This window comes from Solanum lycopersicum, chromosome 7, assembly GCF_036512215.1.
Source record: "Solanum lycopersicum chromosome 7, SLM_r2.1".
NCBI classification, from domain to species: domain Eukaryota; kingdom Viridiplantae; phylum Streptophyta; class Magnoliopsida; order Solanales; family Solanaceae; genus Solanum; species Solanum lycopersicum.
In genome coordinates, this window is record NC_090806.1 from 1,439,609 (window position 1) to 1,500,556 (window position 60,948).

Below are 60,948 nucleotides of genomic sequence, written 5' to 3' on the forward strand. Positions count from 1 at the left end.
CCCCGAAGTGAGCATACGCCTCATTTCAACGATTTTCGTGTGCTATAGCACACCATTTTTTGGGTGATCCGGAATACGACATCAAAAATGCCAAATGTTTTCATGGACATCCGTCAAGACCTTGTCTATGCATACGGTTGGCCATCACGGCTAGTCCGGCCCATTTGGAGGGTCAAACGAGCCCCGAAGCGAGCATACGCCTCATTTCGACGATTTTCGTGTGCTGTAGCACACCATTTTTTGGGTGATCCGGATTCCGATGTCAAAAATGCCAATTTTTTTCGTGGACGTCCTTCAAGACCTTGCCTATACATACCGTTGGCCATCACGTCTTGTCCGGCCCATTTGGAGGGTCAAACGAACCCCGAAGCGAGCATACGCCTCATTTCGACGATTTTCGTGTGCTATAGCACACCATTTTTTGGGTGATCCGGATTCCGACGTCACAAATGCCAAATGTTTTCGTGGACGTCCGTCAAGACCTTGCCTATGCATACGGTTGGCCATCAAGGCTTGTCCAGCCCATTTGGAGGGTCAAACGAGCCCCGAAGCGAGCATACGCCTCATTTAGACAATTTTCGTGTGCTATAGCACACCATTTTTTGGGTGATCCGGATTCCGACGTCAAAAATGCCAAATTTTTTCGTGGACGTCCGTCAAGACCTTGTCTATGCATACGGTTGGCCATCACGGCTTGTCCCGCCCATTTGGAGGGTCAAACAACCCCCGAAGCGAGCATACGCCTCATTTCGACAATTTTCGTGTGCTATAGCACACCATTTTTTGAGTGATCCCGATTCTAACGTAAAAAATGCCAATTTTTTTCGTGGACGTCCGTCAAGACCTTTCCTATGCATACGGTTGGCCATCACGGCTTGTCCGGCCCATTTGGAGAGTCAAACGAGCCCCTAAGCGAGCATACGCCTCATTTCGATGATTCTCGTGTGCTATAGCACACCATTTTTTGGGTGATCAGGATTCCGACGTCAAAAATGCCAAATTTTTTCATGGACATCCGTCAAGACCTTGCCTATGCATACGGTTGGCCATCACGGCTTGTCCGGCCCATTTGGAGGGTCAAACGAGCCATGAAGCGAGCATACGCCTCATTTCGACGATTTTCGTGTGCTATAGCACACCATTTTTTGGGTGATCCGGATTCCGACGTCAAAAATGCCAAATTTTTTCACGGACGTCCCTATAGACCTTGTCTTTGCATCGGTTGGCCATCATGGCTTTTCCGGCCCATTTGGAGGGTCAAACGAGCCCCAAAGCAAGCATACGCCTCATTTCGACGATTTTCGTGTGCTATAGCACACCATTTTTTGGGCGATCCGGATTCCGATGTCAACAATGCCAAATTTTTTCGTGGACGTCCGTCAAGACCTTGCCTATGCATACGGTTGGCCACCACGGCTTGTCCGGCCCATTTGGAGGGTCAAACGATCCCCGAAGAGAGCATACGCCTCATTTCGATGATTTTCGTGTGCTATAGCACACCATTTTTTGGGTGATCCTGATTCCGACGTCAAAAATGCCAAATTTTTTCGTGGACGTCCTTCAAGACCTTGCCTATGCATACGGTTGGCCATCACGGATTGTCCGACCCATTTGGAGGGTCAAACGAGCCCCGAAGCGAGCATACGCCTCATTTCGACGATTTTCGTGAGCTATAGCACACCATTTTTTGGGTGATCCGGATTCCGACGTCAAAAATGCCAAATTTTTTCGTGGACGTCCGTCAAGACCTTGTCTATGCATACAGTGTGCCATCACGGCTTGTCCGGCCCATTTGGAGGGTCAAATGAGCCCCGAAGCGAGCATACACCTCATTTCGACGATTTTCGTGTGCTATAGCACACCATTTTTTGGGTGATCCGGATTCCGACGTCAAAAATGCCAAATGTTTTCGTGGACGTCCTTCAAGACCTTGCCTATGCATACGGTTGGCCATCACGGATTGTCCGACCCATTTGGAGGGTCAAACGAGCCCCGAAGCGAGCATACGCCTCATTTCGACGATTTTCGTGTGCTATAGCACACCAATTTTTGGGTGATCCGGACTCCGACGTAAAAAATGCCAAAATTTTTCGTGGACGTCCGTCAAGACCTTGACTAGGCATACGGTTGGCCATCACGGCTTGTCAGGCCCATTTGGAGGGTCAAACGAGCCCCGAAGCGAGCATACGCCTCATTTCGACGATTTTCGTGTGCTATAGCACACCATTTTTTGGGTGATCCGGATTAAGACGTCAAAAATGCCAAATTTTTTCGTGGACGTCCATCAAGACCTTGTCTATGCATACGGTTGGCCATCACGGCTTGTCCGGCCCATTTGGAGGGTCAAACGATCCCCGAAGAGAGCATACGCCTCATTTCGACGATTTTCGTGTGCTATATAGCACACCATTTTTTGGGTGATCCGGATTCCGACGTCAAAAATGCCAAATTTTTTCATATACGTCCGTCAAGACCTTGCCTATGCATACGGTTGGCCATCACGACTTGTCCGGCCCATTTGGAGGGTCAAACAAGCCCCGAAGCAAGCATACGCCTCATTTCATCGATTTTCGTGTGCTATAATACACCATTTTTTGGGTGATCCGAATTCCGACGTCAAAAATTCCAAATTCTTTCGTGGACGTCCGTCAAGACCTTGCCTATGCATACGGTTGGCCATCACGGCTTGTCAGGCCCATTTGGAGGGTCAAACGAGCCCCGAAGCGAGCATACGCCTCATTTTGATGATTTTCGTGTGCTATGGCACACCATTTTTTGGGTGATCCGGATTCCGATGTCAACAATGCCAAATTTTTTCGTGGACGTCCGTCAAGACCTTGCCTATGCATACGGTTGGCCACCACGGCTTGTCCGGCCCATTTGGAGGGTCAAACGATCCCCGAAGAGAGCATACGCCTCATTTCGACGATTTTCGTGTGCTATAGCACACCATTTTTTGGGTGATCCGGATTCCGACGTCAAAAATGCCAAATTTTTTCGTGGACGTCCGTCAAGACATTGCCTATGCATACGATTGGCCATAACGGCTTGTCCGGCCCATTTGGAGGGTCAAACGAGCCCCGAAGCGAGCATACGCCTCATTTCGATGATTTTCGTGTGCAATAGCACACCATTTTTGGGTGATCCGGATTCCGACGTCAAAAATGCCAAATTTTTTCGTGGACGTCCGTCAAGACCTTGCCTATGCATACGGTTGGCCATCACGGGTTGTCCGGCCCATTTGGAGGGTCAAACGAGCCCCGAAGCGAGCATACGCCTCATTTCATCGATTTTCGTGTGCTATAATACACCATTTTTTGGGTGATCCGGATTCCGACGTCAAAAATGCCAAATTTTTTCGTGGACGTCCGTCAAGACCTTTTCTATTCATACGGTTGGCCATCACGGCTTGTCCGGCCCATTTGGAGGGTCAAACGAGCCCCGAAGCGAGCATACGCCTCATTTCGACGATTTTCGTGTGCTATAGCACACCATTTTTTGGGTGATCCGGATTCCGACGTCAATAATTCCAAATTTTTTCGTGGACGTCCGTCAAGAACTTGCCTATGCATACGGTTGGCCATCACGGCTTGTCCGGCCCATTTGGAGGGTCAAACGAGCCCCGAAGCGAGCATACGCCTCATTTCGACGATTTTCGTGTGCTATAGCACACCATTTTTTGGGTGATCCGGATTCCGACGTCAAAAATGCCAAATTTTTTCACGAACGTCCGTCTAGACCTTGTCTTTGCATACGGTTGGCCATCACGGCTTTTCCGGACCATTTGGAGGGTCAAATGAGCCCCGGAGTGAGCATACGCCTCATTTCGACGATTTTCCTGTGCTATAGCACACCATTTTTTGGGTGATCCGGATTCCGATGTCAAAAATGCCAAATTTTTTCGTGGACGTCCTTCAAGACCTTGCCTATGCATACCGTTGGCCATCACGGCTTGTCCGGCCCATTTGGAGGGTCAAACGAGCCCCGAAGCGAGCATACGCCTCATTTTGATGATTTTCGTGTGCTATAGCACACCATTTTTTGGGTGATCCGGATTCCGACGTCAAAAATGCAAAAAATTTTCGTGGACATCCGTCAAGACCTTGCCTATGCATACGGTTGGCCATCACAGCTGGTCAGGCTTATTTGGAGGGTCAAACGATCCCGAAGCGAGCATACGCCTAATTTCGATGATTTTCGTGTGCTATAGCACACCATTTTTTGGGTGATCCGGATTTCGACGTCAAAAATGCCAAATTTTTTCGTGGACGTCCGTCAAGACCTTGCCTATGCATACGGTTGGCCATAACGGCTTGTCCGGCCCATTTGGAGGGTCAAACGAGCCCCGAAGCGAGCATACGCCTCATTTCAATGATTTTCGTGTGCTATAGCACACCATTTTTTGGGTGATCCGGATTCCGATGTCAAAAATGCCAAATTTTTTCGTGGACTTCCGTCAAGACCTTGTCTATGCATACGGTTGGCCATCACGGCTTGTCCGTCCCATTTGGAGGGTCAAACGATCTGCGAAGCGAGCATACGCCTCATTTCAACGATTTTCGTGTGCTATAGCACACCATTTTTTGGGTGATCCGGATTCCGACGTCAAAAATGCCAAATGTTTTCGTGGACGTCCGTCAAGACCTTGCCTATGCATACAGTTGGACATCAACGGTTGTCCGGCCCATTTGGAGGGTCAAACGAGCCCCGAAGCGAGCATACGCCTCATTTCGACGATTTTCGTGTGCTATAGCACACCATTTTTTGGGTGATCCGGATTCCGACGTCAAAAATGCCAAATTTTTTCGTGGACATCCGTCAAGACCTTGCCTATGCATATGGTTGGCCATCACGGCTTGTCTGGCCCATTTGGAGGGCCAAACGAGCCTCGAAGTGAGCATACGCCTCATTTCGACGATTTTCGTGTGTAGCACACCATTTTTTGGATGATCCGGATTCCGACGTCAAAAATGTCAAATTTTTTCGTGGACGTCCGTCAAGACCTTGTCTATGCATACGGTTGGCCATCACGGCTTGTCCGGCCCATTTGGAGGGTCAAACGAGCCCCGAAGCGAGCATACGCCTCATTTCGATGATTTTCGTGTGCTATAGCACACCATTTTTTGGGTGATCCGGATTCCGACGTCAAAATGCAAAAATTTTTCGTGGACATCCGTCAAGACCTTGCCTATGCATACGGTTGGCCATCAAGGCTTGTCCAGCCCATTTGGAGGGTCAAACGAGCCCCGAAGCGAGCATACGCCTCATTTAGACAATTTTCGTGTGCTATAGCACACCATTTTTTGGGTGATCCGGATTCCGACGTCAAAAATGCCAAATTTTTTCGTGGACGTCCGTCAAGACCTTGTCTATGCATACGGTTGGCCATCACAGCTTGTCCCGCCCATTTGGAGGGTCAAACAACCCCCGAAGCGAGCATACGCCTCATTTCGACAATTTTCGTGTGCTATAGCACACCATTTTTTGGGTGATCCCGATTCCGACGTAAAAAATGCCAATTTTTTTCGTGGACGTCCGTCAAGACCTTTCCTATGCATACGGTTGGCCATCACGGCTTGTCCGGCCCATTTGGAGGGTCAAACGAGCCCCGAAGCGAGCATACGCCTCATTTCGACGATTTTCGTGTGCTATAGCACACCATCTTTTGGGTGATCTGGATTTCGGCGTCAAAAATGCCAAATGTTTTCGTGGACGTCCGTCAAGACCTTGCCTATGCATACGGTTGGCTATCACGGCTTGTCCGGTCCATTTGGAGGGTCAAACGAGCCCCGAAGCGAGCATACGCCTCATTTCGACGATCTTCGTGTGCTATAGCACACCATTTTTTGGGTGATCCGGATTCCGACGTCAAAAATGCCAAATTTTTTCGTGGACGTCCGTCAAGACCTTGTCTATGCATACAGTGTGCCATCACGGCTTGTCCGGCCCATTTGGAGGGTCAAATGAGCCCCGAAGCGAGCATACGCCTCATTTCGACGATTTTCGTGTGCAATAGCACACCATATTTTGGGTGATCCGGATTCCGACGTCAAAAATGCCAAATTTTTTCGTGGACGTCCTACAAGACCTTGCCTATGCATACGGTTGGCCATCACGGATTGTCCGACCCATTTGGAGGGTCAAACGAGCCCTGAAGCGAGCATAGGCCTCATTTCGACGATTTTCGTGTGCTATAGCACACCATTTTTTGGGTGATCCGGATTCCGACGTCAAAAATGCCAAATTTTTTCGTGGACGTCCGTCAAGACCTTGTCTATGCATACGGTTGGCCATCACGGCTTGTCCGGCCCATTTGGAGGGTCAAACGAGCCCCGAAGCGAGCATACGCCTCATTTCGACGATTTTCGTGTGCTATAGCACACCATCTTTTGGGTGATCTGGATTTCGACGTCAAAAATGCCAAATTTTTTCGTGGACGTCCGTCAAGACCTTGCCTATGCATACGGTTGGCCATCACGGCTTGTCCGGTCCATTTGGAGGGTCAAACGAGCCCTGAAGCGAGCATACGCCTCATTTCGACGATTTTCGTGTGCTATAGCACACCATTTTTTGGGTGATCTGGATTCTCACGTCAAAAAAGCCAAATTTTTTTGTGGACGTCCTTCAAGACCTTGCCTATGCATACGGTTGGCCATCACGGCTTCTCCCGCCCATTTGGAGGGTCAAACGAGCCCCGAAGCGAGCATACGCCTCATTTCGACGATTTTCGTGTGCTATAGCACACCATTTTTTGGGTGATCCGGATTCCGACGTCAAAAATGCCAAATTTTTTCTTGGACGTCCGTCAACACCTTGCCTATGCATACGGTTCGCCATCACGGCTTCTCCGGCCCATTTGGAGGGTCAAACGAGCCCCGAAGCGAGCATACGCCTCATTTCGACGATTAATCGGGTGCTATAGCACACCATTTTTCGGGTGATCCGGATTCCGACGTCAAAAATGCCAAATTTTTTCGTGGACGTCCGTCAAGACCTTGTTTATGTATACGGTTGGCCATCACGGCTTGTCCGGCCCATTTGGAGGGTCAAACGAGCCCCGAAGCGAGCATACGCCTCATTTCGACGATTTTTGTGTGCTATAGCACACCATTTTTTGGGTGATCCGGATTCCAACGTCAAAAATGCCAAATTTTTTTGTGGACGTCCGTCAAGACCTTGCCTATGCATACGGTTGACCATCATGGCTTGTCCGGCCCATTTGGAGGGTCAAACGAGCCTCGAAGCGAGCATACGCCTCATTTCGACGATTTTCGTGTGCTATAGCACACCATTTTTTGGGTGATCCGGATTCCGACGTCAAAAATGCCAAATTTTTTCGTGGACATCCGTCAAGACCTTGCCTATGCATACGGTTGGCCATCACGGCTTTTCCGGCCCATTTGGAGGGTCAAACGAGCGCCGAAGCGAGCATACGCCTCATTTCGACGATTTCCGTGTGCTATAGCACACCATTTTTTGGGTGATCTGGATTCCGACGTCAAAAATGCCAAATTTTTTTGTGGACGTCCGTCAAGACCTTTCCTATGCATACGGTTGGCCATCACGGCTTTTTCGGCCCATTTGGAGGGTCAAACGAGCCCCGAAGCGAGCATACGCCTCATTTCGACGATTTTCGTGTGCTATAGCACACCATTTTTTGGGTGATCCGGATTCCGACGTCAAAAATGCCAAATGTTTTCGTAGACGTCCGTCAAGACCTTGCCTATGCATACGGTTGGCCATCACGGCTTGTCCGGCCCATTTGGAGGGTCAAACGAGCCCCGAAGCGAGCATACGCCTCATTTCGACGATTTTCGTGTGCTATAGCACACAATTTTTTGGGTGATTCGGATTCCGACGTCAAAAATGCCAAATTTTTTCGTGGACGTCCGTCAAGACCTTGCCTATGCATACGGTTGGCCATCACGGCTTTTCCGGCCCATTTGGAGGGTAAAACGAGCGCCGAAGCGAGCATACGCCTCATTTCGACGATTTCCGTGTGCTATAGCACACCATTTTTTGGGTGATCCGGATTCCGACGTCAAAAAAGCCAAATTTATTCGTGGACGTCCGTCAAGACCTTGCCTATGCATACGTTTGGCCATCACAGCTTGTCCGGCCCATTTGGAGGGTCAAACGAGCCCCGAAGCGAGCATACGCCTCATTTCGACGATTTTCGTGTGCTATAGCACACCATTTTTTGGGTGATCCGGATTCCGACGTCAAAAATGCCAAATTTTTTCGTGGACGTCCGTCAAGACATTGCCTATGCATACGATTGGCCATAAAGGCTTGTCCGGCCCATTTGGAGGGTCAAACGAGCCCCGAAGCGAGCATACGCCTCATTTCGATGATTTTCGTGTGCTATAGCACACCATTTTTGGGTGATCCGGATTCCGACGTCAAAAATGCCAAATTTTTTCGTGGACGTCCGTCAAGACCTTGCCTATGCATACGGTTGGCCATCACGGGTTGTCCGGACAATTTGGAGGGTCAAACGAGCCCCGAAGCGAGCATACGCCTCATTTCGACGATTTTCGTGTGCTATAGCACACCATTTTTTGGGTGATCCGGATTCCGACGTCAAAAATGCCAAATTTTTTCGTGGACGTCCGTCAAGACATTGCCTATGCATACGATTGGCCATAACGGCTTGTCCGGCCCATTTGGAGGGTCAAACGAGCCCCGAAGCGAGCATACGCCTCATTTCGATGATTTTCGTGTGCTATAGCACACCATTTTTGGGTGATCCGGATTCCGACGTCAAAAATGCCAAATTTTTTCGTGGACGTCCGTCAAGACCTTGCCTATGCATACGGTTGGCCATCACGGGTTGTCCAGCCCATTTGGAGGGTCAAACGAGCCCCGAAGCGAGCATACGCCTCTTTTCATCGATTTTCGTGTGCTATAATACACCATTTTTGGGTGATCCGGATTCCGACATCAAAAATGCCAAATTTTTTCGTGGACGTCCGTCAAGACCTTTTCTATTCATACGGTTGGCCATCACGGCTTGTCTGGCCCATTTGGAGGGTCAAACGAGCCCCGAAGCGAGCATACGCCTCATTTCAACGATTTTCGTGTGCTATAGCACACCATCTTTTGGGTGATCTGGATTTCGACGTCAAAAATGCCAAATTTTTTCGTGGACGTCCGTCAAGAACTTGCCTATGCATACGGTTGGCCATCACGGCTTGTCCGGCCCATTTGAAGGGTCAAACGAGCCCCGAAGCGAGCATACGCCTCATTTCGACGATTTTCGTGTGCTATAGCACACCATTTTTTGGGTGATCCGGATTCCGATGTCAAAAATGCCAAATTTTTTCGTGGACGTCCTTCAAGACCTTGCCTATGCATACCGTTGGCCATCACGGCTTGTCCGGCCCATTTGGAGGGTCAAACGAGCCCCGAAGTGAGCATACGCCTCATTTCGACGATTTTCGTGTGCTATAGCACACCATTTTTTGGGTGATCCGGATTTCGACGTCAAAAATGCCAAATTTTTTCGTGGACGTCCGTCAAGACCTTGCCTATGCATACGGTTGGCCATCACGGCTTGTCCCGCCCATTTGGAGGGTCAAACAAGCCCCGAAGCGAGCATACGCCTCATTTCGACGATTTTCATGTGCTATAGCACACCATTTTTTGGGTGATCCGGATTCCGACGTAAAAAATGCCAATTTTTTTCGTGGACGTCCGTCAAGACCTTGCCTATGCATACGGTTGGCCATCACGGCTTGTCCGACCCATTTGGAGGGTCAAACGAGCCCCGAAGCGAGCATATGCCTTATTTCGACGATTTTCGTGTGCTATTTTTGGGTGATCCGGATTCCGACGTCAAAAATGCCAAATTTTTTCGAGGACGTCCGTCAAGACCTTGTATATGCATACGGTTGGCCATCACGGCTTGTCCGTCCCATTTGGAGGGTCAAACGAGCCCCGAAGCGAGCATACGCCTCATTTCGACGATTTTCGTGTGCTATAGCACACCATTTTTTGGGTGATCCGGATTCCGACGTCAAAAATGCAAAAATTTTTCTTGGACGTCCGTCAAGACCTTGCCTATGCATACGGTTGGCCATCACGGCTTGTCCGGCCCATTTGGAGGGTCAAACGAGCCCCGAAGCGAGCATACGCCTCATTTCGACGATTTTTGTATGCTATAGCACACCATTTTTTGGGTGATCCGGATTCCGACGTCAAAAATGCCAAATTTTTTCATGGATGTCCGTAAAGACCTTGTCTATGCATACGGTTGGCCATCACGGCTTGTTCTGCCCATTTGGAGGGTCAAACGAGACCCGATGCGAGCATACGCCTCATTTCGACGATTTTCGTGTGCTATAGCACACCATTTTTTGGGTGATCCGGATTCCGACGTCAAAAATGCCAAATTTTTTCATGGACGTCCGTCAAGACCTTGCCTATGCATGCGGTTGGCCATCACAGCTTGTCCGGCCCATTGGGAGGGTCAAACGAGCCCCGAAGCGAGCATACGCCTCATTTCGACGATTTTCGTGTGCTATAGCATACCATTTTTTGGGTGATCCAGATTCCGACGTCAAAAATGCCAAATGTTTTCGTGGACGTCCGTCAAGACCTTGTCTATGCATACGATTGGCCATCACGGCTTGTGCGGCCCATTTGGAGGGTCAAACGAGCCCCGAAGCGAGCATACGCCTCATTTCGACGATTTTCGTGTGCTGTAGCACACCATTTTTTGGGTGATCCGGATTCCGATGTCAAAAATGCCAAATTTTTTCGTGGACGTCCGTCAAGACCTTGCCTATGCATACGGTTGGCCATCGCGGCTTGTCCGGCCCATTTGGAGGGTCAAACGAGCCCCGAAGTGAGCATACGCCTCATTTCGACGATTTTCGTGTGCTATAGCACACCATTTTTTGGGTGATCCGGAATACGACATCAAAAATGCCAAATGTTTTCGTGGACATCCGTCAAGACCTTGTCTATGCATACGGTTGGCCATCACGGCTTGTCCGGCCCATTTGCAGGGTCAAACGAGCCCCGAAGCGAGCATACGCCTCATTTCGACGATTTTCGTGTGCTATAGCACACCATTTTTTGGGTGATCCGGATTCCGATGTCAAAAATGCCAATTTTTTTCGTGGACGTCCTTCAAGACCTTGCCTATACATACCGTTGGCCATCACGGCTTGTCCGGCCCATTTGGAGGGTCAAACGAACCCCGAAGCGAGCATACGCCTCATTTCGACGATTTTCGTGTGCTATAGCACACCATTTTTTGGGTGATCCGGATTCCGACGTCACAAATGCCAAATTTTTTCGTGGACGTCCGTCAAGACCTTGCCTATGCATACGGTTGGCCATCATGGCTTGTCAGGCCTAGTTGGAGGGTCAAACGAGCCCCGAAGCGAGCATACGCCTCATTTTGATGATTTTCGTGTGCTATAGCACACCAATTTTTGGGTGATCCAGATTCCGACGTCAAAAATGCCAAATGTTTTCGTGGACGTCCGTCAAGACCTTGTCTATGCATACGGTTGGCCATAACGGCTTGTCCGGCCCATTTGGAGGGTCAAACGAGCCCCGAAGCGAGCATACGCCTCATTTCGACGATTTTCGTGTGCTATAGCACACCATTTTTTGGGTGATCTGGATTCCGACATCAAAAATGCCAAATTTTTTCGTGGACGTCCGTCAAGACCTTGTCTATGCATACGGTTGGCCATCACGGCTTGTCCGGCCCATTTGGAGGGTCAAACGAGCCCCGAAGCGAGCATACGCCTCATTTCGACGATTTTCGTGTGCTATAGCACACCATTTTTTGGGTGATCCGGATTCCGATGTCAAAAATGCCAAATTTTTTCGTGGACGTCCTTCAAGACCTTGCCTATGCATACCGTTGGCCATCACGGCTTGTCCGGCCCATTTGGAGGGTCAAACGAACCCCGAAGCGAGCATACGCCTCATTTCGACGATTTTCGTGTGCTATAGCACACCATTTTTTGGGTGATCCAGATTCCGACGTCACAAATGCCAAATTTTTTCATGGACGTCCGTCAAGACCTTGCCTATGCATACGGTTGGCCATCATGGCTTGTCAGGCCCATTTGGAGGGTCAAACGAGCCCCGAAGCGAGCATACGCCTCATTTTGATGATTTTCGTGTGCGATAGCACACCATTTTTTGGGTGATCCGGATTCCGACGTTAAAAATGCCAAATGTTTTCGTGGACGTCCGTCAAGACCTTGTCTATGCATACGGTTGACCATCACGGCTTGTCCGGCCCATTTGGAGGGTCAAACGAGCCCCGAAGCGAGCATACGCCTCATTTCGACGATTTTCGTGTGCTATAGCACACCATTTTTTGGGTGATCCGGATTCCGACGTCAAAAATGCCAAATTTTTTCGTGGACGTCCGTCAAGACCTTGCCTATGCATACGGTTGGCCATCACAGCTTGTTAGGCTTATTTGGAGGGTCAAACGATCCCGAAGCGAGCATACGCCTAATTTTGATGATTTTCGTGTGCTATAGCACACCATTTTTTGGGTGATCCGGATTCCGACGTCAAAAATGCCAAATTTTTTTGTGGACGTCCGTCAAGACCTTGCCTATGCATACGGTTGGCCATAACGGCTTGTCCTGCCCATTTGGAGGGTCAAACGAGCCCCGAAGCGAGCATACGCCTCATTTCGATGATTTTCGTGTGCTATAGCACACCATTTTTTGGGTGATCCGGATTCCGATGTCAAAAATGCCAAAATTTTTCGTGGACTTCCGTCAAGACCTTGTCTATGCATACGGTTGGCCATCACGGCTTGTCCGTCCCATTTGAAGGGTCAAACGATCTGCGAAGCGAGCATACGCCTCATTTCGACGATTTTCGTGTGCTATAGCACACCATTTTTTGGGTGATCCGGATTCCGACGTCAAAAAAATGCCAAATTTTTTCGTGGACGTCCGTCAAGACCTTGCCTATGCATACGGTTGGCCATCAACGGTTGTCCGGCCCATTTGGAGGGTCAAACGAGCCCCGAAGCGAGCATACGCCTCATTTCGACGATTTTCGTGTGCTATAGCACACCATTTTTTGGGTGATCCGGATTCCGACTTCAAAAATGCCATATTTTTTCGTGGACGTCCATCAAGACCTTGCCTATGCATACGGTTGGCCATCACGGCTTATCCGTCCCATTTGGAGGGTCAAACGAGCCCTGAAGCGAGCATACGCCTCATTTCGACGATTTTCGTGTGCTATAGCACACCATTTTTTGGGTGATCCGGATTCCGACTTCAAAAATGCCAAATTTTTTCGTGGACGTCCGTCAAGACCTTGCCTATGCATACGGTTGGCCATCACGGCTTATCCGGCCCATTTGGAGGGTAAAACGAGCCCTGAAGCGAGCATACGCCTCATTTCGACGATTTTCGTGTGCTATAGCACACCATTTATTGGGTGATCCGGATTCCGACGTCAAAAATGCAAAAAATTTTTGTGGACATCCGTCAAGACCTTGCCTATGCATACGGTTGGCCATCAAGGCTTGTCCAGCCCATTTGGAGCGTCAAACGAGCCCCGAAGCGAGCATACGCCTCATTTAGACAATTTTCGTGTGCTATAGCACACCATTTTTTGGGTGATCCGGTTTCTGACGTCAAAAATGCCAAATTTTTTCATGGACGTCCGTCAAGACCTTGCCTATGCATACGGTTGGCTATCACGGCTTATCCGGCCCATTTGGAGGGTCAAACGAGCCCTGAAGCGAGCATACGCCTCATTTCGACGATTTTCGTGTGCTATAACACACCATTTATTGGGTGATCCGGATTCCGACGTCAAAAATGCCAAATTTTTTCGTGGACGTCCGTCAAGACCTTGTCTATGCATACGGTTGGCCATCATGGCTTGTCAGGCTCATTTGGAGGGTCAAACGAGCCCCGAAGCGAGCATACGCCTCATTTCGATGATTCTCGTGTGCTATAGCACACCATCTTTTGGGTGATCTGGATTTCGGCGTCAAAAATGCCAAATGTTTTCGTGGACGTCCGTCAAGACCTTGCCTATGCATACGGTTGGCCATCACGGCTTGTCCGGTCCATTTGGAGGGTCAAACGAGCCCTGAAGCGAGCATACGCCTCATTTCGACGATTTTCGTGTGCTATAGCACACTATTTTTTGGGTGATCCGAATTCCGACGTCAAAAATGCCAAATGTTTTCGTGGACGTCCGTCAAGACCTTGCCTATGCATACGGTTGGCCATCACGGCTTGTTCGGCCCATTTGGAGGGTCAAACGAGCCCCGAAGCGAGCATACGCCTCATTTCGACGATTTTTGTATGCTATAGCACACCATTTTTTGGGTGATCCGGACACCGACGTCAAAAATGCCAAATTTTTTCGTGGATGTCCGTAAAGACCTTGTCTGTGCATACGGTTGTCCATCACGGCTTGCCCGGCCCATTTCGAGGGTCAAACGAGCCCCAAAGCGAGCATACGCCTCATTTCGACGATTTTCGTGTGCTATAGCACACCATTTATTGGGTGATCCGGATTCCGACGTCAAAAATGCCAAATTTTTTCGTGGACGTCCGTCAAGACCTTGTCTATGCATACGGTTGGCCATCATGGCTTGTCAGGCTCATTTGGAGGGTCAAACGAGCCCCGAAGCGAGCATACGCCTCATTTCGATGATTCTCGTGTGCTATAGCACACCATCTTTTGGGTGATCTGGATTTCGGCGTCAAAAATGCCAAATGTTTTCGTGGACGTCCGTCAAGACCTTGCCTATGCATACGGTTGGCCATCACGGCTTGTCCGGTCCATTTGGAGGGTCAAACGAGCCCTGAAGCGAGCATACGCCTCATTTCGACGATTTTCGTGTGCTATAGCACACCATTTTTTGGGTGATCCGTATTCCGACGTCAAAATGCCAATTTTTTTTGTGGACGTCCGTCAAGACCTTGCCTATGAATACGGTTGGCCATCACGGCTTGTCCGGCCCATTTGGAGGGTCAAACGAGCCCCGAAGCGAGCATACGCCTCATTTCAACGATTTTCGTGTGCTATAGCACACCATTTTTTGGGTGATCCGGATTCCGACTTCAAAAATGCCAAATTTTTTCGTGGACGTCCGTCAAGACCTTGCCTATGCATACGGTTGGCCATCACGGCTTATCCGGCCCATTTGGAGGGTCAAACGAGCCCTGAAGCGAGCATACGCCTCATTTCGACGATTTTCGTGTGCTATAGCACACCATTTATTGGGTGATCCGGATTCCGACGTCAAAAATGCCAAATTTTTTCGTGGACGTCCGTCAAGACCTTGTCTATGCATACGGTTGGACATCATGGCTTGTCAGGCCCATTTGGAGGGTCAAACGAGCCCTGAAGCGAGCATACGCCTCATTTCGATGATTCTCGTGTGCTATAGCACACCATTTTTTGGGTGATCAGGATTCCGACGTCAAAAATGCCAAATTTTTTCACGGACGTCCCTCTATACCTTGTCTTTGCATACGGTTGGCCATCACGGCTTTTCCGGCCCATTTGGAGGGTCAAACGAGCCCCAAAGCAAGCATACGCCTCATTTCAACGATTTTCGTGTGCTATAGCACACCATTTTTTGGGTGATCCGGATTCCGACGTCAAAAATGCCAAATTTTTTCGTGGACGTCCGTCAAGACCTTGTCTATGCATACGGTTGGCCATCACGGCTTGTCCGGCCCATTTGGAGGGTCAAACGAGCCCCGAAGCGAGCATACGCCTCATTTCGACGATATTCGTGTGCTTTAGCACACCATTTTTTGAGTGATCCGGATTCCAACGTCAAAAATGCCAAATTTTTTCGTGGACGTCCGTCAAGACCTTGACTATTCATACGGTTGACCATCACGGCTTGTCCGGCCCATTTGGAGGGTCAAACGAGCCCTGAAGCGAGCATACGCCTCATTTCGACGATTTTCGTGTGCTATAGCACACCATTTTTTGGGTGATCCGGATTCCGACATCAAAAATGCCAAATTTTTTCGAGGACGTCCGTCAAGACCTTGCCTATGTATACGGTTGGACATCACAGCTTGTCAGGCTTATTTGGAGGGTCAAACGATCCCGAAGCGAGCATACGCCTAATTTTGATGATTTTCGTGTGCTATAGCACACCATTTTTTGGGTGATCCGGATTCCGACGTCAAAAATGCCAAATTTTTTTGTGGACGTCCGTCAAGACCTTGCCTATGCATACGGTTGTCCATAACGGCTTGTCCGGCCCATTTGGAGGGTCAAACGAGCCCCGAAGCGATCATACGCCTCATTTCGACGATTTTCGTGTGCTATAGCACACCATTTTTTGGGTGATCCGGATTCCGATGTCAAAAATGCCAAATTTTTTCGTGGACGTCCGTCAAGACCTTGCCTATGCATACGGTTGGCCATCGCGGCTTGTCCGGCCAATTTGGAGGGTCAAACGAGCCCCGAAGTGAGCATACGCCTCATTTCGACGATTTTCATGTGCTATGGCACACCATTTTTTGGGTGATCCGGAATACGACATCAAAAATGCCAAATTTTTTCGTAGACATCCGTCAAGACCTTGTCTATGCATACGGTTGGCCATCACGGCTTGTCCGGCCCATTTGGAGGGTCAAACGAGCCCCGAAGCGAGCATACGCCTCATTTCGACGATTTTCGTGTGCTATAGCACACCATTTTTTGGGTGATCCGGATTCCGATGTCAAAAATGCCAAATTTTTTCGTGGACGTCCTTCAAGACCTTGCCTATGCATACGGTTGGCCATCACGGCTTGTCCGGCCCATTTGGAGGGTCAAACGAACCCCGAAGCGAGCATACGCCTCATTTCGACGATTTTCGTGTGCCATAGCACACCATTTTTTGGGTGATCCAGATTCCGACGTCACAAATGCCAAATTTTTTCATGGACGTCCGTCAAGACCTTGCCTATGCATACGGTTGGCCATCATGGCTTGTCAGGCCCATTTGGAGGGTCAAACGAGCCCCGAAGCGAGCATACGCCTCATTTTGATGATTTTCGTGTGCGATAGCACACCATTTTTTGGGTGATCCGGATTCCGACGTCAAAAATGCCAAATATTTTCGTGGACGTCCGTCAAGACCTTGTCTATGCATACGGTTGGCCATCACGGATTGTCCGGCCCATTTGGAGGGTCAAACGAGCCCCGAAGCGAGCATACGCCTCATTTCGACGATTTTCGTGTGCTATAGCACACCATTTTTTGGGTGATCTGGATTCCGACGTCAAAAATGCCAAATTTTTTCGTGGACGTCCGTCAAGACCTTGCATATGCATACGGTTGTCCATCACGTCTTGTCCGGCCCATTTGGAGGGTCAAACGAGCCCCGAAGCGAGCATACGCCTCATTTCAACGATTTTCGTGTGCTATAGCACACCATTTTTTGGGTGATCCGGATTCCGACGTCAAAATGCCAAATTTTTTCGTGGACGTCCGTCAAGACCTTGCCTATGCATACGGTTGGCCATCACGGCTTGTCCGGCCCATTTGGAGGGTCAAACGAGCCCCGAAGCGAGCATACGCCTCATTTCGACGATTTTCGTGTGCTATAGCACACCATTTTTTGGGTGATCCGGATTCCGACTTCAAAAATGCCATATTTTTTCGTGGACGTCCGTCAAGACCTTGCCTATGCATACGGTTGGCCATCACGGCTTATCCGGCCCATTTGGAGGGTCAAACGAGCCCTGAAGCGAGCATACGCCTCATTTCGACGATTTTCGTGTGCTATAGCACACCATTTTTTGGGTGATCCGGATTCCGACGTCAAAATGCCAAATTTTTTTGTGGACGTCCGTCAAGACCTTGCCTATGAATACGGTTGGCCATCACGGCTTGTCCGGCCCATTTGGAGAGTCAAACGAGCCCCGATGCGAGCATACGCCTCATTTCGACGATTTTCGTGTGCTATAGCACACCATTTTTTGGGTGATCCGGATTCCGACTTCAAAAATGCCAAATTTTTTCGTGGACGTCCGTCAAGACCTTGCCTATGCATACGGTTGGCCATCACGGCTTATCCGGCCCATTTGGAGGGTCAAACGAGCCCCGAAGCGAGCATACGCCTCATTTCGACGATATTCGTGTGCTTTAGCACACCATTTTTTGAGTGATCCGGATTCCAACGTCAAAAATGCCAAATTTTTTCGTGGACGTCCGTCAAGACCTTGACTATTCATACGGTTGACCATCACGGCTTGTCCGGCCCATTTGGAGGGTCAAACGAGCCCTGAAGCGAGCATACGCCTCATTTCGACGATTTTCGTGTGCTATAGCACACCATTTTTTGGGTGATCCGGATTCCGACATCAAAAATGCCAAATTTTTTCGAGGACGTCCGTCAAGACCTTGCCTATGTATACGGTTGGACATCACAGCTTGTCAGGCTTATTTGGAGGGTCAAACGATCCCGAAGCGAGCATACGCCTAATTTTGATGATTTTCGTGTGCTATAGCACACCATTTTTTGGGTGATCCGGATTCCGACGTCAAAAATGCCAAATTTTTTTGTGGACGTCCGTCAAGACCTTGCCTATGCATACGGTTGTCCATAACGGATTGTCCGGCCCATTTGGAGGGTCAAACGAGCCCCGAAGCGATCATACGCCTCATTTCGACGATTTTCGTGTGCTATAGCACACCATTTTTTGGGTGATCCGGATTCCGATGTCAAAAATGCCAAATTTTTTCGTGGACGTCCGTCAAGACCTTGCCTATGCATACGGTTGGCCATCGCGGCTTGTCCGGCCAATTTGGAGGGTCAAACGAGCCCCGAAGTGAGCATACGCCTCATTTCGACGATTTTCATGTGCTATGGCACACCATTTTTTGGGTGATCCGGAATACGACATCAAAAATGCAAAATTTTTTCGTAGACATCCGTCAAGACCTTGTCTATGCATACGGTTGGCCATCACGGCTTGTCCGGCCCATTTGGAGGGTCAAACGAGCCCCGAAGCGAGCATACGCCTCATTTCGACGATTTTCGTGTGCTATAGCACACCATTTTTTGGGTGATCCGGATTCCGATGTCAAAAATGCCAAATTTTTTCGTGGACGTCCTTCAAGACCTTGCCTATGCATACCGTTGGCCATCACGGCTTGTCCGGCCCATTTGGAGGGTCAAACGAACCCCGAAGCGAGCATACGCCTCATTTCGACGATTTTCGTGTGCTATAGCACACCATTTTTTGGGTGATCCAGATTCCGACGTCACAAATGCCAAATTTTTTCATGGACGTCCGTCAAGACCTTGCCTATGCATACGGTTGGCCATCATGGCTTGTCAGGCCCATTTGGAGGGTCAAACGAGCCCCGAGGCGAGCATACGCCTCATTTTGATGATTTTCGTGTGCTATAGCACACCATTTTTTGGGTGATCCGGATTCCGACGTTAAAAATGCCAAATGTTTTCGTGGACGTCCGTCAAGACCTTGTCTATGCATACGGTTGGCCATCACGGATTGTCCGGCCCATTTGGAGGGTCAAACGAGCCCCGAAGCGAGCATACGCCTCATTTCGACGATTTTCGTGTGCTATAGCACACCATTTTTTGGGTGATCTGGATTCCGACGTCAAAAATGCCAAATTTTTTCGTGGACGTCCGTCAAGACCTTGCCTATGCATACGGTTGTCCATCACGTCTTGTCCGGCCCATTTGGAGGGTCAAACGAGCCCCGAAGCGAGCATACGCCTCATTTCAACGATTTTCGTGTGCTATAGCACACCATTTTTTGGGTGATCCGGATTCCGACGTCAAAATGCCAAATTTTTTCGTGGACGTCCGTCAAGACCTTGCCTATGCATACGGTTGGCCATCACGGCTTGTCCGGCCCATTTGGAGGGTCAAACGAGCCCCGAAGCGAGCATACGCCTCATTTCGACGATTTTCGTGTGCTATAGCACACCATTTTTTGGGTGATCCGGATTCCGACTTCAAAAATGCCATATTTTTTCGTGGACGTCCGTCAAGACCTTGCCTATGCATACGGTTGGCCATCACGGCTTATCCGGCCCATTTGGAGGGTCAAACGAGCCCTGAAGCGAGCATACGCCTCATTTCGACGATTTTCGTGTGCTATAGCACACCATTTTTTGGGTAATCCGGATTCCGACGTCAAAATGCCAAATTTTTTTGTGGACGTCCGTCAAGACCTTGCCTATGAATACGGTTGGCCATCACGGCTTGTCCGGCCCATTTGGAGAGTCAAACGAGCCCCGAAGCGAGCATACGCCTCATTTCGACGATTTTCGTGTGCTATAGCACACCATTTTTTGGGTGATCCGGATTCCGACTTCAAAAATGCCAAATTTTTTCGTGGACGTCCGTCAAGACCTTGCCTATGCATACGGTTGGCCATCACGGCTTATCCGGCCCATTTGGAGGGTCAAACGAGCCCTGAAGCGAGCATACGCCTCATTTCGACGATTTTCGTGTGCTATAGCACACCATTTATTGGGTGATCCGGATTCTGACGTCAAAAATGCCAAATTTTTTCGTGGACGTCCGTCAAGACCTTGTCTATGCATACGGTTGGCCATCATGGCTTGTCAGGCCCATTTGGAGGGTCAAACGAGCCCCGAAGCGAGCATACGCCTCATTTCGATGATTCTCGTGTGCTATAGCACACCATTTTTTTGGGTGATCAGGATTCCGACGTCAAAAATGCCAAATTTTTTCGTGGACATCCGTGAAGACCTTGCCTATACATACGGTTGGCCATCAAGGCTTGTACGGCCCATTTGGAAGGTCAAACGAGCCCCGAAGCGAGCATATGCCTCATTTCGACGATTTTCGTGTGCTATAGCACACCATTTTTTGGGTGATCCGGATTCCGACGTCAAAAATGCCAAATTTTTTCACGGACGTCCCTCTAGACCTTGTCTTTGCATACGGTTGGCCATCACGGCTTTTCCGGCCCATTTGGAGGGTCAAACGAGCCCCAAAGCAAGCATACGCCTCATTTGAACGATTTTCGTGTGCTATAGCACACCATTTTTTGGGTGATCCGGATTCCAACGTCAAAAATGCCAAATTTTTTCGTGGACGTCCGTCAAGACCTTGTCTATGCATACGGTTGGCCATCAAGGCTTATCCGGCCCATTTGGAGGGTCAAACGAGCCCCGAAGCGAGCATACGCCTCATTTCGACGATATTCGTGTGCTTTAGCACACCATTTTTTGGGTGATCCGGATTCCGACGTCAAAAATGCCAAATTTTTTCGTGGACGTCCGTCAAGACCTTGCCTATGCATACGGTTGACCATCACGGCTTGTCCGGCCCATTTGGAGGGTCAAACGAGCCCCGAAGCGAGCATACGCCTCATTTCGACGATTTTCGTGTGCTATAGCACACCATTTTTTGGGTGATCCGGATTCCGACGTCAAAAATGCCAAATTTTTTCGTGGACGTCCGTCAAGACCTTGCCTATGCATACGGTTGGCCATCACAGCTTGTCAGGCTTATTTGGAGGGTCAAACGATCCCGAAGCGAGCATACGCCTAATTTTGATGATTTTCGTGTGCTATAGCACACCATTTTTTGGGTGATCCGGATTCCGACGTCAAAAATGCCAAATTTTTTTGTGGACGTCCGTCAAGACCTTGCCTATGCATACGGTTGGCCATAACGGCTTGTCCTGCCCATTTGGAGGGTCAAACGAGCCCCGAAGCGAGCATACGCCTCATTTCGATGATTTTCGTGTGCTATAGCACACCATTTTTTAGGTGATCCGGATTCCGATGTCAAAAATGCCAAAATTTTTCGTGGACTTCCGTCAAGACCTTGTCAATGCATACGGTTGGCCATCACGGCTTGTCCGTCCCATTTGGAGGGTCAAACGATCTGCGAAGCGAGCATACGCCTCATTTCGACGATTTTCGTGTGCTATAGCACACCATTTTTAGGGTGATCCGGATTCCGACGTCAAAAATGCCAAATTTTTTCGTGGACGTCCGTCAAGACCTTGCCTATGCATACGGTTGGACATCAACGGTTGTCCGGCCCATTTGGAGGGTCAAACGAGCCCCGAAGCGAGCATACGCCTCATTTCGACGATTTTCGTGTGCTATAGCACACCATTTTTTGGGTGATCCGGATTCCGACGTCAAAAATGCCAAATTTTTTCGTGGACGTCCGTCAAGACCTTGCCTATGCATACGGTTGGCCATCACGGCTTGTCCGGCCCATTTGGAGGGTCAAACGAGCCTCGAAGTGAGCATACGCCTCATTTTGACGATTTTCGTGTGTAGCACACCATTTTTTGGATGATCCGGATTCCGACGTCAAAAATGTCAAATTTTTTCGTGGACGTCTGTCAAGACCTTGTCTATGCATACGGTTGGCCATCACGGCTTGTCCGACCCATTTGGAGGGTCAAACGAGCCCCGAAGCGAGCATACGCCTCATTTCGACGATTTTCGTGTGCTATAGCACACCATTTTTTGGGTGATCCGGATTCCGACGTCAAAAATGCAAAATTTTTTCGTGGACATCCGTCAAGACCTTGCCTATGCATACGGTTGGCCATCAAGGCTTGTCCAGCCCATTTGGAGGGTCAAACGAGCCCCGAAGCGAGCATACGCCTCATTTAGACAATTTTCGTGTGCTATAGCACACCATTTTTTGGGTGATCCGGATTCCGACGTCAAAAATGCCAAATTTTTTCGTGGACGTCCGTCAAGACCTTGTCTATGCATACGGTTGGCCATCACGGCTTGTCCCACTCATTTGGAGGGTCAAACAACCCCCGAAGCGAGCATACGCCTCATTTCAACAATTTTCGTGTGCTATAGCACACCATTTTTTGGGTGATCCCGATTCCGACGTAAAAAATGCCAATTTTTTTCATGGACGTCCGTCAAGACCTTTCCTATGCATACGGTTGGCCATCACGGCTTGTCCGGCCCATTTGGAGGGTCAAACGAGCCCCGAAGTGAGCATACGCCTCATTTCAACGATTTTCGTGTGCTATAGCACACCATCTTTTGGGTGATCTGGATTTCGGCGTCAAAAATGCCAAATGTTTTTGTGGACGTCCGTCAAGACCTTTCCTATGCATACGGTTGGCCATCACGGCTTGTCCGGTCCATTTGGAGGGTCAAACGAGCCCTGAAGCGAGCATACGCCTCATTTCGACGATTTTCGTGTGCTATAGCACACCATTTTTTGGGTGATCCGGATTCCGACGTCAAAAATGCCAAATTTTTTCGTGGACGTCCGTCAAGACCTTGCCTATGCATACGGTTGGCCATCACGGCTTGTTCGGCCCATTTGGAGGGTCAAGCGAGCCCCAAAGCGAGCATACGCCTCATTTCGACGATTTTTGTATGCTATAGCACACCATTTTTTGGGTGATCCGGACACCGACGTCAAAAATGCCAAATTTTTTCGTGGATGTCCGTAAAGACCTTTTCTATGCATACGGTTGGCCATCACGGCTTGCCCGGCCCATTTGGAGGGTCAAACGAGCCCCAAAGCGAGCATACGCCTCATTTCGACGATTTTCGTGTGCTATAGCACACCATTTTTTGGGTGATCCGGATTCCGACGTCAAAAATGCCAAATGTTTTCGTGGACGTCCGTCAAGACCTTGCCTATGCATATGGTTGGCTATCACGGCTTGGCCGGCCCATTTGGAGGGTCAAACGAGCCCCGAGGCGAGCATACGCCTCATTTCGACGATTTTCGTGTTCTATAGCACACTATTTTTTGGGTGATCCAGATTCCGACGTCAAAAATACCAAATTTTTTCGTGGACGTCCGTCAAGACATTGTCTATGCATACGGTTGGCCATCACGGCTTGTCCGGCCCATTTGGAGGGTCAAATGAGCCCCGAAGCGAGCATACGCCTCATTTCGACGATTTTCGTGTGCTATAGCACACCATTTTTTGGGTGATCCGGATTCCGACTTTAAAAATGCCATATTTTTTCGTGGACGTCCATCAAGACCTTGCCTATGCATACGGTTGGCCATCACGGCTTATCCGTCCCATTTGGAGGGTCAAACGAGCCCTGAAGCGAGCATACGCCTCATTTCGACGATTTTCGTGTGCTATAGCACACCATTTTTTGGTTGATCCGGATTCCGACTTCAAAAATGCCAAATTTTTTCGTGGACGTCCGTCAAGACCTTGCCTATGCATACGGTTGGCCATCAAGGCTTATCCGGCCCATTTGGAGGGTCAAACGAGCCCTGAAGCGAGCATACGCCTCATTTCGACGATTTTCGTGTGCTATAGAACACCATTTATTGGGTGATCCGGATTCCGACGTCAAAAATGCCAAATTTTTTCGTGGACGTCCGTCAAGACCTTGTCTATGCATACGGTTGGCCATCATGGCTTGTCAGGCTCATTTGGAGGGTCAAACGAGCCCCGAAGCGAGCATACGCCTCATTTCGATGATTCTCGTGTTCTATAGCACACCATTTTTTGGGTGATCAGGATTCCGACGTCAAAAATGCCAAATTTTTTCGTGGACATCCGTCAAGACCTTGCCTATGCATACAGTTGGCCATCACGGCTTATCCGGCCCATTTGGAGGGTCAAACGAGCCCTGAAGCGAGCATACGCCTCATTTCGACGATTTTCGTGTGCTATAATACACCATTTATTGGGTGATCAGGATTCCGACGTCAAAAATGCCAAATTTTTTCGTGGACGTCCGTCAAGACCTTGTCTATGCATTCGGTTGGCCATCACGGCTTGTACGGCCCATTTGGAGGGTCAAACGAGCCCCGAAGCGAGCATATGCCTCATTTTGACGATTTTCGTGTGCTATAGCACACCATTTTTTGGGTGATCCGGATTCCGACGTCAAAAATGCCAAATTTTTTCGCGGACGTCCCTCTAGACCTTGTCTTTGCATACGGTTGGCCATCACGGCTTTTCCGGCCCATTTGGAGGGTCAAACAAGCCCCAAAGCAAGCATACGCCTCATTTCAACGATTTTCGTGTGCTATAGCACACCATTTTTTGGGTGATCCGGATTCCGACGTTAAAAATGCCAAATTTTTTCGTGGACGTCCGTCAAGACCTTGTCTATGCATACGGTTGGCCATCACGGCTTGTCCGGCCCATTTGGAGGGTCAAACGAGCCCCGAAGCGAGCATACGCCTCATTTCGACGATATTCGTGTGCTTTAGCACACCATTTTTTGAGTGATCCGGATTCCGACGTCAAAAATGCCAAATTTTTTCGTGGACGTCCGTCAAGACCTTGCCTATGCATACGGTTGGCCATCACGGCTTGTCCGGCCCATTTGGAAGGTCAAACGAGCCCCGAAGCGAGCATACGCCTCATTTCGACGATTTTCGTGTGCTATAGCACACCATTTTTTGGGTGATCCGGATTCCGACGTCAAAAATGCCAAATTTTTTCGAGGACGTCCGTCAAGACCTTGCCTATGCATACGGTTGGCCATCACAGCTTGTCAGGCTTATTTGGAGGGTCAAACGATCCCGAAGCGAGCATACGCCTAATTTTGATGATTTTCGTGTGCTATAGCACACCATTTTTTGGGTGATCCGGATTCCGACGTCAAAAATGCCAAAAATTTTTGTGGACGTCCGTCAAGACCTTGCCTATGCATACGGTTGGCCATAACGGCTTGTCCGGCCCATTTGGAGGGTCAAACGAGCCCCGAAGCGAGCATACGCCTCATTTCGATGATTTTCGTGTGCTATAGCACACCATTTTTTGGGTGATCCGGATTCCGATGTCAAAAATGCCAAAATTTTTCGTGTACTTCCGTCAAGACCTTGTCTATGCATACGGTTGGCCATCACGGCTTGTCCGTCCCATTTGGAGGGTCAAACGATCTGCGAAGCGAGCATACGCCTCATTTCGACGATTTTCGTGTGCTATAGCACACCATTTTTTGGGTGATCCGGATTCCGACGTCAAAAATGCCAAATTTTTTCGTGGACGTCCGTCAAGACCTTGCCTATGCATACGGTTGGACATCAACGGTTGTCCGGCCTATTTGGAGGGTCAAACGAGCCCCGAAGCGAGCATACGCCTCATTTCGACGATTTTCGTGTGCAATAGCACACCATTTTTTGGGTGATCCGGATTCCGACGTCAAAAATGCCAAATTTTTTCGTGGACGTCCGTCAAGACCTTGTCTATCCATACGGTTGGCCATCACGGCTTGTCCAGCCCATTTGGAGGGTCAAACGAGCCCTGAAGCGAGCATACGCCTCATTTCAACGATTTTCGTGTGCTATAGCACACCATTTTTTGGGTGATCCGGATTCCGACGTTAAAAATGCCAAATTTTTTCGTGGACGTCCGTCAAGACCTTGTCTATGCATACGTTTGGCCATCACGGCTTGTCCGGCCCATTTGGAGGGTCAAACGAGCCTCGAAGCGAGCATACGCCTCATTTCGACGATATTCGTGTGCTTTAGCACACCATTTTTTGAGTAATCCGGATTCCGACGTCAAAAATGCCAAATTTTTTCGTGGACGTCCGTCAAGACCTTGCCTATGCATACGGTTGACCATCACGGCTTGTCCGGCCCATTTGGAGGGTCAAACGAGCCCCGAAGCGAGCATACGCCTCATTTCGACGATTTTCGTGTGCTATAGCACACCATTTTTTGGGTGATCCGGATTCCGACGTCAAAAATGCCAAATTTTTTCGAGGACGTCCGTCAAGACCTTGCCTATGCATACGGTTGGCCATCACAGCTTGTCAGTCTTATTTGGAGGGTCAAACGATCCCGAAGCGAGCATACGCCTAATTTTGATGATTTTCGTGTGCTATAGCACACCATTTTTTGGGTGATCCGGATTCCGACGTCAAAAATGCCAAAATTTTTTGTGGACGTCCGTCAAGACCTTGCCTATGCATACGGTTGGCCATAACGGCTTGTCCGGCCCATTTGGAGGGTCAAACGAGCCCCGAAGCGAGCATACGCCTCATTTCGATGATTTTCGTGTGCTATAGCACACCATTTTTTGGGTGATCCGGATTCCGATGTCAAAAATGCCAAAATTTTTTGTGTACTTCCGTCAAGACCTTGTCTATGCATACGGTTGGCCATCACGGCTTGTCCGTCCCATTTGGAGGGTCAAACGATCTGCGAAGCGAGCATACGCCTCATTTCGACGATTTTCGTGTGCTATAGCACACCATTTTTTGGGTGATCCGGATTCCGACGTCAAAAATGCCAAATTTTTTCGTGGACGTCCGTCAAGACCTTGCCTATGCATACGGTTGGACATCAACGGTTGTCCGGCCTATTTGGAGGGTCAAACGAGCCCCGAAGCGAGCATACGCCTCATTTCGACGATTTTCGTGTGCTATAGCACACCATTTTTTGGGTGATCCGGATTCCGACGTCAAAAATGCCAAATTTTTTCGTGGACGTCCGTCAAGACCTTGCCTATGCATACGGTTGGCCATCACGGCTTGTCCGGCCCATTTGGAGGGTCAAACGAGCCTCGAAGTGAGCATACGCCTCATTTCGACGATTTTTCGTGTGTAGCACACCATTTTTTGGATGATCCGGATTCCGACGTCAAAAATGTCAAATTTTTTCGTGGACGTCTGTCAAGACCTTGTCTATGCATACGGTTGGCCATCACGGCTTGTCCGGCCCATTTGGAGGGTCAAACGAGCCCCGAAGCGAGCATACGCCTCATTTCGACGATTTTCGTGTGCTATAGCACACCATTTTATGGGTGATCCGGATTCCGACGTCAAAAATGCAAAATTTTTTCGTGGACATCCGTCAAGACCTTGCCTATGCATACGGTTGGCCATCAAGGCTTGCCCGGCCCATTTGGAGGGTCAAACGAGCCCCAAAGCGAGCATACGCCTCATTTCGACGATTTTCGTGTGCTATAGCACACCATTTTTTGGGTGATCCGGATTCCGACGTCAAAAATGCCAAATGTTTTCGTGGACGTCCGTCAAGACCTTGCCTATGCATATGGTTGGCCATCACGGCTTGGACGGCCCATTTGGAGGGTCAAACGAGCCCCGAGGCGAGCATATGCCTCATATCGACGATTTTCGTGTTCTATAGCACACCATTTTTTGTGTGATCCAGATTCGACGTCAAAAATGCCAAATTTTTTCGTGGACGTCCGTCAAGACATTGTCTATGCATACGGTTGGCCATCACGGCTTGTCCGGCCCATTTGGAGGGTCAAACGATCCCCGAAGCGAGCATACGCTTTATTTCGACGATTTTCGTGTGCTATAGCACACCATTTTTTGGGTGATCCGGATTCCGACGTCAAAAATGCCAAATTTATTCGTGGACGTCCTTCAAGACCTTGCCTATGCATACGGTTGGCCATCACGGATTGTACGGCCCATTTGGAGGGTCAAACGAGCCCCGAAGCGAGCATACGCCTCATTTCGACGATTTTCGTGTGCTATAGCACACCATTTTTTGGGTGATCCGGATTCCGAGATCAAAAATGCCAAATTTTTTCGTGGACGTCCGTCAAGACCTTGCCTATGCATACGGTTGGCCATCACGGCTTGTCCGGCCCATTTGGAGGGTCAAACGAGCCCCGAAGCGAGCATACGCCTCATTTCGACGATTTTCGTGTGCTATAGCACACCATTTTTTGGGTGATCCAGATTCCAACGTCAAAAATACCAAATTTTTTCGTAAACGTCCGTCAAGACCTTGCCTATGCATACGGTTGGCCATCACGGCTTGTCCGGCCCATTTGGAGGGTCAAACGAGCCCCGAAGCGAGCATACACCTCATTTCGACGATTTTCGTGTGCTATAGCACACCATTTTTTGGGTGATCCAGATTCCGACGTCAAAAATGCCAAATTTTTTCGTAAACGTCCGTCAAGACCTTGCCTATGCATACGGTTGGCCATCACGGCTTGTCCGGCCCATTTGGAGGGTCAAACGAGCCCCGAAGCGAGCATACGCCTCATTTCGACGATTTTCGTGTGCTATAGCACACCATTTTTTGGGTGATCCGGATTCCGACGTCAAAAATGCCAAATTTTTTCGTGGACGTCAGTCAAGACCTTGCCTATGCATACGGTTGGCCATCACGACTTTTCCGGCCCATTTGGAGGGTCAAACGAGCCCCGAAGCGAGCATACGCCTCATTTCGACGATTTCCGTGTGCTATAGCACACCATTTTTTGGGTGATCTGGATTTCGACGTCAAAAATGCCAAATTTTTTCGTGGACGTCCGTCAAGACCTTTCCTATACATACGGTTGGCCATCACGGCTTGTCCGGCCTATTTGGAGGGTCAAACGAGCCTCGAAGCGAGCATACGCCTCATTTTGACGATTTTCGTGTGCTATAGCACACCATCTTTTGGGTGATCCAGATTCCGCCGTCAAAAATGCCAAATTTTTTTGTGGACATCCGTCAAGACCTTGTCTATGCATACGGTTGGCCATCACGGCTTGTCCGGCCCATTTGGAGGGTCAAACGAGCCCCAAAGCGAGCATACGCCTCATTTCGACGATTTTCGTGTGCTATAGCACACCATTTTTTGGGTGATCCGGATTCCGAAGTCAAAAATGCAAAAAAATTTCGTGGACGTCCGTCAAGACCTTGCCTATGCATACGGTTGGCTATCACGGCTTGTCCGGCCCATTTGGAGGCTCAAACGAGCCCCGAAGCGAGCATACGCCTCATTTCGACGATTTTCGTGTGCTATATCACACCATTTTTTGGGTGATCCGGATTCCGACGTCAAAAATGCCAAATTTAATCGTGGACATCCATCAAGACCTTGCTTATTCATACGAATTGCCATCACGGCTTGTCCGGCCCATTTGGAGGGTCAAACGAGCCACGAAGCGAGCATACGCCTCATTTCGACGATTTTCGTGTGCTATAGCACACCATTTTTTGGGTGATCCGGATTACGACGTCAAAAATGCCAAATTTTTTCGTGGACGTCCGTCAAGACCTTGTCTATGCATACGGTTGGCCATCACGGCCTGTCCGGCCCATTTGGAGTGTCAAACGAGCCCCGAAGCGAGCATACGCCTCATTTCGACGATTTTCGTGTGCTATAGCACACCATTTTTTGGGTGATCCGGATTCCGACGCCAAAAATGCCAAATTTTTTAGTGGACGTCCGTCAAGACCTTGTCTATGCATACGGTTGGCCATCACGGCTAGTCCGGCCTATTTAGAGGGTCAAACGAGCCCCGAAGCGAGCATACGCCTCATTTCGACGATTTTCGTGTGCTATATCACACCATTTTTTGGGTGATCCGGATTCCGACTTCAAAAATGCCAAATTTTTTTGTGGACGTCCGTCAAGACCTTGTCTATGCATACGGTTGGCCATCACGGATTGTTCGGCCCATATGGAGGGTCAAACGAGCCCCGAAGCGAGCATACGCCTCATTTCGACGATTTTCGTGTGCTGTAGCACACCATTTTTTGGGTGATCCGGATTCCGACGTCAAAAATGCCAAATTTTTTCGTGGACGTCCGTCAAGACCTTGCCTATGCATACGGTTGGCATCACGGCTTGTCCGGCCCATTTGGAGGGTCAAACGAGCCCTGAAGCGAGCATACGCCTCATTTCGACGATTTTCGTGTGCTATAGCACACCATTTTTTGGGTGATCCGGATTCCGATGTCAACAATGCCAAATTTTTTCGTGGACGTCCGTCAAGACCTTGTCTATGCATACAGTTGGCCATCACGGCTTGTACGGCCCATTTGGAGGGTCAAAAGAGCCCCGAAGCGAGCATACGCCTCATTTCGACGATTTTCGTGTGCTATAGCACACCATTTTTGGGTGATCCGGAATCCGACGTCAAAAATGCCAAATGTTTTCGTGGACGTCCATCAAGACCTTTCCTATGCATACGGTTGGCCATCACGGCTTGTCCGGCCCATTTGGAGGGTCAAACGAGCCCCGAAGCGAGCAAACGCCTCATTTCGACGATTTTCGTGTGTTATAGCACACCATTTTTTGGGTGATCCGGATTCCAACGTCAAAAATGCCAATTTTTTTTGTGGACGTCCGTCAAGACCTTGTCTATGCATACGGTTGGCCATCACGGCTTGTCCGGCCCATTTGGAGGGTCAAACGAGCCCCGAAGCGAGCATACGCCTCATTTCGACGATTTTCGTGTGCTATAGCACACAATTTTTTGGGTGATCAGGATTCCGACGTCAAAAATGCAAAAATTTTTTTGTGGACGTCCGTTAAGACCTTGTCTATGCATACGGTTGGCCATCACGGCTTGTCCGGCCCATTTGGAGGGTCAAACAAGCCCTGAAGCGAGCATACGCCTTATTTCGACGATTTTCGTGTGCTATAGCACACAATATTTTGGGTGATCCGGATTCCGACGTCAAAAATGCCAAATTTTTTCGTGGACGTCCGTCAAGACCTTGCCTATGCATACGGTTGGCCATCACGGCTTTTCCGGCCCATTTAGAGGGTCAAACGAGCCCCGAAACGAGCATACGCCTCATTTCGACGATTATCGTGTGCTATAGCACACAATATTTTGGGTGATCCGGAATCCGACGTCAAAAATGCCAAATGTTTTCGTGGACGTCCGTCATGACCTTGCCTATGCATACGGTTGGCCATCACGGCTTGTCCGGCCCATTAGGAGGGTCAAACGAGCCCCGAAGCGAGCATACGCCTCATTTCGACGATTTTCGTGTGCTATAGCACACCTTTTTTTGGGTGATCCGGATTCCGATGTCAAAAATGCCAAATTTTTTCGTGGACGTCCGTCAAGACCTTGTCTATGCATACGGTTGGCCTTCACGTTTTGTTCGGCCCATTTGGAGGGTCAAACGAGCCCCGAAGCGAGCATACGCCTCATTTCGACGATTTTCGTGTGCTATAGCACACCATTTTTTGGGTGATCCGGATTCCGACGTCAAAAATGCCAACTTTTTTCGTGGACGTCCGTCAAGACCTTGTCTATGCATACGGTTGGCCATCACGGCTTGTCCGGCCCATTTGGAGGGTCAAACGAGCCCCGAAGCGAGCATACGCCTCATTTCGACGATTTTCGTGTGCTGCACACCATTTTTTGAGTGATCCGAATTCCGACGTCAAAAATGCCAAATTTTTTCGTGGACGTCCGTCAAGACCTTACCTTTGCATACGGTTGGCCATAACGGCTTGTCAGGCCCATTTGGAGGGTCAAACGAGCCCCGAAGCGAGCATACACCTCATTTCGACGATTTTCGTGTGCTATAGCACACCATTTTTTGGGTGATCCGGATTCCGACGCCGAAAATGCCAAATTTTCTCTTGGCATCCGTCAAGACCTTGTCTATGCATACGGTTGGCCATCACGGCTTGTCCGACCCATTTGGAAGGTCAATCGAGCCCCGAAGCGAGCATACGCCTCATTTCGACGATTTTCGTGTGCTATAGCACACCATTTTTTGGGTGATCCGGATTCCGACGTCAAAAATGCCAACTTTTTTCGTGGACGTCCGTCAAGACCTTGTCTATCCATACGGTTGGCCATCACGGCTTGTCCAGCCCATTTGGAGGGTCAAACGAGCCCTGAAGCGAGCATACGCCTCATTTCGACGATTTTCGTGTGCTGCACACCATTTTTTGAGTGATCCGGATTCCGACGTCAAAAATGCCAAATTTTTTCGTGGACGTCCGTCAAGACCTTGCCTATGCATACGGTTGGCCATCACGGCTTGTCCGGCCCATTTGGAGGGTCAAACGAGCCCCGAAGCGAGCATACGCTTCATTTCGACGATTTTCGTGTGCTATAGCACACCATTTTTTGGGTGATCCAGATTCTGACGTCAAAAATGCCAAATTTTTTCGTGGACGTCCGTCAAGACCTTGCCTATGCATATGGTTGACCATCACGGCTTGTCCGGCCCATTTGGAGGGTCAAACGAGCCCCGAAGCGAGCATACGCCTCATTTCGACGATTTTCGTGTGCTATAGCACACCATTTTTTGGGTGATCCGGATTCCGACGTCAAAAATGCCAAATTTTATCGTGGACGTCCGTCAAGACCTTGCCTATGCATACGGTTGGCCATCACGGCTTGTCCGGCCCATTTGGAGGGTCAAACGAGCCCCGAAGCGAGCATACCCCTCATTTCGACGATTTTCGTGTGCCATAGCACACCATTTTTTGGGTGATCCGAATTCCGACGTCAAAAATGCCAAATTTTTTCGTGGACGTCCGTCAAGACCTTTTCTATGCATACGGTTGGTCATCACGGCTTGTCCGACCCATTTGGAAGGTCAAACGAGCCCCGAAGCGAGCATACCCCTTATTTGGATGATTTTCGTGTGCTATAGCACACCATTTTTTGGGTGATCTAGATTCTGACGTCAAAAATGCCAAATTTTTTCGTGGACGTCCGTCAAGACCTTTTTTATGCATACGGTTGGCCATCACGGCTTGTTCGACCCATTTGGAAGTTCAAACGAGCCCCGAAGCGAGCATACCCCTCATTTCGACGATTTTCGTATGCTATAGCACACAATTTTTGGGGTGATCCGGATTCCGACGTCAAAAATGCCAAATTTTTTCGTGGACGTCCGTCAAGACCTTGTCTATGCATACGGTTGGCCATCACGGCTTGTCTGACCCATTTGGAAGGTCAATTGAGCCCCGAAGCAAGCATACCCCTCATTTCGATGATTTTTCATGGACGTTCTTCAAGACCTTGTCTATGCATACGGTTGGCCATCACTGCTTGTCCGACCCATTTGGAAGGTCAAACGAGCCCTGAATCGAGCATACCCCCCATTTCGATGAATTTCGTGTGCTATAGCACACGATTTTTTGGGTGATCCGGATTCCGACGTCTAAAATGCCAAATTTTTTCGTTAACGTCCGTCTAGACCTTGTCTATGCATATGGTTGGCCATCACGGCTTGTCCGACCCATTGGGAAGGTCAAACGAGCCCCGAAGCGAGAATACCCCTCATTTTGATGATTTTCGTGTGCTATAGCACACGATTTTTTGGGTGATCCGGATTCCGACGCCGAAAATGCCAAATTTTTTCTTTGCATCCGTCAAGACCTTGTCTATGCATACGGTTGGCCATCACGGCTTGTCCGACCCATTTGGAAGGTCAATCAAGCCCCGAAGCGAGCATACCCCTCATTTCGACGATTTTCGTGTGCTATAGCACACCATTTTTTGGGTGATCCGAATTCCGACGTCAACAATGCCAAATTTTTTCGTGAACGTCCGTCAAGACCTTGTCTATGCATACGGTTGGCCATCGCGGCTTTTCCGACCCATTTGGAAGGTCAAACGAGCCCCGAAGCGAGCATACCCCTCATTTCGATGATTTTCGTGTGCTATAGCACACCATTTTTTGGGTGATCCGAATTCCGACGTCAAAAATGCCAAATTTTTTCGTGGACGTCCGTCAAGACCTTGTCTAAGCATACAGTTTGCCATCACGGCTTTTCCGACCCATTTGGAAGGTCAAACGAGCCCCGAAGCGAGCATACCCCTCATTTCGAAATTTTCGTGTGCTATAGCACACCATTTTTTGGGTGATCCGGATTCCGACGTCAAAAATGAAAAACTTTTTCGTGGACGTCCGTCAAGACCTTTTCTATGCATAAGGTTGGCCATCACCGCTTGTTCGACCCATTTGGAAGGTCAAACGAGCCCCGAAGCGTGCATACACCTCATTTTGATGATTTTCGTGTGCTATAGCATACCATTTTTTGGGTGATCCGGATTCCGACGTCAAAAATGCCAAATTTTTTCGTGGACATCCATTAAGGCCTTTTCTATGCATAAGGTTGGCCATCACGGCTTGTCCGACCCATTTGGAAGGTCAAACGAGCACCGAAGCGAGCATACCCCTCATTTCGACGATTTTCGTGTGCTATAGCACACGATTTTTTGGGTGATCTGGATTCCGACGTCAAAAATGCCAAATTTTTTCGTGGACGTCCGTCAAGACCTTGTCTATGCATATTGTTGGCCATCACAGATTGTCCGACTCATTTGGAAGGTCAAACGAGCCCCGAAGCGAGCATACCCCTCATTTCGACGATTTTCGTGTGCTATAGCACACGATTTTTTGGGTGATCCGGATTCCGACATCAAAAATGCCAAATTTTTTCGTTGACGTCCGTCAAGACCTTATCTATGCATACGGTTGGCTATCACGGCTTGTCCGACCCATTTGGAAGGTCAAACGAGCCCCGAAGCAAGCATACCCCTCATTTTGATGATTTTCGTGTGCTATAGCACACGATTTTTTGGGTGATCCAGATTCTGACGTCAAAAATGCCAAATTTTTTCGTGGACGTCCGTCAAGACCTTGTCTATGCATACGGTTGGCCATCACGGCTTGTCCGACCCATTTGGAAGGTCAAACGAGCCCCGAAGCGAGCATACCCCTCATTTCGACGATTTTCGTGTGCTATAGCACACCATTTTTTGGGTGATCCGGATTTTGACGTCAAAAATGCCAAATTTTTTTGTGGACGTCCGTCAAGACCTTGTCTATGCATACGGTTGGCCATCACGGCTTGTCCGACCCATTTGGAAGGTCAAACGAGCCCCGAAGCGATCATACCCCTCATTTCGATGATTTTCGTGTGCTGTAGCACACCATTTTTTGGGTGATCCGGATTCCGACGTCAAAAATGCCAAATTTTTTCGTGGACGTCCGTCAAGACCTTTTCTATGCATACGGTTGGCAATCACGGCTTGTCCGACCCATTTGGAAGGTCAAACGAGCCCCGAAGCGAGCATACCCCTCATTTTGACGATTTTCGTGTGCTATAGCACACCATTTTTTGGGTGATCCGAATTCCGACGTCAAAAATGTCAAATTTATTCGTGGACGTCCGTCAAGACCTTGTCTATGCATACAGTTTGCCATCACGGCTTTTTCGACCCATTTGGAAGGTCAAACGAGCCCCGAAGCGAGCATACCCCTCATTTCGACATTTTCGTGTGCTATAGCACACCATTTTTTGGGTGATCCGGATTCCGACGTCAAAAATGAAAAACTTTTTCGTGGACGTCCGTCAAGACCTTTTCTATGCATAAGGTTGGCCATCACCGCTTGTTCGACCCATTTGGAAGGTCAAACGAGCCCCGAAGCGAGCATACACCTCATTTCGATGATTTTCGTGTGCTATAGCACACCATTTTTTGGGTGATCCGGATTCCGACGTCAAAAATGTCAAATTTTTTCGTGGACGTCCGTCAAGACCTTGTCTATGTATACAGTTGGCCATCACGGCTTGTCCGACCCATTTGGAAGGTCAAACGATCCCCGCAGCGAGCATACCCCTCATTTCGACGATTTTCGTGTGCTATAGCACACCATTTTTTGGGTGATCCTGATTCCGACATCAAAAATGCCAAATTATTTCGTGGACGTCCGTCAATACCTTGTCTATGCATACGGTTGGCCATCACGGATTGTCCGACCCATTTGGAAGGTCAAACGAGAACCGAAGCGAGCATACCCCTCATTTCGATAATTTTTGTGTGCTATAGCACACCATTTTTTGGGTGATCCGGATTTCGACGTCAAAAATGCCAAATGTTTTCGTGGACGTCTATCAAGACCTTTTCTATGCATACGGTTGGTCATCTTAGCTTGTCCGACCCATTTGGAAGGTCAAACGAGCCCCGAAGCGAGCATACCCCTCATTTCGATGATTTTCGTGTGCTATATCAAACCATTTTTTGGGTGATCCGAATTCCGACGTCAAAAATGCCAAATTTTTTCGTGGACTTTTGTCAAGACCTTGTCTATGCATATGGTTGGCCATCACGGCTTGTCCGACCCATTTGGAAGGTCAAACGAGCCCCGAAGCGAGCATACCCCTCATTTCGACGATTTTCGTGTGCTATAGCACACCATTTTTTGGATGATCCGGATTCCGACGTCAAAAATGACAAATTTTTTCGTGGACATACGTCAAGACCTTTTCTATGCATATGGTTAGCCATCACGGCTTGTCTGACCCATTTGGAAGGTCAAACGAGCCACGAAGCGAGCATACCCTCATTTCGATGATTTTCGTGTGCTATAGCACACCTTTTTTTGGGTGATCCGGATTCCAACGTCAAAAATGCCAAATTTTTTCGTGGACGTCCTTCAAGACCTTGTCTATCCATCCGGTTGGCCCTCACGGCCCTTCCGACCTATTTGAAGGTCAAACGAGCCCCGAAGCGAGCATACCCTCATTTCGACAATTTTCGTGTGCTATAGCACACCATTTTTTGGGTGATCCAGATTCCGACGTCAAAAATGCCAAATTTTTTCGTGGATATCCGTCAAGACCTTTTCTATGCATACGGTTGGCCATCACGGCTTGTCCGACCAATTTTGAAGGTCAAACGATCCCCGAAGCGAGCATACCCCTCATTTCGACGATTTTTGTGTACTATAGCACACCATTTTTTGGGTGATCCGGATTACGATGTCAAAAATGCCAAATTTTTTTGTGGACGTCCTTCAAGACGTTGTCTATCCATCCGGTTGGACCTCACGGTCTTTCCGACCCATTTTGAAGGTCAAACGAGCCCTGAAGCGAGCATACCCCTTATTTCGACGATTTTCGTGTGCTATAGCAAACCATTTTTTGGGTGATCCGGATTCCGACGTCAAAAATTCCAAATTTTTTTGTGGACGTCCGTCAATACCTTGTCTATGCATCCGGTTGGCCCTCACGGCCCTTCCGACCTATTTTGAAGGTCAAACGAGCCTCGAAGCGAGCATACCCCTTATTTCGACGATTTTCGTCTGCTATAGCAAACCATTTTTTGGGTGATCCAGATTCCGACGTCAAAAATGCCAAAAAAATTTTTGGATGTCCGTCAAGACGTTTTCTATGCATCCGGTTGGATCTCACGGCCCTTCCGACCCATTTTGAAGGTCAAACGATTCCCGAAGCGAGCATACCCCTCATTACGACGATTTTCGTGTGCTATAGCAAACCATTTTTTGGGTGATCCAGATTCCGACGTCAAAAATGCCAAACTTTTTGTGGACGTCCTTCAAGACCTTGTCTATGCATCCAGTTGGCCCTCACGGCCCTTCTGACCCATTTTGAAGGTCAAACGAGCCCCGAAGCGAGCATACCCCTCATTTCGACAATTTTCGTGTGCTATAGCAAACCATTTTTTGGGTGATCCGGATTTCGATGTCTAAAATGCCAAATTTTTTTGTGGACGTCTGTCAAGACCTTGTCTATGCATCCGGTTGGCCCTCATGGCCCTTCCGACCCATTTTGAAGGTCAAACGAGCCCCGAAGCGAGCATACCCCTCATTTCGACGATTTTCGTGTGCTATAGCAAACCATTTTTTGGGTGATCCGGATTCCGATGTCAAAAATGCAAAATTTTTTTGTGGACGTCCGGCAAGACCTTGTCTATGCATCCGGTTGGCCCTCACGGCCTTTCCGATCCATTTTGTAGGTCAAATGAGCCCCGGAGCGAGCATACACCTCATTTCGACGATTTTTCATGTGCTATAGCAAACCATTTTTTGGGTGATCCAGATTCTGACGTCAATGCCAAATTTTTTTGTGGACGTCTGTCAAGACCTTGTCTATGCATCCGGTTGGCCCACTTGGTCCCTCCGACCCATTTTGAAGGTCAAACGAGCCCCGAAGCGAGCATACCCCTCATTTCGACGATTTTCGTGTGCTATGACAAACCATTTTTTGGGTGATCCGGATTCCGACATCAAAAATGCCAAATTTTTTTGTGGACGTCCGTCAAGACCTTGTCTATGCATCCGGTTGGCCCTCATGGCCGTTCAGAGCCATTTTGAAGGTCAAACGAGCCCCGAAGAAAGCATTCCCCTCATTTCAACGATTTTCGTGTGCTATAGCAAACCATTTTTTGGGGATCCGGATTCCGACGTCAAAAATGTCAAATTTTTTTGTGGACGTCCGTCAAGACCTTGTCTAAATTATGTTTTTATCAGATTCTTAGCAAAAAAGAATTTCAATTTTCTACAAAATTAGGGGAAATTCAAAATTTGATGGCTTTAAAGTTGTGTTTCAAAAAATCGGCTCGGTCAAAAGCCTGGTATTAAAATGGACTTAACTTATGTATTAGAATAGTATTTCCAACTCCAATTCTTGTTCACGTACCTATTTAAGGAACAAAAAGTCCTTGTAAAAAATTGGGTGAAATTTAACATTTTCGGGATAAAAGATATTTAACATAAATTTATTATGTAACATTAAAGTTGACATTCATATATGCATTATCAAAGTGATTCGAACTCAAAAATCAATTTTCTTTTATTAGTATCTTAGCAATAAAGAATTACAATTTTCTTCAAAATTGGGGGAAATTCAAAATTGAATGGTTTAAAAGACGTTTATCAAAAATTGGCTTGGTCAAACCGCCTATCGGCATTTGGACGGATAGATCTCGAAAAAATACCCAAATTGAAAAAAAATCGCCTGAAAAGAACATCTGAAGCCAAAGTTATGACTGTTTGAAGTTTTACCAATTTACAACTACTTTTTTAGGTTTCAATGTCTAATTTGGTGAAATCTCAAACGATTTTAACTTTTGTCTCGAATATCCATTTGATGCAAAAAAAATTTTATTCATGGGCGTACATTAAGTAGAGGCGAGAGGTGATGTTGGTCAGTGCTTCTGGTAGTACTATACAGGGGTGTCAAATGAGCGGGTTGCGTTGAAATTGAAAATATTATAATGGGTTGAATAGAAATCGGGTTGGGCCTTAACCCGTCCAAGTTTACTGGGCTAAAGAACGGGTTGGGTCTTGACCTGTCCAATTTGACCCAAAAAATCTCAATAATTTAACATATTGATATTTAACTTTTATAATCACAATTTGAATTTCCGCTCAAGAATTTTTTGTTAAAAAAGTAATAAATGGATAGATAAATCCTAAAAGATGTTAAATAAATAATAATTCATACTTTCAATATAGGAACATATTTTGGTAAAAAGTTTTTAAACGGGTTCAAATTAGAGAATGAATTCGGCTCAATTGAGAATTCTCTTCAAATGGGTTAAATTTGAATGGGTTGAGATTGAACCCAATTCAAATTATCTTGAGTCTAACCCTTCAAATTCTGAGCGGATTGGGCGAGTTACCTATTTTTAGGTTTTTTTTACACCCCTAGTACTATACTAGACTTTGTTGATATCCAGTTCAAATTAAGACTGGTCAAAGGACCGGAACCGGAACAAACCGGTATCGGACCGGAACGGAAACCTGTTGATCGGTGACCGGTACCGGGATGAACTGGACCGGGATTACCGGGATGAATAATCGGTTCCGTCCCGTTCCACTATATACCGAGATGAAATCGGAATGAACTAGAACGGACTGGGATGGAACGGGACGGGATAAATGGGATGATATTTTTTGGGATTACGAAAATATAATTTTTTTATTTTATTTTTCTAAGTATAAATTAATAGTTTTTAAATTTATACTATAATTTTTTACTTAAGTTTATTTTAAAGATATTTTATTAATTTTTGTTATTGTTAAGCTTGCAAGTAAAGGCTAATAAAGTTTTCAAAATTTAAATCTTTTGAAGTTTATACTTTATAATTTATTACTTATATTCATTAATATTTATTTTATAAGTTATATTTATAACTTGTGTCTTGTAAATATTAAATAAATAAAATTTGTAATTTTGAAAAAATGAAATTGAAATAAGGATAAAACAATTACAAAAATAAAAAAATATCAATTTAATTTATTTAAATTTGTAACAAATTACAATGTCAATTTAAAACTATTAGTAGAGTACATAGTTTACGCAGCCACCTTCTAGGAAGAATTCTGTTTCAACTAAGTCTCGAATGTAATACTAATAGTTGTATAGTCCCGTAAATCCTCTTTCTAACTCAACTATAGATTGATTGTAATCAACTTCTGGTCTTGGTAAAGCTCGTTGACGATCTTGAAGTTCGATGCCATCATCACTGATGGGTAATTAATTTTAATATATAGAAATTATATAAAATATAAAATATAATTTATAGAAAATATAAATATAAATTATATAACATATAAAAAAATTAATATATATTAAGTAAACTGGATCGGAATCGGACCGGACCGGACCGGAACCGGGATGAATCGGTATCGGTACACCGGTATGAAATCACGGTTTCGTTCTGTTCCGTGTACCGATTCAGACTATCCCGTCCCGTCCCATAGGCAATCGAAATGGGACGAACCGAAACAGTACTGATACGTCCCGTTCCGTTGACCGGTCTTAGTTCAAATGTATATGTAAATCCTAATCATGAAACGGCTGTACATTATATTACTTGTCAGCATGAGACTTTTTCTGGACTCACATATATACAAGTTGTTTTGTACCTGGGACAATTCTTACTTGGTCTCATGTTGCAGGCCTAAGTTTTTGTTATTGTAGGTAAGAGCCAATAAGCACGTCGAGTGACATTTGTGGAAATTTGAATCTTTTTGGATTGGACGGCATAATAATATTTCGATTCTCATCCTTTCACTTTTGGTGGCATACATTTTCTTCATCTCAAAACACTTGTTATGTTTTATTCCTTAAAAATTAATTTAATTAAAATAAATTAATTCAATATTATAAGATTAAATTTTTGAAAAAAATATAAAATATTTGAATCTCTTGAAAACACCACACGTAAGCTATGTTATTTCTGATTTTGGGTAAGATTAACCAATCTAAATTTTTAAAATTGAAATATAATTAATTTTTTTTTTTAAAATTCATCTTTAAAAATATCACATAAAAGCACTTTAGGTGTCCAATATCTCAATTAAAGTACATCATAATTAGAGTATTGAAACAAAATTTCAATTTCCTTTTTTCTTATATCTAAAACCTACAAAAATCACAAAATTAAAACTTTATTATAAAAAAAAATATTTTCTCTGTTATCTTACTTTTTAATAGTCCATTTTAATTAAATTTTTTTTTTCAAAATCTAAGTAAATTATAAAATAAGTGTATTTTTTTCTTTCTTTGCAAACTCAACCAAATTCTCTCACCTTAGATTTTTTTCTTGTTTCATTCATTCATCCTCAATAACAATTCGATACAATCAATAAAAATTAAAAGTCTCCGTCTATTCCGATAAAATTATTCCAATTCACAAGGCAAAGAATCCAACTTTTTCCTTTTTCCCCTTTTCTGTTTTATTTGATTATTACTTATTTGATTTTCAAGATTACTTTTTTTTTTTGTATATGATTCTTGAAAATGGGTTCAGAAATTTTCCCTAAAGTGAAAGGTGAAGGTGGATCATCGGAGAGTGGTGGTTCAGAGAGTGGAGCTGATGAGAGAGGTGGAGATAATGATGCTTTTGAGTATTTTGGTTGGGTTTATCATTTGGGTGTTAATACAATTGGGCATGAGTATTGTCATCTTCGATTCTTATATATACGTGGGAAGTATATGGAAATGTATAAGAGAGATCCCCATGAAAATCCTGGCACTGTAAGTTTTTTTATGCTTTTGTTTGCTTAAGATTACTGTTGCTAGTAGCTTAGTTGGTTGACTAGATGATGCTTTTGTTGCTTAAGATTATTGTTCTTTTTAGCTCAATTAGGTGGCTATATGATGTTTATGTTGCTGTTAATAGTTCAATTGGTAGGCTAGCTTAACTTTCACTTTGTTGGGAGGTCCCTTATAATGATTTCCCCGTCCTTACTCTATGTTATAAAAAAAATTACTCATTGGTTTCAATTAATTTATCTATTTTCCTCTTTGGTCTTTTTATAAAAGAGAATGCTTTTTCTTTTTGTTGAACTCTTCAATTACAACTCTTTACCACCATAACATTAAAAGAAATTTAAAGTCTTTCTTTATACATTTAAAAACTTGGTGTCAAGTTAAAACAGAACAATAAATTGAAATGGAGATAAGTAAAAAGGTTGTACTTTTGTACCATTTAAGGCTAATGCTTGCATTGTTTTTCCTAATAATCTCTACCAAAGGACCCCTAAGTCCTATAGTCACTAGGAGTGTTCTAGTATTGTTTATAGATTTGTACGTTTGTAAAAATTTAGAGAACTCTAGTGCTAGAGTCGGTATCCAAATTTTTAAATATGTTAGTATTTACAATATTTGATCGAATGGGCCTAATGGAGTGACATGGACAGTGATGATTTAGGTAAACAACCCCAACTAGCTTAGGATCGAGATATAGTTGTTGTTGCAAATTCGTTAATTTAGTTTTGTTGGTAGTATGTGTTCATCATATATTTTTTTTGACAACGGTAACAGATGTGTTCATCATATCTGACCGGACCTATTCATATTTCAGTTGAGCCAATTTCTGGTTATAGGGGAATCTGATAGATTTGAGTGGCTCAATAGAACCAAATGTTCTCTTCCCTTGCATTTTAAATATCTTGTAGCTTGAATATAATCTGAAAAGCAAGTAATATGTACAGACCAAGGTTAAAAGCTTAAAGAAAAAGTTCATTTAGTCAAATTAGCCAATTAGGTAACCTTTTGACACATAGAGTAGATTTTGCACAAAATTTTTTGAATAACATAGTAGTATTTTTTGCGAACTACTAAAAAACCTATAAACGAGCATTTTGAAGAGGTGCCATTTAAACACTTCTTGAGATATGATATATTAATGTTACCCTTTGGTAAAGAGTACTGTTGATGTGGACATGTTACTGCATAAATGTAGCTGACAGTGAAAGGAAGATGAGTAGATTGTTGTTGCTTCACTAAAGCTACTCCTTGTCTTCATTGCATAGTACAGATCGTCTCATTCAACATATTTGTGTGAATTAGTCCCCACATAGAACAACATATTATTAAATTTTCTCCCTTTCTTGAAATAATTTGCGTAAACTAGTGGTGTTTCCTGTTTTCCTGTAAATGCTAACTGACAGATCGGTTGTAGAGGAAAAAAAGAGTTCACAGTGAATAAAAGTAAGAACCCTTGCAACACAGTTTAGTTAAGTGAGAAAATAAGGAAAATTATTATGGTTTAGCATTCTGTCTTAGTCGAGACTAAAGTTTTAGAGCTCTACATGAGGAGGTAATATCTGGTGAGACACCCAACGGTCTTGTTTACAGAAAAAAAAGTTGAATTCAGGATTCTTGGTTGCAAGAGTTTATAAGAATAGCTACCTTTTTAAGGCAAAACCTTTATGTTACCTGCGGGAATTTCCATTTTCCAGGTAGGTAACCCTTTGTTAATAATCTTTATGCCTTAAATTTATCTTCTTTCTGTTTCTTTGAATCCCCCTTGCTGGCCATCTTTAGTGGCAATGATTTTAAAATTTGTGTACTCGGCCCATTTTCTCTCATTCATTGTCAAGCTTGTGTCGAATAATTGGTCCATACAAATTAAGTACTCCCTCCGTTTCAAAAAGGATGACCTAGTTTGACTTGGAACGGAGTTTAAGAAAAGAAAGAAGACTTTTTAATCTTGTGGTACTAAATTAAAGTTATGTCAAATGTACCAAAATGCCCTTTAATCTTGTGGTGTTAAACATGTCACGTGGAAATTTAAAGTTAAAAGTGTTGCCAAAAAAAGGAAAGGGGTCATTCTTTTTGAAACAGACTAAAAAGGAAATAGGGTCATTCTTTTTGAAACGGAGGGAGTATTTTTAGTGCTTAGTCACAATAAAAAAGGAAAAAAGGAGTATTTTAGTATCTGATGTATTTGCTGCATAGAAGCGAAGGCCTTGATTTATGTTATTACATCCTTGTTGCAGAAACCAATAAGGAGGGGTGTTATAAATCACACACTTATGGTGGAGGAAATAGGTCGCCGAAGAGTTAACCATGGGGTGAGACTCAAAACCATTAACATTTTATTGATTTCTCTGACCCTTAAGCATAAATTTGACCCTTCTTTTTATTGGTGCATCATGTACTTTCAGATAAGTGTTCTTTGCATCCATACCCCAATGACATTTTCTTTTTCTTTTGTCCTTTTTAGGATCTCTATGTGTTGAGGTTTTACAATCGATTGGACGAGACAAAAAGGGGAGAAGTAAGTGGGACTCATTCTTTATGCATTGTTAATGAAGCTGATGATGCTTATCTTTCTTTTGTTAATAAAGATTCTTACTACTTAAAAGAGATATTGTCGTTCAAAATTTAGCTTGCCAACATATGCTGAATATCTCGGGGCTCAGTTGATTCACTGTAATGTAACTGAAGATAGTATTTCATGGCCCTTTATTATCAGAAGCAGGGAGAGGGACAATGAATGTGTTTTTGTCTTCTTTTCCTAACATTTTCCAATTGTTCTGTTCATAGATGACAAATCAATAAAGTTGTCCACTAACGAACATAAAAACACATAAATAGTGACATGCTCTCTGATTCAGATGTCATCAAGGTGTATGAGTCCATCTCATTTAAATCCAAAATGTTTCTGTCAACTCTTCTATACTAATTCTCTCACAACTATTAGTTTCCTCATAGTGGAGTTAGCTAATTTTGCGGGTTATTTTATATTGAGAAGGCTAATACTTGATTAAAATCTATTGCTGGAAGATTGCTTGTGCTTCGCCTGGTGAAGTACGGAAATGGATGGAAGCCTTTGATCGAGCAAAACAACAGGTAAGGCATGATGGACATTTTGACTTGATTTTCTTTTTCCTTTATTCATGAATTTTGTTAACATGGTTTTCAGATCCAACTTATTGCAAGTAAAGGTGTTGGCTCATTTCCCCTTGAGACTATAATACTCTCTGCAGTTCTAAACTATTCTGTGCATAATTGTGATGTTATATTTTATGCAAGAGGAGGCTTGCACTTATGATCCAGTTTAGCTGATTTGATTTTGAACTTGTCGGACTTGGCGATTTGATCTAATCATAGACAGAACCAGCTGATATTAACATCTTTGTTGACTTTCACGTGCCACATCCCTTGCAAACGGCACATCACTTGAGTTGTTACTTAGCAAAGGCATTAATTTGTTCCACATGAGATTAGGTCAGAGTTTCCAAGTCCTATTAATTGAAGGTTATACGTTCAAGAAAAGAAAATAAAGAAAAGGGGAGTGCAAACAAAAATTATAAGGCACCACAATTTCTTTTTCTAATTTTTGTTCTAGTCAAATTTCATGAGGTAGGTGTCCTTTTCTTTTTTTAATAACCGTGGTGTCCGAGCTAGCTTGCGCGGACTTGGATTAATTTTACGGAATATGTGCTACCTCCCACCAACAGGTACTGGTAACTCTGTCCACCAATGCTTAGACATATGAGAAGAAATCACCTCGGAGTGAGGTGTACTTAAGTTCATCTATATATGTGAAATACTGTAATCGACTTTTACTATTGTGGTTTCTGAGATTAAAGGAAAGATGTGATAATGAAGTACGAAATAGAATGAGGGAAAGTAGTTATTTGTTTCCTGCTTAGGAGTGAATTAGGTTACAAGACTCTAAATGGATGCTTCTTCTGGCAATTTTCGCAGAAGCATCTGATGCATGAATAGGTTTGATCCCAGATCACCATAAAATCATGCTCATGAAAGAATGTGGCCATCTTACTTTGATAAACTGTTGTTTCTCATACTGGACTATTTTATTGCAGGCAGATTATGATCTTTCAAGAGGTCAAAGTGCAAGAGATAAACTGAAGTTAGAGAGCGAGTATGGTCCAGACTTCTTGATTGAAAAAAAATGCTTCTTCTGAAATTTAATAGACTGATGTCATTTTTATTTGGAGTGCCTCCCACATCCCTTCCCCCTTCTATTTTCTACCTTCTCTAAAAGAGGCAACAATCTGGAAACTGGAGAGTGATTAATAGAAGCCTTACTAATTTAGGATTTAGCTTACATTGCTCAGATCTTGCAAAAATGCCCATGCATCTGCTTCGGATCCTTGAAAAGGTACTATTTTGGAGGATCCAACACGACTGCGGCGATATTTTTGGAGGATCTAATCAACATAGAATTTGGATAGTGTTTATATCTATGTTACAGTTTTCATCAACTCTTTGACTTGTTGCTTGAGCCCATTGTGATGTTAATTCTTATATAGTTGGTCTTTCTCCTTGCTATCTCTTTAAATAGTTTCTGTATCTCATTAAATTAATCTCTCTATTAAAGGATCAACCTTGCTGGACATCGACCTAGAGTACGGCGGTATGCGCATGGCTTGAAGCAGCTGATAAGAATAGGACAAGGTGAGGAGGGGGGAAACTATTGCTGATACTCTGTGAAAATTATGATTTTGCCTGCACCGATCAATTTTATTTTTTTTAAAAATGATTTTGCCTCTTCCAGCATAGAATAGATTCTTCATTCCTTTAACTAGTATTTTTAATTTTGATTTCCTTCCTGTAACAGAAGATTCCAAGCAGTATGGATGACATCAGTGATGTCAAAACAGATAAAAACTTTTATTTCCCTGGATACCGTGTGTGTAACATGCATATTCACACCTCTATGGGTGCATGTGCTGCTTTTCAATTGTAGATGATTTTTCTTTCCATCCAAATTAAGTATCCTATTGTATTATTTATCTCTTTTTGTTGCTTTACAAAATCTTTTATCGTTGACAATTTGTCAAATGTTGATGATGCCATCCACAACACTATTAACCACATGTCCTTGATGTGTGAATACAAACATTCAAAATGACAATAAATTTTCAAAAATGCCCTTCAATGCATAGGTCCTGAGAAACTCTTGCGGAAATCCTCAAAATTGGGTGCCAAAAGTGAATCGGATGTGTACTTTGAAGCAGATGGCACAGATGTGGTTGAAGCACATGAGTGGAAATGTGTTCGTACTCTTGATGGTATGTCTTTTCATCTTCTTTAATAATAATTATTCCCTCCATTTCAATTTGTTTGTCTGGTTTTGACTTGGCATGGCACAGAGTTTAAGAAAGTAAGGAAAAATATTTGAATGAGAATCTTGGGGTCGTAAACTAAAGATATGTAGATTGAACCAAAATGTCATTTGATCTTCTCGTCTTAAACATGTTACGTGGAAAGTTTAAATTAATGAGTTGCTCAAAAAGGAAAGAGACATTCTCTTTTAAACAAGCTAAAAAGGAGAGTAAGACGAGCTAATCGAAAAGGAGGGAGTAATATTTTTGAAAAGCTATTGGATTAGATGAGGAGAAAAAACAGAATAATGCCAATCAACAACAACATGCCAAGTGAAATATCACAAGTGGGGTCTGAGGAGGGCAGAATATATGGACCTTACCAGTTACCACTTACCACTACCTTGTTGTTTCCGAAAGACTAATACAATTTGGTCCAAATAACTGTTTACACCTGTAGGACAAATACCCTTGAAGGAAAATAATAGCAGCTTTGAATGAAATAACATCCTGACCAGAAATCAAACAGGGTATCAACAACTTGCTTACCAGACAATTGTTTGAGAACTTGGTATAGTTTTCTGTTATTAAGACTACGTACTGTAAGTAATCCCCAAATATATTAATGCAGCAGTCAAATAGAGGAAAGAAAAATGTACGATATATGATCATGCCAAAGGAAGAGATTACTATCTTGTCAGCACAATATATGCTTTAGATTTTCTTCTTGATTAGTAATATAAAAAGGGAAAGATAAAATGGTTTTAGGATTTCAGTTTGATCTTTTCCTGTTAGATCTTTACTTGAATTTTTGAGTTGGAATAATTTTGTTTAAACTTATCTGCTATGCCTCTAAAATTTGCCTTCTTCAAATGTTGTAACTCATTTTCTGATGTCGTTTCCCACCTTCTTTGTAGTATAGGTGTTCGGATATTTGAAGATATGGCAAACAAAAAGGTATCTGCCATGTCACTAGATTTACTGTCGTGATTGGAGATTGCAAGTCTATACTGTGTTGGGATGTCTAGACTGCTGTTTATTGGTGCATATTAAGAGATATGATAAATCTTTAAGAGCTTTAACCAAGTTTATGAAAGACACTCTTTAATTCCTGACTGATATATGTAGTTTTTTGTTTAAACCATCAAATATGTACATACAAATATATATAACCATGGTGTCCAAGCGAACTTGCGTCCACCTCGACTAATTTCATGGATTACCTACTATGTCCCACTAACACAGGTACGGGGTAACTCTATCCACAAAGCTTGAACAAATAGAAGGAATCATGAGTTTTTGCTCCTTTGAGATTTGATCTTTAGAACCACTAGGCCAAGCCCTTGGTGCTAAACTAAGAAAAGCATATACCTACATTAAAATAGTCTTAGTCTATGCATGACCTGCAGGATTGAAGAAACTGAACCATTTGTATATTTTCTTATGACTTCTCTTTTCTAATTCCTTCGTCACTGGTTCTGATTCTGATTTATATGACATCTTGCTGAGTAGTGAGATTGAAAGGGCAGAACTCAGTTTGATAGGATACTTGTTGCTGTATCCCAAGCAAATTTCTTTCTAAAATATAACAACATTATAGATAGTAGGTAAAATGAGATTATGATTAATTTCCACAAGCTATTGATTTAATATTTTATTTATAAGGTAGCTGCTGATTTAATATCTATGAAAAATAAGGTAGATATAAGCATTCTGTTCTTTTCTTTTGTCATCTATATCTTCATATATTTTTTTATATTTGGCAAATCTTCTAGGATCGTTGTCTGGGTTTTATATTATTTATACAGTCAAAAACTAGTCTGACATGCTCCTTTTAAGGTCTTTCATATTATCCTAGGTTTTATTTGTACAATCAAGAACTTGTCTGCCATTCTTTTCTTCTTTCCTGTAGACTGGTAAAGGAGTTCTTGTCAAGGCCGTTGGTGTTGTCGAAGCTAGTGCAGATACTGTCTTTGACGTGCTTTTGAGTCTTGATCGACATCGAAGATATGAGTATATTCCTTGAACTATGTGAAAGTTGTGGAATTTTATTGTTCAATTCTGGCTAATAGTTATCTTGCAGGTGGGATATGTTAACAGGGGACGTGGAGTTGATAGAATCTTTGGACGGTCACTGTGATGTTGTTTATGGGACACTTGATCTCCGAAAACTTTCTTGGTAAGTTCCAACCGTTCATATTCTGCTTCTTAATGGTGCTCTGTGGGGGTATATTTTTTGAGAATTGTTAAAGACCATTTATCTGATTGAAGAGCTTATCACTAACCAATATGAGACAAACTATCAACCAGTCTTCAGAAATATAAGAGTATTCCTCAATCTCATAACATCAAGTTGGCTGAAGTGGTTGACTAGTATTTCACCTCTATAAATGTTGGATATGACTGCTTCTAAGAAGCTAGCGCTGCTGCTAATAGCATCTTTGGTGCGCGACTAGTACTAAAGCTAGTTGAGTCAATGAATCAGGTATGGTGATGTACAAATTATTCTTTGGCTTACAAATTTTTAAAGCTTTATGTTAAAGCTAGTGATTGGCATATAAAAAGAAGAAAAAGAAGGAAGCAAAGGAATTGGAATGAGTAGATTTATGAGTCCTTGATAGGAATGGAAGACTTGAATGTGTTTCCCATATTAACTTGCCTTAAATTTATTCTAGTACTCATAACCACCAAGTTACAGTTAAAATCCTCAGTGAAAGAAAAATTGGATAAGATAATGAAAAAATATTATAAAATTATAGAGGGGGCAGATAAGGATACATCAAGAAATGTTGAGGCTGTATCCAAGATTGAGGAGCTTAGGGATTTGGGGTGGTGAGCAAAATTAACTTAGTGATAGTAGTTTCGTTTTCCATATCTTCTTTCTCTAATAGCGGCTGCTGAGGCATAAGGGTGGAAAGATTAAAACATACACCAGGAAACAGGAAACAATATCTCTATATTCACAAAAGCTGAGTGCACACCACCCTCCGCAGACCCCACTTGTGTGTATGATGTTGTTAGGAAGAAGAATGGAAAGGGATGCTGAGAAGCAGAAGATAGCATTTGGATACGTAAGTAATGTAGAAACAGAATAGAAGAAATACTAGCATCTATGAGCAGTTGAATTCCAAAGCTGGGTGGTAGGGTATGAGCTGAAATTAAGGAGAACACAAATGAGTGATGTGAACGAAAGAAACACTGTTGATTATGGATCTTCTTGATATGTGAAATGTATTGTTTAAGGTGTTTGTACATGCAACATCAAACCTTGTTGTCTTGTCCTGTTTTATGTATCACTTGCCGTCTTGATAGGCCTGTAGTGAAATGTTATCATTTTTTCGACCCTTTGATGTGGGTGATCCTTCTCTTTATGTCTGGAGGTCTTTCAAATTTGGTCTCCTTTAGTCTTCTTCTTCTTTTAATACATCAGAGGTTCTCTTTTGCAGGTGGCAGTCTAAAAGAGATTTTGTCTTTTCTCGGAGGTGGTTTCATGGTCAAGATGGAACATATAGTGAGGATCCTGAGCTTTCTCTCTATTAAATTCATCTGTATTATATCCAAAAATCCTTCTTCTTTGAGAAAGATTTCTAATAATTTCTGCTTCTTTTGTTTTGTTAATAAGAAAGATTAATGTGCATGAATCCGTTCATTTGCTTAAATTTGCTGTCCCTATTATTTTAGAACCTTACACTTCAAATTATTGTAAGTATGGTGTAGTTATGCAAAAATTTTGTAGAAATTATAAGCAGAGAATTTGTCAAGGATATGAGCTTGCATTTTCCGAGAATCAGACCTTGCCCTATATATCGTTTGACTACATTGGCAATACCTGCATATATATATTGATCTGATGAGTGTCTGGCAGGGAGTTCCTCGGGCACTGGATAGTGTATATTTGTACTTGTGGTTCTTCCCTTTTGGAAATATTATCTAAAGAAATAGAGAGTCGTAATAATTGTTAGTAGGCTAGAATCTATGTTTTCTCAATACCAGGCATACATATCATATGCTATTCAGCTTGTTTGTTTACTTTTTCATTTTAAATTGTTATGCTTTCACTGATGGATACTTTTCAACATTTAATGCAGCAATTTTGCATTTCCCAACTGAATACAAAAAGCGGCCGCCAAAAAGTGGATATCGACGTATAAAAATGATCGGTAAGTAACTCCACTTCATAAAAGATGTAGTACTGGAAGGTTTATCAAAAATAAAATATAGTATCTGAAGAGATCGCTTGTTACTAGTATGGTTAGGATATAGGATTGATTCAGGGATTTCTATCACCTCGTCCATGCTATTTTCCTACTCATGTGTTTTTACCTTGAGATGATGGGTAGAATACGAGTTAGTGCCATGGTGCTGAGAAATATTTTAGAGATTTCAGTTACACAAACAACATTAGTTTGATGCCTGAAGTTCTCAAGCAATGGTTCAAGAGACTGAACTTGAGCCCTCAGCTTGAGAAACTAAAAAAATTTCTTACTGTATATGTCCCAAAACCACATGTCGCTCGAAAATGAAGGTAGGAGATGAAGTAGGATTTTGATAAAGACCTTAAAGGCTTAAACGAGATATTTGACATGGCTCAGACTGAAGTCTATTGCGGAGGATAACTGGTCCAGATGCATAAGCCTTCGGAATATGTTTTGTATATCTGGAAATATTTATAATCTGGGTAATTATCCTAAACATCCAGCCAATCCCAATTCAGTGCAGCTCAGCTAGATTTTTGTCGTCTGGAAATTCATCTCCTTTGACTAGTTAATGATATCTTTAATCCAGATGGATATGAGATAATTTAGCTTCAAATGTGTGTTGGATTTCATCTGAAAGGTCAAGGATAATCATGGTAACCTAAGAGATCATACTTGTAAACGTGGAAGACAGCAATACTTGTGCAGGAAGGGGGAAACAGGAAACAGCTGACTTTATGATGAGGGATCCCGGGGGTTACTCCAGCAACAGGGTTTATAACCTGTTCTTATACATATCTTTTAGGTGACTAACATTGCATTAATCACCAGTCAATTAAAAACAAGCCAACAGCCGTTTCTCAATTTAAAAAAAAAAAAAAAAAAAACAGCTACTGCCAGCTTAATCTGAGAAAATAAACAGCCATGCGTCTAACCTCCATGAAATAACTAACAGCCTATTGAGGTTATCTTAACCACTTAAGGGCTAGAATGGTTACAGCAGCCAAGACTGAATTGAAGTTCTCACACCAAGTGGTGCTTAACATTTTATAAGAGAAGGCAATATTCCTAGTGATCCTATCCACATCAACATATTTTTGCTTAAAAATTCTTTGATTTTTTCTCTATCCATATGGCATAGGCTGTGTCAGCATAGACCATTTTAAATATTTGAGCTCTACGAGTCTTCCCTTTTGCACTCTTGATGATCTACTGTTAGATGATGATCCCATATTCTACCAATACCAAACTGTAGATGCATCCATTACAGAATGTTAGCCCATAGCTGCCTGGTGAATTGACTTTGCACAAACAGATGGTCCCTTGTTTCTTCTTCCATTGACGTGCAGACACACACTGAGGATGTATACTGTAGCCCCATTTGAGCAATCTGTCCTTGGTGAACATGTTTGCTTGTACCTGTAACTACATTGTAACATGTTCTTACTTCTTATACATGTTACATACCCATTCTTCTGCTTCTCAATATGTGCAACACTACTAACCTCAAGTACAGTCCACTTTTTAATTTTAGATTCATGAGCTGTACCTTTGTCAAATGTTTACCTTGCATGAAGTGCTTCAAAATTTATGTTGGGACACAATGACACAAATTTGTTTCTTTTTTGGCTTTCTCAGTGTGTCCTAATGTTTGTTTATACAGATCTTCGGGTAGCCTAAACATCTTCTGTTTATAACTTATCCATATTACTTTGGATTCCTTCTTCCTTGGTTATGTTTTTCTTAAAATTATGCTATATTATTTCTCAAAAGAAATTATGCTATATTACCTATCAAAATTATTTTGGTATAGTGAGGTTCTATTGACACTGTTTTACTTACTGGTAGATCTGTGAGAATCGTGTCTGCCAAACTTCACTTTCTTTTGTAGTATGCTGTCAAAGTGATGATCATGAAACTTAGTTTTCTGTAATTGGTTTGTGCATTTATATAGCCGTATATGCTTCTACTTCAAGCTGCTAATTAGATAGATGCATGCCGCATGAGTACCATTGTTCTTGCTTCAGTTCTCAAGACATTGTTGATACCATGGAAATTTTATGAGTTCGATGTTAGCATTTCTAGATTTATTGCAACTTATTTAAGATAAGAGATTATTTATTCTTAAGCATTGCTGATTGGTCCTGACAAAACTATGTTATATTGTAGCTTGTTCTTGGGAGATCAGCAATATAGGCACTTCCTCCTCATTAAAGCCTGCCAGATGCCTTGTGACACTGATTCTGGAGATACGTTCTAAGGCCTGGTTTAAGTGGAAGAATAATGAATTCTGTAAATTTGAGAGAACACTTCCTTTTGGAATGTTGAGTCAAGTGGCAGGTTGGTCAATTTGATTACCTATGTTTTCTGGAAGCTCATGCCTTGTGTTAGAAAGCCTAAATTCACAATACATTGTATTCTTTTAGTTTCCGGAATTATCCTCCCCTCTACCCATCCCCAGAAAATGGACAAAAAATCCATAACCTTCATCTGTAGGTCATAGAACGTATTCTTTTTGGCATTGATGATGCGGCATTTTTTTCTTCTGTTCTCTGTTTCTACTTTGCATGTTGAGTAAAAGTTGAGAGTAATGCCTCTGATTTTGCTCTTACATTATGTAACTGGAGCTTATGTGGTCTGCGGAACTCTGCATCTTTATTTTCCTTTCTTAAGCAGTGAAAGATTAATTCTCTCTTTCTACCTCACTTTCCGGTTAAGATTTTTTTTTCCCTAATCAATGTATAGTTTCTTCTTTTCTATACCTACGAGTTGTTATGTTCTTCCTTGCTTCCTTTATCATTGGCCAGAAAGCATAGACCATACAATAATTCTGAAGTCAGAATGGCTAGGCCATGCAACCTTCTTTATATCACAGCTCATTGCAGTGGTGATTTTTGCCCATCTTAAAGTTTTATCATTTGTGTAGGTTTAAAGGAATATATTGGAGCAAATCCAGCACTTACATTTGAATCATCCACTGTAGTTGTTCAGTCAAAAACATCTGGTGTTTCTATATCAAGCAATGAGCTTGAGGATGCAATGGGGTCAGATGAATTCTATGATGCAATAGGTACCGATTCGTCATCATCAGATGAAGATAGTGGTGATGAAGTATCTAGTAAGCAGGTTTGTTGTTTCTCGTGTTCCTTCATCAAAAGCACAGCAATAGCTCCGAAACTGTCTTGTTCGATTACCTGCCTTTGAACCCTTTATATGTTTTTTTTACTCTTTATTTACCTCTGACAGGACAAAAAGGTTAAGCTAAAAAATGTTTCATGGGCCATAGCAAGCTTAGCCTTAAAGAAGACATCGGGTAACTAAATTCATTGCCACCTTTCTTGCTTTGGTATATGTGGAAGCATATCTGTAGCAGTTCAATTTGTAATCATGTATCTCCATCATCAGTTACTCTAACTACTAAGCAGATCATGAATGATTTACTTGAGATGGTATTTATGAAGAACATTAGTCCTCTTTAAGACCAATTAAAATTAAAAACAAGAATTGTTACTCGAAACAGTCTCCAAAATAGGGGCCTAACATTGGCAACAATGCTCTCTGTGAAAAAGAAAGTAAAGATGTGAACCATCTCTTCTTTCGCTGCAGTTTCACCACCCAACTTTGGAGTGTAATGTTCAGCGTTTTGTTACTTAGTGGAGGAATGCCTAGAACAGCCAAGCTCTCCTCCTATGCCAGTACAGGAAAGGTTAAGTAAAGACTTCAACCTTGGTTTGGATCACAATCCCTATGACAATATGGTGGTCCATCTGGAAGGAAAGAGATGGAAGAAACAAACATGGAGCCGTGACAACTGTATAGTTTAGATGTATCTCTTCTATCTGGATCCGTGATTACTGTAAAGTTTGGATGTATCTCTATTATCCTTTGGTGCAACATGGCTGTAGTAACTGCACAATATTGGGCGTAGTGATTTGAGCTCAGTACATGATACGTGATTTGAGGCATAGTTGTTATTGACTGCACAATATTGGACGTAGCTAATCTCTTGGTGTAATAACATGCACTTATTGCTGAATATCAATGAAACTACCTTTACCTATCAAAAGAACACTAAAGTATTGTTTTATTAGCCTAGAAGGTTTGAATGTTTAATGTAGAGGTCTGCAAAGAAAGTAGACACCTTGCATAAATCCCTCTCGCCACTATGTACCATTTTTCTGGAGTAGGGAGTGGATGGTATGAGGTCACTGTTATATACATTCAGTTGTAGGGAAATTGTTCAGTCTTTAGATGATACTGCATTTTATCCTTTTCCACTTAAAGTCTCTTAAGCAACTTCATTAAAAAAAAATTGTCTTGCATGCAGCACCAGACACTAGTAAGGAACTAAATCCCAATGTACCTTCATTAACTCTTGATCCAAGTCAGTTTCATGGTACCATGCGGCATGCAAAGGGTGAGGGTGACTCTGATTGCTGGTCTTCACCGAGTGGTTCTGGTTTCATGATCAGAGGAAAGACATACTTGAAAGACAGTACGAAGGTAGCTTTTAATTCTTGAATCCAAATATTTGGATCAAGTTTTCACATGTTCCTGAATATTTTTTAACAGCTTTCTATTCCTGCTTCTCTTCCGTATCACAAGAGTCACATATTTTGCAGTTTTGAGTATAAAGAAAAGAAGAAAGACCAAGGGTATTATTGAGTCATAAAAAATTGTGCCTATGGACAATTTGTTTGTTTTTATTAATTGCTGATCACCAAGGCCGTGCCATCTTTTAAACTCCTTGCTTACCTCGTAGTTTAGGTCATGCATTAAGCTGGATAGAAATTAGAATCATAGTAATTGCATCTTTTGTAGGTTACTGGTGGAGATCCTCTGCTCAAGCTTATTGCAGTTGACTGGTTCAAGGTGGATGAATGCATCACAGATATTGCTCTTCATCCTAAGTGTATTGTTCAGGTAATGAAGAATCACTTAGTCCCTGACTGCACTTTGTTTATCCTCTAAAAAAAAGAAGAGAAGTTGTTTTGTTAGTCAAACTAATAAAGTGAACAAAAGATAATTTACTTCACGTCAATGCACTATCAAAATTTTTCTGAGAAGATAATGGATATATTGTTTCCAGTTATCTCCTAAACGAAAGATGCAATCAGATAGCTCCTATATGGAGCTAACGCTGAGATAGGTCAGGTCAGATTCCTGACCTTTTGAAGCGAACCATTGACGTGATTATTGAAATTTTATTTATACAAAACACTGCCTGTAGACGTGCTTGTCGTCACCTTTTGTCTCTTTAAAGTCATTGCAAAATTTGTTGTATGATATAGAACTTTGTAAAGTTTTTACATATCAATTTAAAGGAAATGAAACAGAAAATACATGAAAATGATAATGCAAGAACTTCACTTTTCTAGCTTTTTATATTTAGTCATGAACTTGTGATTATTAGCATCCTAGGATTGTTACTACGAGAATAGTCTCTTTCACCACACAAAGTGCCACAATGAATGGGGGAATGGATCTTAGCTTTTGACTAGTTACGGTGGCTTCTTTTCTGCCGATATTTTACCTCCGAGTTATCCGAGGTATTTTCTACCTTTCACTAGTTTCTCTCCTTCCAAACTTATTTCTAATATCATGATCAATCTCAAACTTCTGGAGACCTTTATGGTAAGAGAGGAGTTGTCCATAATTGTGTCTCACGGTATTTTTTGTTCAATCAACTTTATGTCTTTTTACAAGATTTTAAGTTGTAAAGTTAGACATTTCCATTCATCAAGGCAATGTCAACCCCTATATGAAACATTGAAAATAGTTGCAAGGTCTTAGAAGTTAGAGGACAAAGCAGTGTTAATATCAGCAAAAATGGGGACAATTAGCACGTGAAATCACCAAGTACCACTGCTAATAGAACTATATAAATTTCACAGGCAAGAGCAGTCCTCTTTCCACTTGTCAAGTAAAAGCAGAATATATTCATATATATCAGTTTGTCCCCTGAGTGTCGTATTCTGGAAATGCTTTTTTTCTGCTAGTGGAATTTGTTCCTCATTATAAGGTAAACAAGATATGATTTAAAGAGCTTCCTTGAATTCAACCCAAAAAACAATGTTTCTAACTGAACAATGTGCAAGAATTGGTTGCCAGTTTTTGCAATGAAGCATATTTCTCTATCCAATCTTATTTCCTGATTCTATTAGCTGCTAAGCATATTTGTTGTTAACAATGTTTCCTAACTGCAGTCTGAAGCAGGGAAGAAAATTCCATTCGTCCTAATAATTAACCTTCAGGTACGCGTTTTGGCTTTTCCCTTGTAATTTTTAAATAGATCAGACTTTTTCACAAAAGACTTGACATGAACACATCGTTAATAACCACTGTGGATCCAAAAGTATGAAGAGAATTCAAAGGCTGAAGAATTAAGAGTTTAAACTGTGTATTATAGCTAAAAGATTCGTCCTAAAACATTCACGTTGATCATTATCTTTAAGATTATCTAGTTGAAAAAATACAAATACAGTTTTTAAAGGAAAGGACATCACAAATTTGGGTCTTTAACCTGAAAATGCAATCTTCTTGAATAAAAGTTCATTGTAAGAAATGTCAATGATTCTGTTCTGGCTTGGTTTTCAGGTTCCAGCTAAACCAAATTATAGCCTGGTTCTTTATTATGCCGCTGACAGACCTGTAAATAAGGATTCATTGTTGGGTAAATTCATTGATGGAACTGACTCTTTTCGTGATTCAAGATTCAAATTGATTCCAAGCATTAGAGAGGTATTAATTACTCTGTCGGGAGCAGACTTCTTTCTTTATACACTCTTTGCTAATAGCTTCTGATAACAGGGATACTGGATGGTTAAGCGTGCCGTTGGAACTAAAGCTTGCCTTCTGGGGAAGGCAGTAACGTGCAAGTACCTTCGACAAGATAACTTTCTTGAGGTTGGGTTCCAAGTTTGACCTTCTTAGTTTGCATTCTGCATGCTATCACCATGCTACTTTTACTGCCTTTAATGTTGGAGCGGCGTGGATTAAGTTGCTGGGTGTGTTTGATATGGAGTTTTCAATTTTTCCATGTTTGATTGGTTAAAATTTTTTAAAAATATTCTCTAGGAAATTAAGTTCCTTTAAAATGAGGAAAATTGGAAAACAAGTTTCATCAGTGAGATTCCACATTGATTGCCTTCTCCCCTCCTTCCAACACATCCCCGCACTTTATAGGCCCCCACCCTGATCATCCTCACATCCCTACCCCCATAGTGTTTGCCTAGATTATATATAAAAAGCCTTTGGAACAATATTGTCTGCTTATTTACCGAACACCAGAAAAAGAAATGAGAAAATACTTATTTTCCGGGAAATTCATTGGAAAACATACCAAATACACCCTAAGTTGCTAGAGTTCTCTCTGAAAAAGCAAGAAAGTATTTCTCTTGTGCTCAGGCATTTATGCTTGCTTGGATTTGTCTGAACTCTCAAGTGGCTTTCCTTCAATGCATATGCTTTCTTCACTGATTTTTTAATTTTTAACCCTGAATGGAACTTCATGCATGCAGATTGATGTGGACATCGGCTCTTCATCTGTGGCAAGAGGTGTTATTGGTCTTGTACTGGGCTATGTGACAAGCCTTGTCGTTGATCTTGCTATTCTAGTTGAGGTATGTTGTTCTTGATCTTGTGACCATGGTCCATCTCAATAGGAGTAAAATCTTCTAGTAGTTTAGAGTGATAACCTTATGAAATGCTAGACCATTTCATTGTTGTTCTAGAACTTGTGAGAAGTTTCTTTCAGAAACAAAGAAGAATAGACGCAGGTCTATTTTAGCGTTATTTTGCTTGATTAATGTTTTCTCTGTCTCTCTCAATCATGCACATGACATGGTGATGTTATTGTTTCCCTCTTTAAGCATTGAAGCTTAAGATACTTAAAACCAGACGTAAAACACAAATATCTACATACCTAATAGAACTAAAGACAAGATGTGCCTGAACACAATCATGCTCAATTGAATAAAGAACAAATGGTAAAAGGAGAAGTTCAAATATTCTGAACTAGCCTTATCAAGTCCTAATAACCTCGCCCCCTTTACTTGTACTTTTTCTTGAGTACTAATAAACAAAGTAGGGGTCAACGTCGAACCCTCCACTACTAGGGAAGCTGAAAGACTGGGTGGTCGGATTTCTTCAAAATAAATGAAGTGAGTGGTCATGTTCAAAAACGATACATTTCCATGTCAACAAGACAAAAAGTTGTTGGCGTCCTGGTTTCAATTCCTTAACAATTCAGTTGCATTTGCCATTCTGTAATGATTCATGTCACTTGCACATGACCATGGTTGGATACACATTTTGCAGGCAAAAGAAGAGGCTGAACTCCCTGAATACATTCTTGGAACTGTTAGATTAAATCGCGTAAAGGTCGATTCTGCTGTACCATTGGAGGGTTGATGAGTCTTTTGTTAGTAAGTGCCATTAATCGCCTTTGAAATCGAATATAGTTGAGTCAGTACTGTTATTTTGTATACATTATATCCCCACTTGTCTGGGAATGACTTATAGTTGTTGTATCATAATGATATACCAAAAACAGCACAGAATCAAATGCTTTTACCTTGTAACAAAAGTTGTAACTTGTAACTGAGATGACTGTTGTGTGGATAATAAATTCGCATATATTTGTGACAGATATAGTGATTATCCATTTTTCTATATAAATTGAATTTCAGTTAAAAATTTCCTCAACATATGCTCACTCAAGATAGTTGGCAAAGCATCACTAGGGGTGGAGCCGGTTAAGGATTCAGCAGAACTTAGTAACTTTGACTCAAGTCTTGTATTTGTGTTAAAATGTTTATTTAATATGTGAAAATTACCCATCCAGAATCCAATAATTCTGATCCAGAATCTATAAACATAAAATCCCGACTTTGTTATGATAAGTTTGAATGTTGATCAATATAGAGGTTTTGTATAATCGACTTCAATTAGTTTAATA

At 43.7% G+C, this 60,948-nt stretch overlaps 1 protein-coding gene across 3 annotated transcripts; it reads left to right on the top strand.

The window, feature by feature from the left end:
• The first annotated feature begins 41,885 nt into the window (after positions 1-41,885).
• LOC101255710 (protein ENHANCED DISEASE RESISTANCE 2) lies at positions 41,886-60,639 on the top strand. Of its 3 annotated transcripts, XM_004242507.5 has the most exons (22): positions 41,886-42,463; positions 44,713-44,787; positions 44,940-44,993; positions 45,503-45,568; positions 46,549-46,607; positions 47,067-47,143; positions 47,635-47,760; positions 48,716-48,750; positions 49,706-49,806; positions 49,877-49,972; positions 51,240-51,304; positions 51,882-51,953; positions 54,159-54,329; positions 54,916-55,115; positions 55,236-55,302; positions 56,317-56,492; positions 56,811-56,912; positions 58,196-58,243; positions 58,587-58,730; positions 58,800-58,895; positions 59,510-59,611; positions 60,309-60,639. In XM_004242507.5, exons 1-22 carry the CDS (start codon positions 42,227-42,229, stop codon positions 60,399-60,401), a joined length of 2,262 nt encoding a protein of 753 aa, XP_004242555.2. In that variant the 5' UTR covers positions 41,886-42,226; the 3' UTR covers positions 60,402-60,639. The 3 variants fall into 3 exon arrangements, 2 of the variants coding, with proteins under 2 accessions (XP_004242555.2, XP_019070462.2); XM_019214917.3 differs by lacking the exon at positions 44,713-44,787 and having other exon boundaries at positions 41,936-42,463; XR_002028242.3 differs by lacking the exons at positions 58,800-58,895; positions 59,510-59,611; positions 60,309-60,639 and adding an exon at positions 57,079-57,143 and having other exon boundaries at positions 58,587-58,677.
• The last annotated feature ends 309 nt before the right edge of the window (positions 60,640-60,948 follow it).

What these genes read in the sequence shown, in the direction of transcription:
- LOC101255710 (XM_004242507.5), top strand. Translation starts at nt 42,227, where the DNA reads ATGGGTTCAGAAATTTTCCCTAAAGTGAAAGGTGAAGGTGGATCATCG. An exon ending in AATGTTGAGTCAAGTGGCAG is followed by an intron (nt 54,330 to 54,915) that starts GTTGGTCAATTT and finishes TCATTTGTGTAG; the next exon opens with GTTTAAAGGAATATATTGGA. An exon ending in ACTTGAAAGACAGTACGAAG is followed by an intron (nt 56,493 to 56,810) that starts GTAGCTTTTAAT and finishes CATCTTTTGTAG; the next exon opens with GTTACTGGTGGAGATCCTCT.